This window comes from Sycon ciliatum, chromosome 2 (assembly GCF_964019385.1).
Source record: "Sycon ciliatum chromosome 2, ocSycCili1.1, whole genome shotgun sequence".
NCBI lineage: Eukaryota > Metazoa > Porifera > Calcarea > Leucosolenida > Sycettidae > Sycon > Sycon ciliatum.
In genome coordinates this window covers 37,593,139-37,663,941 of record NC_088644.1, presented here as the reverse complement: position 1 = coordinate 37,663,941, position 70,803 = coordinate 37,593,139, and the positions used below count along the sequence as shown (strand labels likewise).

The following is a 70,803-nucleotide window of genomic DNA, read 5'->3' as shown; positions in this document are numbered from 1 at the left end:
ATGCACGACAAACTCGACCTCACACGAGTGTGCTAACAGCAGGTCAGCACACAGGCTAGGCACGCCAACCTATCACTCAGGCTCACCACAGGGGTTATTTACTTGCTCATTTCTCAGGGGATGTGTGGAAATCGTCAAAACAGAAGTACGGTGACCTGAGTTGGATTTCCAGGGAACAAATCATCGGTGCTTATCTGACCATGATTTAGCCACGTGAAGATTAGAGGTCGAACGAATTCTGAAAATGTTTGCCCATTTTCTCTATAATCGGATCTTGGCGAGTTCGCGTAGGTATGCCTTTTATTGAGAATGCAGTCAATCTTGAAATAGAACTGGTTGCAGTATTTCAGGTGAAAGTTTGCAAGTATGGATGATCTCCTCCCACAAGAATGACTCAGTCAGGCTACGATACAATGTGCTTGGTCGCAGGCCCTAGGGGCAACCCGTTATAGCGCGCCTGTGCTGGATGTACAAAATTACTTGTATGCCAGATGTACATGTACAATCATGTACATGATTGTACATGTATATCCAATGTACATGACTATTGATGTAGAGTTACAATGATTATGTACCTCGGCCATGAACGACAGGTGTTTACGGTATTGGGAGGCACGCGCAAATACGTGATAGCACTTAGCAGTGAGTCGTACCGTGATTGCAATAAGGTACGCTGTATTGTACAGTGAAACAGCTCTGTCATAAATTAGAAAAAATTAATTATCTACATGTGCATTCAGAAGTTGTGACGGAATCGGCCATTTGAAAACAATTAATTTTGAAACTGTCCCCCTTTCCAGACTGCGCTCCTGGCCCACATTCACCACACCATAGCGAGGAAGTAACAGTTAGTTGGTTCTTGGATAAATGTTCCATATCCTGACAGCTGTTTCGCCCATCAACTTAGGAGCTCCTCAGTGGAGGACTGGAGGTAGATACCGAATGAATACAATTGCACCATGTGTATATTGTATACAACAACAGCAGCCTACAGGTAAAGGCCTGTGGAGAATCCATAAATACAAATAAAATACAAAATGTGGCCCCTGGTGATCTGGCAAAAATCTCCCTGCTCCGTCCAGGAGTTACATGTACGTGTGTCACACTGTCTCACAAGACGGCATGTAAAGGAGTAGAAGCTCGTTCTGAAGACCACGCTGGTGGCGCTACACTAAAACCATGGACATTGACTATGACGTGTTGACACTGGAGCTGCAGGCGTATAATCATGATAATGGCCGTCAACAGAAACAAGCATTCAGCGGAAGCTAAAGCAAAGGGGAGAAGCCACAATAACAGTTATTAACACATACCATCTCGCAGGTCTTGCTGCCTCCGTGATTCTGGCACGTACATGTACATGTATCCACATGACATTGATATTCCGCTACATGACAAGCTGGCTTCGGTTTTGTGTTCATGTACAAGATTTTCGAATTGAATGCTCGTTCACACCTACATGCACATGCACACAATACTCACACGGCAGTGACACAACCGAGTCCTTTTCTGCTGTTACTCAGAGTTTTGTGTAAAAGAAACTCTCCATCAGACAGCATGATATGGCCAAGCCTAGCATTCACTAGAATATACGGATGTGTCTTGAGAAAAGGGGGCACAGGGCATGGAGGATTGGAGGTACAGTACAACATTTCAGCAGCGCAAGGAAAAGGAGGCGGCAAAAATCGGCACATGTACATAATACTGTACATGTACATGCATGTGGAATTCTCAATCTGTGGACAGAACTGTTTCGTCCTTTGGACGGCTCATCAGCGCAGCACAGAGTAAATGAGGCCGAACCTGATGTACACGTACATGTACAATGTAGGCGGAATAAATGTTTGTTCTTTGTAGAAAAAATAAATACAAAATAAAAATAGATACATGTACATTGTACATTGTATGTTTTAGCAATGCCTATTAATTACCTTCGTGCCTACATTGTATCTGCATGCCTGGGTCGTTTCTGGAATCCTTCACCTCAGCGCATGGATGGGTGCGGACCGTGCGGTACATCGGTTCGACCACGTTGACGTAGGAAGTACAATGCAAATGTGTGCTAAACTAAAGACGCTGCTATCGCCAGTTTCCGTATCTGCGGAAGCTTCAGATTAGATTCAGAGTATCGACGGAACCAACACCGACATGGATGACAGAGTCACAAACATTGCACTGTGACCAAAACTTGCCACATATTGGTCAAACCGGCGAGTGCACAACCCTAAACTAACATGACTATTGTATACATGTGGGAGGAAACAGTTCTGTCCGCAGATTGAGTCGACTATTGTATAAGCTCATGTAATTTCTATGTTTAGAAATATCATCTCATGAACATTTTGCTGCAAAGGAAAGTCACCCAGGCCTGCAGGGGCGCAAGATATACAATGTAGCAAGATGGCGGGTGACATTCGAACGCAGTCCTAATGCTCCCAATGAACTACATGTACTTCGCAGGCTTTCCTCTGCATTTGACACAATCAGACATGTCACTCTACACTGTAGACTGAGTGTAGTATTAGTTGCCCATAAAACATGAACAACGGTTACCATGGTTACCTGGTTACGTGTGGCCGGTTGTCAATCAAGATAGAGGATGGATCATGTTTCTTGCGTATTCTGCATCCCTCGCGTGATCTCAGCCCGAGATGATGACAATGCTATGCGAATGCATGCTGTTACTAACGACAAAGAAACATGTGTCTGCTGCTTGAGTCCTAGATCCTGGGTTCGTTCTCTAACAGAATAGCGGACGGATAGCGTAATCGAACACCCGTGTATCGCGTGACAACTCACCGCGCCTGGATCATGGAGGTCGTGCGCTTGCCCAGTAACTCTGAAACCAGCAGACGAATGTTAGTAAGTGGCACTGCCACATTATACGTCATGTACATGACATGTACATCGACATTGTATCCCTGTAGGCTGTACATTGACTGAGTCAGAACTCAGAAGATTTACAAACGGAAAGCATGCAACTGGCCAGTATGTGTGAGTGAGGTAGACAAAATACATAAAGGCCGATTTGGGACCGGGTGTTGATTGTTTACTCTTTCGGGCTATTTAGACTAGGCACATGGGCCACCAATTTGTCAAAGAATTCCCTTTCAAGCTCATTGCAACTTTACAAACACACCTACATGTACATGTATAACTGTTCACTGTGTTTGGAGAGAGAGAGACAGAGAGAGGCAGAGAGACAGAAAGAAAGAAAGAAAGAAAGAAAGAAAGAGAGAGAGAGAGAGAGAGAGAGAGAGAGAGAGAGAGAGAGAGAGAGAGAGAGAGAGAGAGAGAGAGAGAGAGAGAGAGAGAGAGAGAGAGAGAGAGAGAGAGAGAGAGAGAGAGAGAGAGAGAGAGAGAGAGAGAGAGAGAGAGAGAGAGAGAGAGAGAGAGAGAGAGAGAGAGAGAGAGAGAGAGAGAGAGAGAGAGAGAGAGAGAGAGAGAGAGAGAGAGAGAGAGAGAGAGAGAGAGAGAGAGAGAGAGTTGTGTGCCTTGCGATCATCGTTTCACATTTCTATACCCATACATGTCGACATTTAGGAAATGATTACAGTGCAATTACTCGTCTCTGTTGCTATAGAAATTTATGATTATTTTAATAATAAGATAAAGCAGTGCAGTGGACATTACGCAACTGAAACGTCAATACTTTTTTCGACATCATGCACTAATAAAAGAATTTCATCCAGCGCATGCGCCAAGAGTGAGTAGCAACTAAATAGAGCGGTTGTCAGTTGACAAACCCCCTTTTATTTCAGATAAAGTAGAAGAAGAAATCACATGGGATGATGGGAACGAGTTATGAAGTAACTATCCACGACTGCAACAAGATACTAAGCAGTCAGAATGTGTGATAACAGGGCACACAACTGACAGGCTACTGAGACATTAAAAGGCCTAAGACCTACATTAACATGTACATGTAGCTCTAACACATCTCCAGTGTGCGAATCAACAGCCTTCCAGCTTGGAAAGTTCAAGGTTGGGTAGGGCCAAAGAGGGGAAGGTGATCGCAGCGGCTGTTGGTTTGCACACTGGAGATGTGTTAGAGCTACTTCTTAAGGTCGTTGAATGTCTCAGTAGCCTGTCAGTTTTGTGCCCTGTTATCGCACATTCTGAATGCTTAATTAAGTTATTAGGGAGGTCTCGCTCTACGTGATTTCTCCACGTCTGCTAAACATGCCTTGTTGCTTTGGAGACGCATTCGCTGCATGCGCCCACCGCATGCACCACGGACCGAAACCGCGTTTCCATTTTGTTTTGCACGTGGTCACGGTGTACGGCGTGTGTACCTTGTGTTTCGCGCGGCTTGAACGTTGCCATGGATAAATCCGGAAAATGCGAAAAATATTTCAAAAAGTCCTACGGAGGACCCAATGTAGGAAAGAACGGAAATCCGTAGAGAGATTTACGTATGAAAGCTGCCCTTAAGCTCCACGGGCGCGTACGACATACGGATTTTCATACGTACATGTAATTACGTAGAGCGAAACCTCCCTAATATCTTGTTACAGTCGTGGATAGTTACTTCATAACTAGGGACCGGCGGATTATGCTCGAAAAGGTGGCAGATTTTGCTCGAAGAGCAGTGAAATTGGCAGAACCATACAAGCCTAATGGCGGGCAATTCCTCGAATTCTGCTCCATTTCTTTATCCACATACCAAACATGCATGAAACTTACCAGAAAAAGTACCGAATTCTGCCAATTTTTCTGCCGGCAGAATCCGCTGGACCCTATTCATAACTCGTTTCCCCAGATTCGGACGTCCCTAATCCAGGCAAGTCGGTCTACCGGGTACCTTTCTGACGCATCTTCAGTCACAAAAATTGGCATTTCAACGAAAAAGGCCCCAAAAAAACTATTTATCGGCATAAAACATGTTTACTTGTGTTCAGTAAGTATGGATGTTCCGGGCTACGGGCGTGCTCGGTCCCGACCTGCCCGCATCAGGGGAGTTTTACTGTACAGTACTGGGACCCTAGAACCAACAGACATGCCAACAACCCCAGCCATGAACTGAGCTATAATTATAGCAACGACGCGCGGGATTGTGGAGCTGAAACTAGTCCAACTTCCAAATGCTTTGGAAAGATGATAGCCTTCCAACAGGTCCAAACACACACATACACGCAAACACTTGTACTAGTCTTGTTGCTCACTGCCAAAACTGGTCACGTGGGTCTCCCCGGGAGAGGGGAGAGAGAAGGAATCTTGAAAAGATGACTTTTAAAATTGGCTATTGGACCGCCCAACGGCCGACACCCCCTGAAATCCCCAAAACTCTGGGTGGACTTGAAAATGATCCCACTTTTGGGCTCACCACACCTCAGTAAGTGGGTGAGGACAAGGTGCAGAAAAAGGATTGACGGCATCAGGGTATCCGTCCCGACCCAACTGCAGTTACCCCTTCCCCCAGTGAAGGTATTACTTGCTACCAGTGTGGGTGGCTAAATCAGAGTGGATCTGAAAAAAGCGTCACTAGCACCATTTAGCAAGACTTTTACAGAACCTGCTTGGATCCGTGCCTCCAGCAAAGGTATTACTAGCGTGATAAATCAGTCAGAGTGGATACGATATAGGCTTCACTAGCAGCCTTCACAAGAGTTGATCTAGTCACAAGCAGCAGCTCATTGGACAACAAGTACGTACACTTCTGATAGAAAAATAATATGAGCCCTCAAACGTACGAAGATGGCGGGTACAACAATACACCTTCGTGCAGCCAAGCCCGATAGAAACAGGCCCGGCCATATTCTGGTGTTATAGGCCATTCACACTACGTGCAAACTCACTTTTACCGGACAGTTTCCAAGGATATTTACTCGGATACGAAAAGCTTGGACACACGCGTGCAACTGATTTTTATCTCGACCGAGGCCCTTTTGCTCGCGATTATCTTTGCACGCCAGCAAAAGCGTCGGTTGTTGAAAGTGCGTACTGCAAAAGCAGTGCTTGAACAGAGGAAAATTCAAAATTTAATATTTCCCGGAATTTTCAGGAGGTCACTATGGATACAATAAGGGTTGCAAAGTTTGCCCAGCACCGTGTGAACTGGATCACGGTTTGCCAGTGTTATCTTGGCCACACGCTTGCAAGTGTTTGCATGTCATGTGAATGGCCTATAAGCGTACCCATAAACAGAACTAGCTGGTACATAAGCGCAAAACCAAACACACCCATTCGTGCACACACACAGACAGTACTAGGGCTGAAACGAACACAGTTAATCTCAGTAAGCTGTGTTCACAACCGGCGCGTGTACGTGTGAAACCACGCGTTTGCGAGTATTTTTGCTGGCTTTTGGGGCGCCATGCGTATGGAAACGTGCCGAAAAGGAAATTCGAAAATGTTGGAATTTTCAGCACGTATCAGGCGCATACCAGCGTACATGCCAGTCACTTTGACTGGCGGCTTAAAAAACCAGTACTCCGCACGCCCTAAATACAAATTGCTTTTTTGTGAAAGCCTGAGCGCGTGTTTGGGCACGCATGAACCGCAAGCGTACCGGGTCCAAGCGCCAGTTGTGAACGCAACTTGAGACCGGTATTACACTACGGCTCGCGTCAAGCTCACGTTTAATCAGATTCTGACGGTTTCGGGTCACACGATCCCAAACGCTCGCCGTACCGTGAGTAAATCCACACTTGGGCTTTCGAGGGCAGATCAGCGTTTTCATGAGCTCTGCCGTGAGACGGCAAACGTGACGCGAGACGCTCGCCGTGCTGTAATAACGGCCTAAATATTCGTCTCTGGGAGACTCGGGACCATTAGGAAGCCGTGAAACGTCAACGGGAACGAGTTCATCGGAACGCAAGTGAAACACGCCAGTAGAGAACATTTGAAAATTATACGTATCGGAGCAGCACACAACAAACGAGTGAACAAGTCTAATATTCGGCACTGTGGTTACCCTTGATCCTGGTCTGTGTCATGTTAGTAATGGTCATGCCGAAATCAATGGTCCTACTGGTTGTTTGGTACGTTTTTCCATCATATTTATTCCAACAAGAATGGATGAGACATTTTCGAAATTTGAGAAACATCGCAAAGACAAAAAGACGCGAGATTTACGGTGCTATTCTCCGTACCATAGTTGAAGTCGCACGTACTGGATAAAAACCCACTCGGTGCGGTCATGACGAGTAGATTCCTCCGAACTTGTCAAACACGAGTATGTTTAGCATGGTCAGGACAGGACTCTAACCCAGCTCCCCCTCGCGTTGCCGTTTCACAGCTTGCTAGCGGTCCCTACTGTCGACACAGGCATCGCTCTCCACATCTTCCCCACCATAAGCACTGAGCGTGTCCAGCGAACTGCGCTCATACTCAAACAGACACAGTCTACCGAGAGTAGTAGTAGCATACCCGGAGAAAGAAAAAAATTCAGTTCGAATATTCGCCACCTCATCAATGTTCGTTCTGCGAAGGTAAACAAACGAATGTTTGCATACTCGGGATATTCGTTTCAGCCCTAACAGACACACACACACACACATACACACACACACACACACACACACACACCACACACACCTGTCCTGTCGAGCCACTGCCGCAAGGGTCATGTGGGCCCCGGAGGGGCAACGGAGAGAGAAGAGAAGAACGTCGTCCCACGGCGTCCGGGACACAAACAACGAGAGGTCGCCAGGATTCAAGTGACCCCCCCCCCACACACACACGCACGTGCACACACACACACACACCATGTACACAGACACACACACACACGTACACAGAGTCACACATACGCACCCACAACAAAATATTCATATTACAAGTAATTTTGTAAAAGCTGCTTCAGCATACCAGCAGAAAGGTTAGGAAAGAAGTCAAAGCTCAGCTATAGCGGAAGTAATTTTTGCATGTTCTCTTCTGGGATTCCAGCAAGTTGAAGGACCAGCTCCAAATCGATCATCTACCTCGGAATTGTTCACGTAGGCAGGCTAAAAATCAGCATGGTACACTGTATCCAATTTCGCGTCACCGTTTTAGCAGCTTCTGAATGAGCTCAGGGCTAAGTTACCTGGCTCTTGGCTGCGGCACCATGGCTGAATCGAGCCGTGAAACTATGTATGAAGATACGAATATAATGCATCTATAAACTAGTCGACTCTACCACTCACCCAATCAGGTAAGACCTTACTTCATGAGGGTTTCATTGATGACAGCGTCCGCCACTCGTACTTTTCACCGGCCTCGCGCAGCTTAGCTTCGGCAAACTCACGGCTGCCTGCGTCGCCGGAGAACTTCACCGGGTGTGCAAAGACAATGTCAGTCCGCCATTCCTTCCTGATCTGGGCAAACTTGTCGCCGAACCACATATAGAGATGGTTGTTGAAGTCTTCATGCATGTCCTCAGTCATATTGTGCACCATCAGGCGCAGAACTGTTGGCAGTGTAATCTCGTGCAGAACCACACGGAAGACAAACACAAGCTCGATGAAGTCGTCAACAAAGCGCCGCGGCACGTAACCCATGTCGGAACCCATGTACACCACACAGTAACTGCAGTCCAGAGCTGAGCGCATGCGCGACACGTACTGCGGCCGAATGCAGCGGAACAGTGACTGTACGGCGGGCATGCCATAAAATTTTTCCCAGTGCATCCACTCATTCTGGTTATCAGCGAACGGGTGGCCCGGGGCGGGGAACACACTGCCTTTGTCCTTCTCGCGGCGTGTCGTCCACACATTGTCAACATCATGGTGCTTGAAGAAGTAGGGATAGTTCAATAGGACATCGTCACCAATCCACATGTACCCATCATACCCAGGGTTATCCATGATAGCCTGAGCAATTGTCACATGCTGTCTATAACCGCCCCAGATCCGGGGAGACGCCCGTACGCCTAGATGCTCGTCAGGCTGCGCACCGTAAAACACAATCTTGGAGAAGGCCTTGCCGTACAGTGTACGAATGTACGGGACATTCTGGTAGAACTGATTGTTAAAAACGACAATGAGCAGGATGTATCGCCGGCAGTTGTTACGCACAACGTAAGGCGTATCACCGCTGGCCTCATGAGGGTCAAACATCCGTGCGGGCTTATCCGCTTTCTCCATGCCAGTGAAGTCATCCATGCCCAACGAGCAATTCAGCCGGGAAACTTCCTGCAGTGGTCGCACTCCCATGATACGCTGGCGATTCTTCTCGGCACTGTCAAGCGGCTGCTTGTACTTTGAATCTGCTATAGCTCCCTCAGCAGAAAAGGAATTGGCCAATACCTTTGTCAGAGAAAATAGGGCTGGCTTTCGGGAGCACTGGGGCTTAGTGAGAATCTCCGACTGATGATTATCCTGCCTCTGTCTAACAAAGACTATACTTTGCATTGAATTCATGTGAGGCACAGACCATAATATTACGGGAATGCACAGCCCTAGAAGAGTGATGGCGAATACACGCTTGATCGATGATCCTGGAAGTAACATCGTGCATGCCGGTTGCTCACAGCTGTATCGTCAACAGCACCCACGGCCAGACACAGTGAGTTGAAATTCAAAAATTTAATTGTGCAAGTGCTCGTCTACATGACTGTATCACTCGTCTCGCGATTCATCATCCACCAGATCATACTCTCACTGTCTCAGCGCCAAGTCATCCGAATTTCCGGATCGGTAAAATAGTCCTATAGTAGATAATTATTATAGTTGTAGACTAGAGAAGCAAATCCATACACGGCTACCAGTGCATCTGGCATACGAAAGCAATCAGAATCGAGAATTTCGAAAGTGACTTGCAAAAGCAGGACTCTCGATTTCGCGGGATAGGAGCTTGCCCTGCGCGCCGGGCGCCGGGCCTGCTGTATACATATGGACAAGAGTACATTATTATGATTGTACTCTTGGTATGAGTAGATCTACGACCTCTACATACACGGATACAGAGTAGATCCATGGATCTACGAATCAGGGAGTCGTAGATCTACGACTCCCTAGTCCCTGCATGCTACGAATGGTAATCCATTATCCCCAGTCTATTATAAAGCCCGTGTAGACCTCGATCTACTGTCCCAAAGTAATTAGTTAGTTTATTTTTTGCCAAACAGAGCGCGACCACGCCGACCAGCACTAAAAACCTTTATCACATGGCACGTGATTGTTGCCCGTACTCCAGCGAATCAGCACCTTTCGCGCCGCGGGCAATAATATGCGATATTGCCCGCAAAAATATAGTTTATTTGCCCGCAAAAAAATAGTTTATTTCAGTGATCGCGTGACCAGGTGACTACGATCGTACGACGACTCTGTAGACTGTACGACTCTACGACGAGTCGCAGTGTAGCATTGAGACGAAGATGGAATTCTTTTTGGAGATGGACATCCCGGCAATGGACATGGCCTCGGACGTCTGCCGTGTGGTGCTTGCAGGGATCATTTGTTCAGTCATGTTGGCAGCCTGACCGTCGGTAAGCTTGTGGATAAGATTCAGTTCTGCTCGAAGTGGTACTGTGATCACAAACAATTATTTGAAATAACACAAATTCAACTCAGCGTCGTGCGTTTTCAAATCCTCGCAAAGTCACTGCCTGTGTGTGGTCTTCATGTGCCACGCAAAACTCTTACCAGGCTCATCTCACCTTTGCTTGAACAACAAACACAACAATTCAGGAATGTTTTGCAATGAAAAATACAGCTATCTGGAGCTGAAAAAAAAGAAGAAAAATTGTCCTCAGAATTGCACACCAGGGAGTCGTCTAATACTTGCACTTGTTGCAGTACTGTATTTGACAACTTCCTGATACACATGTAAACATGAAGAAACTCTTTGTGGTAGCACTCTTAATTTTTCAATTGAAATTATGATTCTGCTGTATTTTATTGTCGTTGCCATGTCTATTGCTATGACGATGCGGTGCCGGCACTTTTTTTCTGTCTCCGTCTTTCAGTACTGTATACTCTCTGATGGCCTGTAGAAGACTTTTTGTTAGGGTGTAGGAGACATATCTTCATTTTTCCTGTTTTGATAATGATAGCACATCAATATACATTGTGGTCATAATGTGTTGGCATTTGGGCTAATTTCAACAGCAGCCCAATGGTCTGCTCTGTGGGCCATGTGATAAATTTGTTATCGCATGGTTGCTGCGGGCCTTATGGCGTATTATTGCCCCTCGAGGTTAGCCCTCGGGCCTACGGCCCTTGGGCTAACCTCTCGGGGCAATAATATGCCATAAGGCCCTTGCAACCATGCGATAACATATACTTATCACATGGCACGTGATTGTTGCCCGTACTCCAGCGAATCAGCACCTTTCGCGCCGCGGGCAATAATATGCGATATTGCCCGCAAAAATATAGTTTATTTGCCCGCAAAAAAATAGTTTATTTCAATGATCGCGTGACTACGACGACTCTGTACAGCTGTATACATGTAGTTTGGAGTTGACAGGAGGGCATGCACATCGAAACCACGCCTTGTCAACGACCCGTTCTTTCTCAGTTTTAACGACCACACTCAGCAAAGAACAAAACAACAACGAAGCACAACGACACACCAACGCTGATGTGGCATCGCAAATCCCGTACCGTGCACGCAGGCACTGGGTTGCAACAGAAAAAAGACGCGCTGCAAGCGTACCAAGCAGCGAGTGAGTACAGAACGCGTACTAATGCCAGTCATGGCAACGGAAGATAAAATTATGGAGATCGACCCGCGCATGGTTCGATCGAGAGCAGAGTACGAAAAAAGCACACATTCAAAGTTCAAACTGTGCAACAGAAGCAGAAGAGGAAAACGAAAATGAACACTTGTCGTGAAGTGAAGTGCTTCTGTCCAAGGGTGCTTGCACCCGACGGGGTGACAGCGCCCCTAGTCAGACAATACAAGGCAAACGAAATAGAAATTAGCTGAGTCACAGCGCGGGACTCCGAAACGAAAACCGGTGAGTATGTAAATATTAATTGTTTCGTACCTGCTGTACAACGTAACAATTCGTAACGTAATTTCAAACTAGCACTCGTAGAATTGTAGTGCGAATGTGCCACTCGATTATAGTAACAACGACAAAGAGATACTCTTCTAAACATTTCTCTCCCTTCTCACTGTGCCGAAATTCACAGTGACCAAAAAATTCGAAATTGATTATTGTTCTGAAATAGGCAAACAAGGAGCTACTCACAGAACAGCTTACAAAGACGCACGATTGGGCGGGTGTAGGTCTTGTCGCCCACCTTGACCTTCACAACTCGCACGTGTCCGTCTGGACCAGGGTGCACTTCGGTGACGCGACCCATTGGCCAAGTGCCCCGTGGGTTGTCTTGGGATGTCACTAGAACGATGTCGTCGACCTTGAGGTCTGTCTCGGCCGTCCTCCACTTGAGTCGCCGGTTCAGCTCTGGCACGACTTCCTGCATCCATCTCCGCCAAAAGTGCAGCACGAGTTCTTGCACTACACGCCAGCGTTGCCGAGGGTTGAACTCGCTCTCGTCCACTCCTGCAGGTGCGAACCGAGTACCGATTTGGCCATACATGAAATGATTGGGCGTTAGCGGAGTTGGGTCACGACCATCTGCCGACACGTAGGACAGTGGCCGTGAGTTCATGAGCGCCTCCGCGCCGACGATAGCAGACAATAGCTCCTCGTCTGTGACCTCCGCGTTCTTCAGAATCGCCGAGATAGCACGCTTTGCTGATTTTACTAACGCCTCATGCACTCCGCCGAAATGTGGTGCTGCTGGAGGGTTGAAACGCCAGCTAGTCTGCTGATCCGCTGTCTGCCGCTGAATCGCCTCTGCATCAAGCCGCTTGACTAGCTGAGCAAGCTCATTGGTGGCGCCGACGAAATTCGTGCCATTGTCGGAGATGACGTCGATCGGTACTCCCCGTCGATTGGTGAAGCGTACGTACGCCTGCAGGAACGAGTCCGTTGTCAACGCGTATGACAGCTCGAGATGCACTGCTCTCGTCTGCAAGCAGGTGAACAAGCACAGGTACCGCTTGTGTTGTGTCTTGCCGCGACCCTGCTTCGTCATAAACGGTCCGGCGTAGTCTACAGAGACTCGGCCGAATGCGCGTAGCGGCAGGCTGACTCGGACCTTAGGTAGTGGCGCCATCACCTGCATTGCCGGCTTCGTACGGCTCCGGGCGCACCTCGCACACTTGGCTTCCCAAGCTCGCACCTCTTCGCGGCCAGCGACGATCCAGTAGCGCGACGAGAGTTCGGCTAGCGTATGGCTGACACCGAACGCGTGATATCCTCGTTCGTGACATGCCTTGACAATCAGCTGTGTCACATGATCTCCTCGTGGTAGGACGATCGGATTGCGTTGTTCTGCAGTCAAGAAGTCTGCATGCTGTAGTCGACCTCCGACGCGTAGAAGGCCAGCGTATGACAGCTCGAGATGCACTGCTCTCGTCTGCAAGCAGGTGAACAAGCACAGGTACCGCTTGTGTTGTGTCTTGCCGCGACCCTGCTTCGTCATAAACGGTCCGGCGTAGTCTACAGAGACTCGGCCGAATGCGCGTAGCGGCAGGCTGACTCGGACCTTAGGTAGTGGCGCCATCACCTGCATTGCCGGCTTCGTACGGCTCCGGGCGCACCTCGCACACTTGGCTTCCCAAGCTCGCACCTCTTCGCGGCCAGCGACGATCCAGTAGCGCGACGAGAGTTCGGCTAGCGTATGGCTGACACCGAACGCGTGATATCCTCGTTCGTGACATGCCTTGACAATCAGCTGTGTCACATGATCTCCTCGTGGTAGGACGATCGGATTGCGTTGTTCTGCAGTCAAGAAGTCTGCATGCTGTAGTCGACCTCCGACGCGTAGAAGGCCAGCGTCGTCAATCATTGGCTTGAGCGAGACCAGCTTGCTGGTTGCAGGGATCGGCTTGCCTGCCTTAACTGCAGCATACTCTGGTAGCGACTGTTGCTGCGCTCGCTTGATGAAGAACTCCTCAGAGTCTCGGATCGCTGGTGGCGATAATTCGTCAAACTCTCGTTGTGCGGGTGGTACTGAGCAATTCGTAGCGAATCGCACACACCAAGCATGAACACGGCACATTCGTACCCAGTCGGAATAGCGGCTTGGCTCTAGACGATTCAGCTCGCTGTGGCATTGGTCGACGGTCACCGCAGTCAGCTCGATGGACTCGTCCGTTGGTTGGTTGACTGGGCCGATGCAGGTCCAACCTAATGCCGTCCGACGCGCCACGGGCTCATGGCTGTTACCCGAGCGCTCTTCATACGCCATGTGAAGCTCCGGATAGTCGGCACCGATAAGCACGTCAATGTGGCGTTTCGACGGTAGGGGCGGAAACTCAACGTTGGCTAGATGTGCGTACTGCTTTCCCAGGTGGTGCCAGTCTACAACTTCCATGTTGCCTGTTGGCTGCTCGATTGTGCACGCATGGAGCGTCGTCGATGTGGCTCCGTCAACACTTCGCAGAGTGCACGATACTGGTACAGTGTGAATGGTCTCTTGCTGTCCATTCAGCTTGCTGATGGTCAGCGACATACTTGATCCAACCAGGCCGAGTTCTGCCGTAACATTGCTCGCTATGTACGAGCGCGTGCTGGCGTCGTCCAGCAGCGCGTTAACAGTTAGCGACCGCTTGCCATTGGATAGCTGAACGGGAACTGTCCGAATCGACGTCACCGTCCGTACTCTATTCTCCTCTCCCTTCGTGCTGTTTCCGAGGGAGACAGCACTGAAGTTCTCCGGCTGCATGGCTCCAGTCTCTCCGGAGGCGTGGGTTGACGACGCTGGAGGCGGTTGACGGGGCTCACTGTGCAGCAGGCGATGGTGATGCTGCGTGCACCCGTCGATACCGCACTCCCGGTCCCGTGGGCAATCCTTGCCGCTGTGCCCAGTCGCAAGGCATCTATAGCATGACTTGCTCCGCTTCGCTGCTGCCCAGCGCTGGCTTACAGTTTGTTTTTCAAACTCTGGGCAGCGCCAGATCGGGTGCCCGCCGCCATTGCAGCATTGGCATGTGGACCTTGCGGTCGGCACGTTGCCAACGGTGTTTGTAGCTGTCACGAACGTGGTCGTGCGCGGTTGCACAGCGTCGTGAGCAGTTGCCGTCCGAGTCGGCTGATTTCGACTTGTCCCGCTGGTTGACAATTGGCTTCTGACGTGATGCTGCTGGCTGATGCCTTCGATAGTTTCCGTGGCGGCAGCAAGAACTTCTGCCTCGGCATTCAGCCACTCCAGCAGCACCTCGACCGATTCGTCCTTTTGGTGGTGTACTATCCAGCGGCGATACTGGGCCAACAAGTTCACCGGCAGCTTCTGCTGGATCCGCTGGTAGAGAATGCCGGTACCTAGCTCGGTGTGCATACCGGCATCCTTTAACGTCACCACTGCCATGTCGAGCACATCGGTAAAGCGCTCCAGGTCCTGGGCTCTACCGGATCGAATAGGTGGAGATCGTTCCAGCTCTTCCATCCTAACCGCAAGGCGCCGGCGACTCCCACCGAAGCGTCGCTCCAGCCGCCGCAGAGCAGCATCGTATGCTGCTGCCGAGTAGCCAAGACTCTCGATGGCATCCAGCGCCTCACCCGCCACGTACTGTCGGAGCTGCAGCAGTTTGAATTCAGCGGAGAGCGGCTGCTGGTCCACACAAACGCTGAAAGCGGATTTCCAGCGCTCGTATTTTCGCTTCTCTCCGGTGAACACGGCAATTTCGATCCGCTTCAACTTGCTGGCGATGTTGATCTGTGCAGCTGCCGCTGGAGCGGTCCGTGGCGCAGGTCGAGCTGCGGTGCCTCCGACATATGTCGGAACTGGGGCGAATACTGCGGTCTGGGGTGCTTGCATGCCAGCGCTGGGTCTCACACCGTACTGTGACGCTCCGGCAGAGATGGTGTGCGACGGTCCAGTAGACACAGGTGAGTTGTACACGACTGCACTATTGCTCGCACTCCACTGCGGTTGCTGTTGTTGGTACATGTATGCCTGCTGCGGCCTAGCACTATTGATGCCATACGTTGCATACATCATACTGGGTGTTTGATCAGCAGGATCGTGGATCAGGAAGCCGTGTTCCTGATTTATAGCAGGAGCGTTGCTGCCCGTGGTCATAGTTGCAAATGACGCTGGCAGCACTGAACTACGTGGCTGGTACTCTGCGGCTGCTGCAGATAAAGCGGTGCATGCATTGCTGTTGATCATATCCGTTTGCGGTGGCGCGTGTGCTGACGCGGTTGCCATGGCAACGGTCGGGAAGGGTTCAGCAGGTTCCCCACACGCTGACCACTGAACATTACAACACGACTGTCCGGCTCTACTTTCACCCGTTCTCCATAGTCTGCAGCCCTGGGCAACATAACCTGCGCATCGTCCTGGCGACCAAGAAACGGTGCATCTTGGAGCGCCGCACGCAGATCTAGAATGTCTCTGCTTTCCTCTCGTACTGACGCTAGTAAAGGCGTTGCCCCTCTCAGTGGCGATTGCTTGGGACTGGGAGTCTGCCTGGTCGACGCTGCCAGGCTCGCTCTGCTGCTCCTGATGAGCACACTCCTGGCCAATTCCAAGGCATCTGAATACTGGCCTTCCAGCTGCTTGTACTGCTTTTGGAGACCAGCATGTCTCCTAGAGTCAGTATCCACCACCGCTTCCATGTACTCCATGATGACCTTCTTGGTCTCGTCATACACTGTCGTCAAGTGGCTTCTCCATGCCTTTACGTCATCTTGGTTCGGCACCTCATTCGTTGACTCCACTGTCAAATTTCTCCTCGTATTTGTGAAATCCGTTTTCAGCTCTCGCTTTTTCCGTGCGAGGTCTTCTAGTTTTACCTCCATGATGGCTCCGTGAAAACCATCCTCTGCTACCAATAGTTTGGAGTTGACAGGAGGGCATGCACATCGAAACCACGCCTTGTCAACGACCCGTTCTTTCTCAGTTTTAACGACCACACTCAGCAAAGAACAAAACAACAACGAAGCACAACGACACACCAACGCTGATGTGGCATCGCAAATCCCGTACCGTGCACGCAGGCACTGGGTTGCAACAGAAAAAAGACGCGCTGCAAGCGTACCAAGCAGCGAGTGAGTACAGAACGCGTACTAATGCCAGTCATGGCAACGGAAGATAAAATTATGGAGATCGACCCGCGCATGGTTCGATCGAGAGCAGAGTACGAAAAAAGCACACATTCAAAGTTCAAACTGTGCAACAGAAGCAGAAGAGGAAAACGAAAATGAACACTTGTCGTGAAGTGAAGTGCTTCTGTCCAAGGGTGCTTGCACCCGACGGGGTGACAGCGCCCCTAGTCAGACAATACAAGGCAAACGAAATAGAAATTAGCTGAGTCACAGCGCGGGACTCCGAAACGAAAACCGGTGAGTATGTAAATATTAATTGTTTCGTACCTGCTGTACAACGTAACAATTCGTAACGTAATTTCAAACTAGCACTCGTAGAATTGTAGTGCGAATGTGCCACTCGATTATAGTAACAACGACAAAGAGATACTCTTCTAAACAACATGTACTGCACTGACTGTATACCATGGTATACATGACTGTACGACTCTACGACGAGTCGCAGTGTAGCATTGAGACGAAGATGGAATTCTTTGTGGAGATGGACATCCCGGCAATGGACATGGCCTCGGACATCTGCCGTGTGGTGCTTGCAGGGATCGTTTGTTCAGTCATGTTGGCAGCCTGACCGTCGGTAAGCTTGTGGATAAGATTCAGTTCTGCTCGAAGTGGTACTGTGATCACAAACAATTATTTGAAATAACACAAATTCAACTTAGCGTAGTGCGTTTTCAGATCCTCGCAAAGTCACTGCCTGTGTGTGGCCTTCACGTGCCACGCAAACCTCTTACCAGGCTCATCTGTCCTCTGCCTTCACCTTTGCTTGAACAACAAACACAACAATTCAGTAAATGTTTTGCAATGAAAAATACAGCTATCTGGAGCTGAAAAAAAAGAAGAAAAATTGTCCTCAGAATTACACACCAGGGAGTCGTCAAATACTTGCACTTGTTGCAGTACTGTATTTGACAACTTCCTGATACACATGTAAACATGAAGAAACTCTTTGTGGTAGCACTCTTAATTTTTCAACTGAATTTATGATTCTGCTGTATTTTATTGTCGTTGCCATGTCTATTGCTATGACGATGCGGTGCCGGCACTTTTTCTTCTGTCTCCGTCTTTCAGTACTTTATACTCTCTGATGGCCTGTAGCAGACTTTTTGTTAGGGTGTAGGAGAAATATCTTCCTTTTTCCTGTTTTGATAATGATAGCACATCAATATACATTGTGGTCATAATGTGTTGGCATTTGGGCTAATTTCAACAGCAGCCCAATGGTCTGCTCTGTAGGCCATGTGATAAATTTGTTATCGCATGGTTGCTGCGGGCCTTATGGCATATTATTGCCCCTCGAGGGGCAATAATATGCCATAAGGCCCTTGCAACCATGCGATAACATATACTTATTGGCGTGACCCGGGGAGTAGCCTGTCGAGGGGATCTCCTGCAAGAAGAATGAAATGACAACTAACTTTTATGTAGAGGGAGCAGTTAATCGAGGATAGGCTAGGCTAAGGAAATACAGTCGTCGCCAAAAAAATCCGGCCAAATGCAATGCTAGCTACCGGTAGCTGTACTGGGCCGCATGCACTGCATCATACTTCATAGTGGTAGTGTTAGACCGGGTCTGCGTTACTTCACTGTTCACATGCTGACAGGCTAGGCCCGCATACACCATGACTGTACTAGTCTGTAGTGTAGAGGCGACGGTTCGATACCGCGTACCGGAACGGCTTGATCGACTGGTCAGCCAAATTTGTATGCCCAAACCATGCAAACCTATCACCAGCGTTGATTGTTCACTCGAAATATGTTTGTGGAAGGAAACTGGCATGTTGAAGTTTGCTCTGAGGCCAGAGTCAATCGAACTGAGCCACTCCTTTGTGTTGACCCATTGCCTCCAAGTTGCCCAATTTTTCGCTTCAAATCAGAGGTGGCTCCAAGTCGGAAAGGTTTTAGAGTGCACGTCAAATTCACTCTCACACACTATAGTCTGAAATTAGGTAATTGCTATCGCTCCACGACGGCCAGTACAGAGTAACAATAAGCCTTGTGTGTGCTTCTCCATTAGTTTTGATTGGTATGCGGTGCTTTATTGGCGAGAGGCGAGCCGCTGTTTACCTGCGACAAGTTGATTTTTCGAAAGTCGTAAAACCGTCAAGTCGCAGTGCGAAGCAACACGTCAAAAACTCACCTGCTTGGTGTGGCGCTTCTGGTCATCGCAGAGCCATGAAATTTTGGCTCGGAGTATAAGTTATAACACATCGTAGTCTCACTGTGACATATGTTTTCTAATAAAAATACCAAGAGAGAAAGTGAATATTGAGTCCGTTCCGGTTTGCAACCTACCGCCATGTCCTACCAGTATTTTGAAACCGTCGCTTCTACACTCCCTCAGAGTCAGACTCAGGCTCAGCGCAGTGCTCAACCCTACCGCAGCAGGCAGAGTGCGGCGCAGACTGTTCAGTGCATGCTGTCGATCCGGCCAGTGGCAGTGCAGTGGCAGTGGCCTAGACTACTGTTTAGACTTTAGTGCATGTGCCACTCCAGTGCATGAACCCGCGATGAAGTACCGCGTAGATCTACCTACCATACCTATGTACGCGTATAGGGCTTGAAAGTGATGACGTCAAAACGGCCAGGGAGTAGTAAGTTGACATCAGATTTCTATTTTTGGATCCACTAAGGTGTGACTTTGCTATTGCCAAAGTATGTGGGTGCATAGCAACCCACTCATGTCGCATGCAGGTGTGACTTTTATTTCGCCACCAGTTGTAACCCCGCCCCCAGTAGCCAAATCAGTCAGTTTCACTGGCTACATCACCATGCTGTGGGTAAGACCGCTTGAAATGTGCTTGGATCCATACAAAAACTGGATCCAAGTGGATCCAGTTTTTGAATTTTTGAAATTGTTGCTATGCTGTGACGTAGCACTTTCAAGCCCTATTTGGCATTGGCCGGATTTTTTTGGCGACGACTGTAGATCGAGGAATACAAAATCTGGTGATTTTAAGGAGTTGGGATTAGGCCTCGACCAAATATGCTTGCGCATATTTCCGCATATTTTGTGAGACAGTTCATATATGGCATATTGAGCGAAAAAGGGAATATTGGAATGAAGCCAGCATATAATTCAAATATTCTGAAGAAAATGAGGACAAGACATTATTGTGGACAAAATGCGTTCAGAAATGCCTTTTATGGATGAATTTGGAATGGTTGAGGCGTTTGCTACATTTCCACATGGATGAACACTATCGCTACGGTTGCTGGGGACACACCCCAGCCATACCACTCCGCATGTGTTTTGATTTGCACCATAAGCATGATATCCATATAAAAATCGCTCTGTGAGCGGTTCTGAAAAACCTTTACTGGTACTGCCCCGTCGTAAAAGTAAGAAATTAGAACTGGCCCATTGTCCCCCCAAATGCGAACTGATCCACCTAAATCGCGAATGACGGGACCCGAACGCACCAGTAGCACGAGGTCGGGAGGGCACAGGATCACGGCAATTATCATAGGGTATACCAGTATTAGTAGTAGAATTTATTATTTTGATAGGGAAGCCTACCGCTAGTACAGTACATGGCCTATGGTCCGGACCAACGTCCCCATCTGCATCCACAGGTAGGAACCTCGTGCTACTGGTGCGTTCGGGTCCCGTCATTCGCGATTTAGGTGGATCAGTTCGCATTTGGGGGGGACAATGGGCCAGTTCTAATTTCTTACTTTTACGACGGGGCAGTACCAGTAAAGGTTTTTCAGAACCGCTCACAGAGCGATTTTTATATGGATAATTTCAGCTCTTTTTCCGTTCCCTCCCCACCCCAACCCCGAAGGTAAACAAATACATGATGACCACGCACGCAATGTACTGTATGTAGCCATGCGACTGCAATAACACACTGATACATACCAGCCCTCCCCGCCTCGCTACCCCGCACACAGATACACAAACATGTGTATGCACATGGCACACACACGTGGCCACGCACACATACGCACATGCACACGACACAAACAGGAAATTCTTCATGTATAATGCCATGCAAAGCAGTGGCCACCGTACTTGACGAAGTCAGTTGTGAAACAAAAATAATTCAACTACAGCGTGTAGACAAGCTGACGGCCAAAGCACAACATAGCAAACATGACATTTGCCCAAGGATTGCAGTTTGCAGACCATGCCATGGAAGCAGCGAATACAGAATGTAATATCATACAAAGTGACAAGCAAGGACGTGGCCATCATACACCAGAAACTTGCAGAAAGTCACATATCCAACAGATAGAGAAGTGAACAGCAATCTGATACAGCCCACACAGGACAAAGCGGACCTGATACTCGTCCCAGGATCGCAAGTGGCAAACCCTTTTCAATGCATAACATGCAGGTGTACGTTAGACGCATGAACATCTGACCGTGTCGCCAGCATACAATGTCATCACATGTTTACCCCACAAGTTACACACATGCACAGTAGAAGCACAATGAAAGCAATGGAAAAGTACGATGTGGTTGCTGAAGCATCTTCACACTTCAAATTCAGACTTCAATGTGGTCGTCACGGGATGATATACCTGCAAGATACAAGTGATGAAGAAAGAAAGCAGAAGGTCGTGAGGTAGGCTATGAGACACCACAAACGGTTCACCTACATGTCTGTTCAGGGCTAGTGCACTCACACGGAGAATTGTCATAATCGAGCATTTCCCAAACTGAGAAGTGCAATGAAATCCACTTGCATGCACAGGAGCAATTTTGCAATAATTATTATGATGCGCAATTCGACACGATCTGCGATGCTGCATGCGATGTGCCCTGCTGTCATGATAGTGACAGTCACCGCGGTATGTTTTGTCAACGGCGCCCGTGCACTCTTCTGTCAAGTCCAAAGTGCTCACATACTTGGCAATGTTTTTGCAGTGATTAACTTTTATCCTAGTTATGTCACGGGTAACTTTAATGAAGTACCCGCAGGCCGTGTCGATCTGCACATCGTCCACTCTCTCATGTACTTGGCCTGCTTTGTCTGTGTATCCAATTCATGTGCGATCCACAAAATCGACTAGGCAGTGGGTGCAATACGCTCTCTACCTGAAGACGTTCTTCTGGCGACATCTCGCCATGTACTTGGCCTGGCTTTGTCTGTGTATCCATTTCATGTTCGATCAACAAAATCTCAATGCACTACAGAGACTAGACAGTGGGTGCAATACGCTCTCTATCTGAAGACGTGAACCATTAAATTTTTTTGGAAAAGTTATACGTACACCTGAAACGTAATGAAGTACAGGAATAGAGAGAGTGACTACAATACGCTCTCGACCTGATAATAGTGATAACGTGAGTACAAGACACTCTCCACCTGATAACGTGTTAGAAGGTAACATGTCTACAGTCCCACCGTACCCTTCCGACACGACTGTAGACCATTACATTTTTTTGAGAAGTTATACGTACACCTTAAACGTAATGAAGTACAGGAATAGAGAGAGTGACTACAATACGCTCTCGACCTGATAACGTGAGTACAAGACACTCTCCACCTGATAACGTGTTAGTAGAAGGTAACAGGTCTACAGTCCCACCGTACCCTTCATCATTCCTCATTCACCATCGCGCGATACCCTGGCACACACTGGCAACATATCAATCGGGTGCCTTACCGTCGTCTAGAGGAGACGTCTTCGCAGCAATATTTTCCCTCCTGCGCATTCAGTCGCCGACGCGACAGCGTTCACGGGGCCGTTCCAGTTGCGGAAGACATTCGATTCATCGGGCCAATTCAGAAACAGGGCCGTGGACACACAGGGGGCAGAGGAGAGACATTGTTAGTGGACAAGAAATATGCAGTGGCAAGTGGCGAGTGCCGCATGGATGTCAAGTTGTCATGCACAATTCAGCTATTACTTACGGTCCAGTTAGTCCTGCCATTGCTCGCTCGTCCTGGTTCCTCCTCGTTCGTCTTCCTGCACGTCTGCACTTCTCCTTCCCCACCGTTGGCTTTGCGGTACGGGGGTGCCGGAAGGAATTCCCACCATGTATCCATGTACATGAAGTCCCACCATGACTCTCCATGTACATGTCCACGGCCACGTCAGCAGTTTGTACAGTACCGGAAGGAGTTCCCACGATGCCTCCAAAGGCCTAGAGCGGACGTCTTTGCAGCAATTCTTTTCGCCCTGCGCATTCAGTTCGCCGACGATGTCTCCAAAGGCAAAGGCCTAGAGCCTAGTAGAGGGGACGTCTTTGCAGCAATTCTTTTCACCCTAGTACCCTGCACATTCACCCCGCCGACACGACAGCGTTTACGGGGCCGTTCCAGGTGCAAAAGGTCCACGTCATGACGTCAGCAGTTCTCAACTATTTCGCGTACGGGATAGTCGCCGCGACAGCGTTTAAGGGGTCGTTCCAGGTGCAAAAGGTATCCATCAATGGCACTTTGCAGTATGGGGTACGGAAAAGGGGCCTCCTCGTTCGACTTCGTCGACTTCTGCAGTTCTCCTTCCCGTCAGGGGTACCGAAAGGGGCCTCCTCGCAGTTGTCCTTGCCGTCAGGTCCACGTCATGCAGTTCTCAACTATTTCGCGTACGGGATAGTCGTCTTTGTCGTACGCGACATCGGCGTTTACCGAGTGGCATTAGCACAAAGCAGACCGTTGACGGGGTCACGTGTCAAAAAAGTATCAACAACGTGTCGACTACGTGTCGACCACGTGTATAGCGGTACACTCAGCGGTACACTAATTCTCGTGCCATTCTCGTGTCACAAAACTGGAACATCGAGTACCAGTATGGAAAGGCTTCAGACAGGAAGCCTTTCCAATAACCGTGAAGCCAATGAATATTCCAAGGTTGTAATTTTACTGAAATGATCTACACTTTCTGCTTACATGTATGTCGAGCATATTTTGGCATATCTTTTTGCATATCTTGCTAAGCCTTTGGCATATTATGAACGTTTTCCCTGATATGCGACGAGCATAATAATTATGCTCTTTTTTTTAGCATATTTGGTCGAGGCCTAGTTGGGATACCGTCAGTGTAATGAATATATCGGCGAAAATGCTGAGAGAGAGAATGCTTGAATTCGGGGAGACTGGTTATAGAGGTAAGAGAAGGCGGTAGGCAATTCCATAGCATTGCAGCTTTGTTGGAAAAGAGGGAAGAAAATATTCGTGACCCCAGCGGGGAATATTATTGACCCAGTGACCCCAGCGGGGAATATTATTGACCCGGCCCGGCGGGGTATATCGCTCAATATTCAGTTTGCGTACCGCAAAAACCACTCCTGCGACGATCTTCTCGCTCTGGTGGCAAATGATTGGAGTCAAAGTCTAGACCAGAACGAGTATGTGGCTGCAGCTTTCCTCGACATGTCCAAAGCCTTCGACACTGTCAACCACAGTTTGCTCCTCCAAGAACTGTTCGAGATTGGTGTGGGAGGGGTTGCAATGCGTTGGTTCGCATCATACCTTACTGACCGGCAGCAGAGTAGGACTTGGCGGATAATGCTCGAAAAGGTGGCAGATTCTGCTCGAAAAGCAGTGAAATTGGCAGAACCATACAAACCTTATGGCGGGCAATTCCTCGAATTCTGCTCCATTTCTTTATCCACATACCAAACATGCATGAAACTTACCCGAAAAAGTACCGAATTCTGCCAATTCTTCTGCCGGCATTATCCGTCAAGGCCTACAGCAGAGAGTTGTCACCAAGTCTAGCAGAGGTGCCTGTTATTCTGCCTCCAGAGGTGTACCTCAAGGATCTATCCTTGGGCCTGTCTTGTTCAATCTTGCTGTCCGCAAACTGCCAGAGTGTGTTGCTAGTACCAAGGTCCGTCAGTTTGCTGACGACGTTTCTGTCTACAAATCCGGAAGGGATCCACAGAAGCTCACTGCAGACTTGGCCAGAGACGTTCTGTCAATCCGCAACTTCCTCCGGGACCACGGCCTTAAACTCAACGCGGAAAAGACACAGTTCATCATATTCCGCCCAAAGTCCAAGGCGGTCCCAGCTAATCTCCAATTGTCAATTGACAGCGCTAGCATACCGCCTTCAGCCACGATCAAATACCTTGGCCTCCTGTTCGATGAGCATCTTACGTACCGAGATCACATCACGCTCCTGGAACGCAAGATAGGCGCTAAACTCGCTGTGTTCAGGAAAATCAAACACAATCTAACACCTGCTGCCAAACGAGTCTTCTACTGTTCCTTCATTCAGGCCCAACTTGAATACGGCTCTAACGCATTTGCGCACAGCCTCCAAGTCTCGCAAATGGACCGCATTACTCGTATCTCCTACCGTGCTGTTCGGATTGTCTTCGGCTACCCGAAGTACTACGATGCTTCTCTTGTTCTAGCTAGGAACTATCTCGCTGCTATCTCCCTTAGATATCAATTTCGCCTGTTTGTACTGGTGTTTCGATCCCTCCATAAGTTGTGCAGTCCACTACTCTCGACCTGCTTCCTCCCTCGCACTGCCACTTCACAAACCTCAGCTCGTACACGCTCTCAATCCACTTTGTCACTTAGTCTTCCTTTAGTTTCTCGCCGCTATGGTTTATACTCGCTTAGCGTTCTTGGTTCTGATCGTTGGAATGCGCTTCCTGCTGATATTCGCACAATCTCCTTGCTCAGAAACTTCCGTTCATCTATTCAACAATTCATAGGGTACCCTGTAAAAAGGCCCTAGGCCTGTGGGACTGCCCTATTCAAAATTTAATAATAATAATAATAATACGAAGTAGTGGTTGCGACCTCGGCGATGATTTGTAAGAAAAGGGTTTGCTCCCCACACCGGAGCTCGCGCTATTCCGCCGACTTTACTTGACACTTGACTGACTCACGACTGCCATCCAGAGCACACGAGAAGTTGTTGTTGTTGTTGTTGAAATTTTATTTTGTATCGCAGACCAAACGGGCAATGGTGCCCTATATTATGATGGCGATAAAGTAATGGCCGAGAGCCAAGGATACAACAAGCAAGCCTCCACGAAAGAGAGAAAAACACAGAAAACACAGACTGCAAATACTCAAAAAGAAAAAAGAGAAAGGGAAAAAAAGAAAAATAAAGAAGAAGAAAGCACAGTTGAGTCACAGTTGATTCACGACTCCAAGTCCAAGCCTAGATGCTGGCTAACCATAAAAATAAACCTTTAAAAGTCTCTTGAATGATCTATGGCAGGCGAGGGACTTGAACTCTTGGGGCAGGGCGTTCCATAATTTAACAGCAGAAACGAGCGGCCGACAGTCACCAGAGACTCGCCTGGTGGCAGGGACAACATACGCATTTGGATCGTTGATCCGAGTGACGCCTTCAGTCTGGCGACGTAGGCGCTTGGACAGGAGATTACTAATTCTGGCGGTGTGGATACGAAGCATGAGGAGGCGGAGTTTACAGTGGGCGTTTTGGATGATGGGGATGAGGCCTAGACGGGTGTAGATGGGATCTGTGTGGGAGGGGAATGGCTGGTTGGCAACGCAGCGGATACATCGCTTGTCGAGGACCGAAAGCTGATGCCGTTGGTGCGCAGAGAGAACCGAGAAGAAGGCATTAGATCCATACAACATATCCGGTAGTATTAACGATCTGTAAAATAGCAGGGCTTGTTGCTCAGTTAAGCAGGAGCGAATGGCTCGCAGCGCCGTCAGTTTCTGGGAGGTCTTCCGTGTAATAGTTGCAACTTGAGTCTCCCACCGAAGCTGGGTGTCGAGATGTAGACCTAGATATCGAGCATTTGTGGTCTGAGCTAGGGGATTTCCATTGCATTCTATGTTAAGTAACAAGGGCTGCCTGCGAGACGCATGAAGGGATAGAACGTGGGTTTTGGAGGGATTTAGTATTAAGCCTCTTTCTTCCAGAAAGTTGGCCAGGTTGGAGACTGAACGGGAGAGGGTTAAATTCAAGAATTCGACGGATTGACTGATGGCGTCTAGCAGGATATCATCAGCAAACAGCTGTGAGTGGGCTGGAGCTGTGATCTGTTCTATTTCCATTGTGTAGATGGAGAACAAAAGAGGACCCAGCACACTTCCCTGAGGAACACCACACTCACAGGGAGAGAGGGCGGACGACTGGCCATTGCTCAGGACGACTCGCTGACGGCGGTCAGTTAGGTAGCTCATGAACCAACTGAGAGCCGTTGAGGTAATACCAAGCTGAAATAGATCTGTAACCAAAATTTGGTGTTTGACCTTATCGAAGGCCTTGCTCATATCGACAAGTACAAGACCTGTAAGTCCATCGAACCTTCGACTCGGCAAACCTGCAAGAAAGCACCACTCCCTGCTCAATACACAGTGTTTCGGGGAATTCACCCCTCATCAGTTGAGCTTGAGTAGGCTGAGGAAGATTGTGCCTGAAGAGCACCACTTATATAGTGCTCTCCAGGCACGACCATCACCAGGGATACAAACTTACAGAGACGCTCCGTTTTCAGCGCGACAAACACCTCGTGAGCACCAGATAGCAGCGTGAGTCAGTGTCGCTCCTGGACGGTGAGACAGACGTCGAGGACCCTCCGTCATTCGCAACGCTCTCACCTCCTTTTTTTCTTTTTCAATTTAATCCTCCCCACCCAATATCCCTTTGGTGCGTCCATGGAGCTATGAAGCCGAGACCTCTGGTCGGCGGAGCTTAATGGGCCCCACCACCACACTCCATCATTCACCCCAGTGTCTGGAGATATGTGGATTTTGTAGAAAAAAAAAGAAAAAAAACCCTCCAAACCAACTACATGTAGTCGCAAGCCCGCGCTGGGCACAACAGTACGAAGTAGTGGTTGCGACCTCGGCCATGATTTGTAAGAAAAGGGTTTGCTCCCCACACCGGAGCTCGCGCTATTCCGCCGACTTTACTTGACTGACTCACGACTGCCATCCAGAGCACACGAGAAGTCCATCGAACCTTCGACTCGGCAAACCTGCAAGAAAGCACCACTCCCTGCTCAATACACAGTGTTTCGGGGAATTCACCCCTCATCAGTTGAGCTTGAGTAGGCTGAGGAAGATTGTGCCTGAAGAGCACCACTTATATAGTGCTCTCCAGGCACGACCATCACCAGGGATACAAACTTACAGAGACGCTCCGTTTTCAGCGCGACAAACACCTCGTGAGCACCAGATAGCAGCGTGAGTCAGTGTCGCTCCTGGACGGTGAGACAGACGTCGAGGACCCTCGGTCATTCGCAACGCTCTCACCTCCAAACCAACTAGTCGCAAGCCCGCGCTGGGCACAACAGTACGAAGTAGTGGTTGCGACCTCGGCCATGATTTGTAAGAAAAGGGTTTGCTCCCCACACCGGAGCTCGCGCTATTCCGCTGACTTTACTTGACACTTGACTGACTCACGACTGCCATCCAGAGCACACGAGAAGTCCATCGAACCTCGAGTCGAAGGTTCGATGGACTTCTCGTGTGCTCTGGATGGCAGTCGTGAGTCAGTCAAGTGTCAAGTAAAGTCGGCGGAATAGCGCGAGCTCCGGTGTGGGGAGCAAACCCTTTTCTTACAAATCATGGCCGAGGTCGCAACCACTACTTCGTACTGTTGTGCCCAGCGCGGGCTTGCGACTAGTTGGTTTGGAGGTGAGAGCGTTGCGAATGACCGAGGGTCCTCGACGTCTGTCTCACCGTCCAGGAGCGACACTGACTCACGCTGCTATCTGGTGCTCACGAGGTGTTTGTCGCGCTGAAAACGGAGCGTCTCTGTAAGTTTGTATCCCTGGTGATGGTCGTGCCTGGAGAGCACTATATAAGTGGTGCTCTTCAGGCACAATCTTCCTCAGCCTACTCAAGCTCAACTGATGAGGGGTGAATTCCCCGAAACACTGTGTATTGAGCAGGGAGTGGTGCTTTCTTGCAGGTTTGCCGAGTCGAAGGTTCGATGGACTTCTCGTGTGCTCTGGATGGCAGTCGTGAGTCAGTCAAGTGTCAAGTAAAGTCGGCGGAATAGCGCGAGCTCCGGTGTGGGGAGCAAACCCTTTTCTTAATAATAATAATAGTAATATTCCCCCGCTCAGAACGGTCGCTGATTGGCTGAAATGGCCCAAATTGTTTCGTACGGATAAGCTACAGTATGCGCCAGTACAGTCACAAGATTTTTTTGTAATGTTCTTGAGCCTCTTGATCTTGTACGGACAAAATAACACATTTGTGAAGCATCAACACAATTACATGAAACGAATCATCAGATACAGTAATGATTACACAGAGTCTGTCACTCAGTAGGATCACTACAGGTTCACTGGATGCGTGCCTCCGCCACCACTAGCACAGCAGGGGACTCAGGCACGGCAGGAGCAAACATGCTCCTTGAGCCACGAGGCACATAGCACCACAACGCACCAGGGCAAACCCAAGGCGGCAGCGCAGCAAGGAGATAATCTGCGCGTATGGCTCCTTGCTCTTCTCAGCCAGGAGAGAGGCGATCCGCGTGAAAAGAGCATTGGCATGCTTGCCATAGCCACCAGAGGCAGAAAGCACAACGGGCACGAAGGAGGCATGCTCGACTTCGCGTGCTCGCTCTTCGTACTTCCGGCGCTTTTCCTGCTCATGGCGTCTGTAGCTAGCAGCGAGGGAGGTGGCACGATTCGAAGACGCAAAAGGGTTGAACACCCGTACATCAATAAAGATGCGCTCGAATCGGCCACCCCACACACCACTAGCCGCAACGTCCAGCCGAGCTTGCTCCTCCGTGACAGCTGTGCGATGGCGGAAGGCCTCTCCAGTGATGGGCTGGAGGTGGGGTTCCACCGTCACGTTATGAGCGACCTGCCTTAGAGCTCTGGCGGTGATGTCCCTCACCTCCTTATGTCGCAGCGTCGGGAAGCCACCAAACGGGCACGACAGGGCGTGACTCACATTCAGCGGCTTACTGCACACGCAGAGGCTTGGGAGCCGAGGAGGTGTCCAGCCGTGCTGGAGGCACAGGCCATCCCGAAAATCTCCCTTGGTGAGGGTGAAACCATGGCGGCTGAGGGGGCGGCAGGTCAGCCAGCTGGATGCACCCTTTTCTGAGGCCAGGTCGAGAACAGGCGCCAGCTCCCGGTGATCCGAGCGAAGGGCATCAGCCATAGACTTGGACGCGCTCCGCTTCTCGGCACAAACCGTCGCTTTGACCGTCCGGAGCTGAATCAGAGAGTCACCAAGAGACGACTACTGCTCCAGCAGGCGAAACACGAGGCTAGCCGTGATCCTTCTGGATGAGGTGTACTGTTCAGCCACTGAACAAGGGTCTGCCATACCCAGTCCCCCAAGCCGGCAAGGCAGAGAGAGTAGGGAGCGAACAGTTGTCCCAGGTGGAGCCTGACCCGTGATGGCCGGGATGAGCCGACCGCTGATTGCGTGTTCCAGCGGTTCAAGCAGGGACGGCGGGATGGAGGAGGTCCGGCAGAGGAAGGACCACTTGTTTTGCAGGCCCTGTGTGAAGGCGGAGTAGGCGGCCTGTGGCTGTGATGCAGCGATGGTCGTGAGATGCGCAACTTCCTCACACCAGGTGGCGACCTTGGACTGGACAAATTGTTCTATAAACTCATCCGTACCCAAAGGTGCACCAAGGTGGCGGCATCCATCACACGTGACCTGCACACCGGTCCCGTCGAACGTCTCGATAGCAGCTGCGTACCTGGAGGGCTTGACCAGGAGGAGTGACTTCTGGACGTTGCAGTGGTAGCCATACCCGGGACCGTGGCTGACAAGATTGTCCCACCATGGCATTGGCGAACAGGCGCTAGCTTCCCACCGGCTGCAGCATCGTCCGTTTACAGTCACAAGATCGATGTAGATCACAAGAAACAGACTCGTACTGAGTCGTAGTGGATCTACGAGCCGTAGATCTATGACTAGTTTTTTTTTTTTTTTTTCTCAAACCATGCCTCTTGTACGGGCAAAACATAAAATAAAGACAATCAATGATTAGATCGAGCGCACGCGGTGATGATCATGTACAATGTCATTAATGACACTTGACAGATAATAATAATAATAATAATAATGTAAGCCTCAAGCTGAGATTCTTGCTTCAGCAACAACAAGCGCTGCCGAGTCTGAGGCCATTGCTGGTAAGAATGCCTTGCGTGCACCACGCAAGCACATCAGCGCTGAACGGACCAGTGCAAAGCCAATCTGGCAGCGGATGGCAGCTAGGGTGATGCTGTATGGCTCCCCAGTCTTGGCAGAGAGGAGAGAGGCGATGCGTTTGTAGAGCGAAGCACCATGCTTTCCCATGCCTCCGGTGGTCGAGAAGATGGCGGGGACAAAGCTGGAATGCTCCACCTCCCTCAGGCGCTGCTCATACGCACGACGCTTAGCCTTTTCATGACGGACATACATGTAGGTAGCAGCAAGTGAGTTGGAACGGTTCGAAGACGCATGGGGGTTGAATACCCGTACATCAATGTAGGTGCGTTCGAACCGTCCTCCCCAAATGCCACTAGCCACGACGTCTAGGCGTGCCTGGTCGTCAGCAATAGCAGTGCGATAACGGAGTTGCTCTCCGGAGAGTGGCTGGAGGTGTGGCTCAACTGCCACCTGATGGGCCACCCGCCTGAGCAGACGAGCAGTGAGGTCCCTCACCTCGTTGTGACGAATGGACGGAAATCCACCCGTCGGACACGAGAGGGAGTGAGACACAGTGAACTGCTGCCCACACGCACACAGTGATGGTAGCCGGACCGGCAGCCAGTTGAAGCGAAGGCAAACAGCATCCCGAAACTCCGACTTCGTCAGGGTGAAGCCATGGCGTTGAAGGGGTCGGCACGTGAGCCAGCTTGAGGCACCCGGTTCCGAAGCCAGAGCGATCACTCGCTGCAGCTCTGAACTGGCGGAGGAAGAGAAGGCCTGGGGGGGGGGGGGGGGAGATCTATGACTAGTGCTAGTGAGGTTCTGCTCTACGTTTCGGGAACGCAATGCAAAGAATCACGCGAACTCTCTTCGCGTTCCCGTAACGTAAAGAAATCCTGTTCTGCTCTACGTCGTTTCACGTAGAGAAGTCACGTGGAATGTGTACTGGGAATTTCCCCTTCCATATTTGGCAGTTTTCTGCCTTCACTCGAACGATACCCAGCAGATCAGTATTCAGTACGCATTTTCTTTGCGTGAGCCACAACGTAGAACCTCATCTACGCGTAGAAATCTGGACCCAAAACACGCGAAGCCGTAGACTCTAACCCAGACACCTGCTCTCTACGTGATTTCTCTACGTTTCACATAGCGGCAGAACCTCTATAATGTACTGTAGTCGTAGATCTACACGTCGTCCATGATCGATCGCGAGTAGACCCGTACCCGGTAGCTGTATATAACTAGCAGCACCCCGCTATGCGCCAGCGTTGCCTGGCCGAACGTGGCATGCGCATGCGGGTGAAGCAAGTACATGAACAGCACACGTGCTCAGCACGTGGTGGTGGCTACACGCTTCGCGTGCTCAGTGCTTCTGCGCTGCGGCCGCTAGCTACACTGTGCTACACTGTTCGCACACTTCGCGTGCTCAGGGCAGCGCTGCTCCGCAGCGCTTCTGCGTGACACACACACAAACACACGTCACAGGTGCCTCTCTTTAACCAATGATACCGGCGCGGCGCGCACGTACGATCAGTTGTACTTGTAGTCTTGTTGTACAAAGCAGGGATCAGGGAGTGGTATTGTACTACTCGGTAGTCTACTCCCTGGTACAAACTACAATTTACAAAGACTCTGCGATAGGCCCAGGCAGATCCTGCTGGCTTTCGGCAAAATATCGAAGAATTGAAAGAGCGGAAATTGCCGGCAAAATCGGAGCAAAATATCGATATGTTGGGTAAAATCGATGCCTGATACAGGTCAGACCTCGCTATAGCGACCCCCGCTATAACATAAACCTCACTATAACGCACAAATGTGAATGTCCCTGCCGAAACCGCATCACTTCTGCACAAAATTTCCTCGCTATAACATAATCTGCTATAGCGTAATGTTCGCTATAACGCATTGTTTGCTGGGTCCCGGGCGCACGGAGACCTCAGCATAACGTAAAAACTCGTACATGTATAAAAATGACTATGTACACGGCATGCATGCCCTGTGCATGTGATTGTGAGCCGTCCACCTCGGAAGCAGGGAGTAGTAAAATACCGGTATTTTACTACTCCCATTACTTTTTATAGGCTCTAATCGTCACATCACGACTCACATGTACAAGTACACGCACTACATGGCTCTTGTCACCCCTTTGCTGACAAGCCTGTACACATGTGCACATCTTTGCTAGTCATCATCATACTTGTATGTAAAACAGTACAGTTGTACTCAGTAAGTGAAGAGCGTCATATCATTTTGACATACATGTACATATTGCATATTGGTGTGCCGAACTCACTATAACATAAACCTCGCTATAGCATAATTTCTCCCATACCCCAGAGATTACGTTATAGCGAGGTCTGACCTGTACTTGGATTTCCTTGGTTCAGCAGGATACACTGCCCAGGACGAGATCATGTCACCGAATTGACCGAAATATCACTGGGATTCACTGTGGATCCACATGATTTAGGAAGAACTCAGGGACACGTGCGTGGACATCCGTGTTGAGAAACCGACCCTGCGATTTTATGAAACGTTGTACGGGATTGTACCGGAATTGGATAAAATATACGTTTTTCTGGAGCAAAATGGAGCAAAATATCGAGATTCTTGTGCCAGGCGCGGTAAAATATCGAAGATTTCGCGGCAACATTTTGCGGCAAAATATCGAGGCGAGCGGAGCAGAATAACTTTAACTGGGGATTTACGAGGAAAAGAACATGGAAATCTGCCGTTGTTGTACCTGTGTTCAAGGGAAAAGGTAATCCTTCTCACCCAGTCAATTACCGTCCTATATCGCTGTTAAATGCAGTTGCCAAATTGTATGAGTCTATGATTAGCCGTCAGTTTTACTCGTTTGTTGAGAGCCATAAAATTATCAGTTCCAGCCAGTTTGGCTTTTGTCGAAAGAGGTCAACAGTTGACCAATTGGTACAGCTTACCTCAATTGTTTCGCGTGCATTTGACTCTAAGTCTTCTTGTGACCAGCTGTTCCTTGATTTTTCTAAGGCCTTTGACAGAGTTAGTCATCATTTAGTTATTCAATCTGTTTCAGGTTGGTGTTCTCTTTCTGCCTGTTCTTGGGTGAAGGACTTCATCAGTGATCGTAGTATTTGCGTTCGCATTGGCCAAACTCTTTCTGACCCTTTGCCCATCACAGCTGGCGTACCCCAAGGTTCCCATCTCGGCCCGCTTCTTTTTAACCTGTGCATCAACTCCTTTCCTGGTGCCCCTGCTTCTAGTACCCTATCCCTTTTTGCTGATGACTCTAATTTAATTCTTGTTTCTCCAGCAAACACCTCACTTCCTATCCATCATGCATTGCTCCAGACTGACATTGATAAGTGTTGTCAATGGTCATCAGCTACTGCCATGACGTTTAACACCAGTAAATGCGTCCACCTACCCTTTCAAAAATATGCATTAGCCCCCGGCCCGTCATCCCCCTTGACAATGAACGGTGTGCCTATTCAGAAAGGTGATAGCCACTGTCATCTCGGCGTGACTATCACTCCTTCACTAAATTTTTCTGACCATATAAAATCTATCACCCATAAGTTTCGCAGTCGTGTTTTTCTGTTGCGCCATATGGCCCATTTCCTTTCTGCTTCAACCGTGAATTTGCTCTACAAGTGTTACGTACGACCACTGTTAGAATACGCAGTCCCTGTCTGGTCATTCGCCGTATCCCATTCAGATTCGCTTACGTTAGACCGACTGCAAGCCGTTGCTGCTCGTTCATATCTGCTTTGTAAGACCCGGCACCCTCCTGAGTGGGAAACCCCGAAGCAGATTCTTAATCGTACTTGTGACTGGTCATCCCTGAAGTGGCGTCGTCAGATTCTGTCCTTGCTGTATTTTCATCATGTCTTTTACCAGTTTCCGTCTTTGCTAATTCGTTTCAAATTCAATGTATCCCTTAGTTGTCGTCACCCGTCCTCTATAGTTTTACCTCGTTCTGGCGCCCATTTCCTTAAATCCCCTCTCTTCAGTTTATCTGTGGAATGGAACAAACTTCCAGAACACATCCGCTGCGTTCAGTCCTCTGTCAATTTTCGCATTGCTCTAAAGGCTCATTACTCACAGCATAGATATTCTCTGACTGGAATTCCGAACTTTTCCGTTTGAGAATTTTTTTTCCTTAAAATTAATCCTTGCTGGGTTTTTTTCATCTAAATGTCCCGCTATTATCTGCAGAGGTGATTTCTTCCCTCGTCGATTTCTTTCCTGCTTTTATACCTCGATATTTAGGTACTTGTTTCCCTTCATCCCATGCTTCATCTTCCACTCTCCTCTCCCCCATTTCCCCATTTTTCTTGCGATATTTATGTGGGAGACTTCCGTGATAAGCATCCATTTGCTTTTGGAGAATCCTTTTAAATAAATACAATACAATACAATACAATAATACAATACATGACGTGTCACTAGGCCTTGGCGGATAATGCCGGCAGAAAAATTGGCAGAATTCGGTACTTTTTCTGGTACGTTTCATGCATGTTTGGTATGTGGATAAAGAAATGGAGCAGAATTCGAGGAATTGCCCGCCATAAGGTTTGTATGGTTCTGCCAATTTCGGTGCAAAAAAAGCAGAATCTGCCACCTTTTCGAGCATTATCCGCCAAGCTCATCCTAAGCGAGAGGGCTAGAGGAAAAGATAACTATAACGAGATACTAGTACATAATACAAAGAAATCCAATGAGTTAAACATACAGTTCAAAACAAAACAAACAAAAAAACAAAGTAGTAGTAGAATTTATTATTTTGATAGGGACGTTGCCGTCTTGTTACAGGGAGCCCTAAGTGCTCTTTACAGAGCGAAACAAAAACGGATAGATGAGAAGTGAATGGAGCTCGGAGGAGACCTCGAGGGAACAGAGTTAGAGCTTTTTTCGTCTTTTTTCTTCGCTAGAACGAACACTGATAAGGCGAACTTTCAATCACTATAGTGTAGACAGTAGTATAAACTAGGCTATAGGGCCAATCCCATGGTACATGGTTGGCCAGCAGGGACTGGGAGTCCTCAAATACTTTTGTTGCTATTTGATGACTCCCTGTTGGCCAGGCATCATATCAAGTCAAAATTATTCGTTTACGACGAACTCTGTTGGGCGAACTTTCGTGAAGACGAACTAATTTTAAGCGTGATTTGAGTTACATGTATGCTACGAATAACAAGCTTTACATGTGCCACACGTGACAACATGCACCTTCACATAAATACAATCCATAACTATGTGTATGATGAATGAAGAAGTCTTCAATGATGCCAAGCCTGTATATGTACGAGGACGCCCTGGCAGCAAGCGGTAGGCCTTGACGGATTATGCTAATATTTTCGTGAAATTATGCTTTTCGCATTGCAGAATTATGCTATTTTTATGCTAAAAGTTATCATATTATGCCGCATTATGCTCACATATGCTGCTAATGTACATGTATAATGATGGTTCTGTGCAAAATAACAGGGAATATTTTTGTATAGGGCGTTGTACTGTAGTAGCAAAAGTTCAACGGGGTCTACGCACCGTCCGACCTACAATTGTAGCTACGACCGTCACTGATTGTAGTGGACTGGACTGGACATGTTATGAAGGGAGTCCCAAACCTACATGACTGTATGACTTCCTGGTGCATCTACTTGTACTTGTACTTGTAGAACATGTACAACTCTATGGAATTTGATGCGAACAGGCGGATTATTCCATTATTTATGCAATTTGTATGCAATTTGCCTCGAATTATGCGATTATTCGATTTTGGTAGGAATTATGCGAAAAATTATGCTAGCATAATCCGTCAAGGCCTAGCAAGCGGAACAAGCGTCTTCAGCGGATATCTTGGCATGAAGAAGGCTCACACAAAGTCTCATTTAGGGTTCCCAGTAAAAAGGCAACATTGCCTGTTGGGAAATCCCTAACAAAATAAGAAAAAATAATAATAATAATAATAATAATAAGTCTTCAATAATGCCAAGTCCGTATACGAGGACGCCCTGGCAGCAAGCGGACATCCAAGAACCATGGCATATTGACGAACCTGAACAAAGGAAAAGAAGGAAGCGGCGGAGCCGAGATGTGATTTGGTTTAACCCGCCCTATCACAACGGTCATAAGTATTAACCAACGTTGGTGCAAGGTTCCTGGGCCTCATCAAAAAGCATTTTCCAAAGGGATCGGCACTGAATAAGATCTTCAACAAAAAAACAAGATAAAAATCAGCTACAGCTGCATGTGAAACGTAGCCTCCATCATCAAAGGCCACAATGCTGCGAAGCTTCAGCCAAGGCCGCCCGTTGAGCCATGCAACTGCCGGGTCAAGCCATCCTGCCCGCTCAAGGGGGGAATGCCAGTCGACTGATGTCATAATCCAGGCACCTGTGTCGATTTACACCCAAAACAGCGCAACCATAAACGGCGCGTGTTCATATTAGCACCCCCAGTACAGCGCGACCTAATGTGACACGGTGTCACTACAGCTCGTCTCATCTCTTGCACGCCCCATTTTGGCGCGACCAATTACGTTAACGTCCGAATATAAGCCAGCTCATTACACACGTGACCCATAATGTGCAGGCTCATGTTAGCAAGAGTGCATAGCCAGTTTTATGTACTCTTGATGTTAGTATTACCATGGTGGATATCAGGAGCAAACCCGTTCCTAAAAAAGATATGCAAAGAAGAGAAGAAACACATGAGAACGAGTTGTGCAGAAACTATCCACAACTGTAACAAGATGATAAACAGTCAAAAAGTGACTGTGCGATAATAGGGCACGAAACTGACAGGCCACTGAGACATTCAGCGGCCCGAGACCTAGCTCTAACACATCTCCAGTGCGCAAACCAACCTTCCAACTTGGAAGGTTCGTGGTTACGTAGGACCGAAGAAGGGAAGATGAGCGAAGCGAAAATTCTGAATATTTACATCTTCTCCATTTTTTTCTCTTTACCAGGCGTGGGCCATCCCCTTGACTATCAAAATGGGTGCCTTATTTTTTTCTTTTTCTGTTTCAGTTAATGACAATCCATTGCAGATTACCATTTTCGGAAAACCAAAAAATTTAACAGTGAACTTTTTTTGAGACGATCATTGCTTGTTTTGAGTTGATCATTGCCTTCTAGAGTTGACTACAACCTAATTTTGTATCTGGACCTGTTAACGTCCATCCAGGCAATATCGCCATTAATACTGAACTGGTGTTTTTGAGTCGATAATTGCTTTTTTTAGTTCATCATTGCTTTCTAGAGTTGATTATAAATTGAATCCAGGCAATATCGCCCTTCAATACCGAACTGGCCATTTCGAGTTGATCATGATTTGAGTCTTTGACAAGTCGAGTGTCCATCTTTTGGGTTTGAGTGTAAATGAGTCGACCTGTATTGAGCGTGGGCGCTGACGGGGTGGTCTGTTTTGGGGATGTCCAGTTATGGGGATGGGGCTTTTGGGGGGGGGCGCTGAAGTCAACGGCGCTGTTTTGGGTCGCGCTCATGTGGGGGCATACCCCTGTGTCATCCCCCCAGACCAAGACATACACCGGATTGACGGCCAACACATTCAAATCGCGCTACAACAACCACCCAACAACATTCCGGCATGAGAGAGACACTACATCGACGGAGCTCTCCAAGCATATTTGGGATCTTCAAAACGCCGAGCGCAACTTTGAAATCAGCTGGAACATAAAAGATCGCGCCCCATCCTTCAGCAACATTAGCAAACGATGCAGCTGAGCCTGTGCCTCACGGAGAAGTTAGTTCCACATCCTCACCACTCCAAAGGCCATCTTCCTTAAATAAAAGGAGCGAGTTTGTATCAAAGTGCCGCCACCAGCGGAAGTTTTTGCTGGGTTATGCAGTGACATAACGTGTATGGCGTGCTATGGGGTTTGGCGTGTGTGTGTGTGTGTATGTGTGTGTGGTGCGTGTGTGGTGCGTGTGTGTGTGGTGCGTGTGTTACAGTTTTTGCGTATGTGTGTGTGTGGGGGGGGGGGGGGTGTCCCATATGGTGCAGTGGTATGTGCAGTCGATTTCCAATCGAGAGGTTGCGGGTTCAATTCCCAACGATTATGGTCACACACGTCTATCTTCTCTTTCTCGTTCTCCTAGCTCTTCTTTCATTCTCCTGGGTGGTTACCAACAGCCAGTGTATGCCGGAGTATGTGGTGTGGTGTGCGTGTCGAAAAAAAAAGAAAGAAAAAAATGGAAAAAATGAAAAATAGGGATTCACTGGCCAGAAAAAGCCACTTCAATCAGCTGTGTGGTGGATACCAAGCTAAAAATTAGTGGCGGTCAATTCATCAGCCTTGCAAGCTGTTGAATGGTGTAATCCCAGCACAAGTTGCTATGTCTAACATAGCTGTTTGCTATCATCGCTTCCGTGATGGGCATGTCTGAGGTGTGTGTCACTGTGTGTGTGTGTGTGGTGCGTGTGTGTGCGGTGCGTGTGTTACAGTGTGTGTGTGTGTGTGTGTGTGTGTGTGTGTGTGTGTGGTATGTGTATACATGGTACATGGTGTTGTTAGATTGACAGCATAAAACAAGGTGGAAGACACTGTGTACTGTAAACAAGGTTTATCTAATACTAGTTTTGAACTAGTATTAGGTTATAATATGGTACATGGTGTGTCAGCTAGTTCGGTTGGTGGGTACACCTATGCCTGATTATGTTGGGTCTGTTGCCAACAGGCTTGGCTGCTTGAAGGTGTAATGTTGTACCTGCCACCTTTGTTGGTTCCAGGGTTCAAATATTTTCTATTTGAAGTATACATACTTGTTAACCATGGACTGCTTCTGGCTAGATTAACTCTTGTGTAATCAATGGTGCTAGTGACGCTTATATCAGATTCACTATGATTTAGCCACCCACACTAGTAGCAAGTATTACCTTCACTGGGGGCAGGGGTAACTGCAGTTGGATCCCGGGACGGATACCCTCATGCCATCAATCCTTTTCCTGCACCTTGTCCTCACCCACTTACTGAGGTGTGATGAGCCCATAAGTGGGATAATTTTCAAGCCCGCTCAGAGTTTTGGGGATTTCAGGGGGTGTCGGTCGTTGGGGGGTTCAATAGCTCAATTGAGTCATCTTTCCAAGATTCCTTTTGATTCTCTCTCCCCTCTCCCGGGGAGACCCACGTGACCAGTTTTGGCAGTGAGCAACAAGTACAAGTGTGTGTGTGTGTGTGTGTGTGTGTGTGTGTGTGTGTGTGTGTGTGTGTGCGTGTGTGTGTTTAGGTGCGATAATGCGGGAGTATGGAGTGTGTGAGAGGGAGAGGCTGTGTGTAGATTAGTGTGAGACGGTGTGTGTGTGTGTGGATGAGTGTGCGTGTTCATCTCCTCAGAGGCTGCATGCTTAAAGCCTTTCCTGCCTTTAGTACAACGGTCGCGCATTTTGCCACACCAAACTGCATGCCAATGGCAATATCTTGACTACAGCCATGAACAGTGTGAACAAGAGGTGACAAGCCCTTTTCATTCTTTGCATACAGCTTGAGGTCATCCATGTACCATGGATGGTTGAGTTTGGTACGGTTTTTGGTACTTGAAACAGTAGGCTGTATCAGGATTCCGCAAGACCATGGTGATCGGTACGAGACAGATGACGAACAGCAGTGGGGATAAGGAATCACCGTGGAAAATCCCACGCTGAATGGCCGCCGATCCCAAGTTGTTGGCGCCGTTCCAAAGGCCAACCTTCCACTGAGCCATGCTAACAGTCATACGTCTGCGTACGGATTCGTGTATGCCAAACAGCTCCAAACAGCGCTCAATCCAATCGTGAGGAACCATGTCATAGACCTTCTTGTAGTCGACCCATGACATGACCAAAATGGGTCTGCAACGCTTACTGTCCGTCATAGCGGCCAGGTCAATGACGGGTTGATCTTTTGTGCCATAAGTTCCGCGCTTGCAATATTTCTGCTCATCAGGCAGTAGAGATGACGCCTCAAGATGGGCTGTGATCTTATTGCTCAGAATGCCGGAGAATAACTTCCACATGACTGGAAGGCAGGTACCGGTAACTGGTCGGTAATTGGTGACATCAGCTGCACTCTCGCCAGGGTCTTTCATGATCAGAACTGTGCGACCATGATTCATCCAAGCTGGCACTTCGGTATCCTGCAGGCATGCGTTAAGCATTCGGGCCATTGCAGTATGCAAAGAAGTAAACTTCTTCATCCAGTACCACTGAACACCATCTGGGCCTGGCGCCTTCCAATATACGGCATACCAGCTAAAAAACTCTTGCACGTCCGTGTTGAAAATGCACAACTCATCTTGTTCTTGAACTTCTCAGAAGTCACTTTCCACAGTGGTCAACCTCTCCGCTTGTTGATTATAGGTCACGGGTGAGGACCATATGCCTTGCCAGAAGGCTACAGCTTCTTGTGAGTCAAGTGAGGTACCATCTGATGTTTTGGCGGGTGTAGTGCCGTCCCCTTGAAGTTCACGGTAGACTTGTCTCTGGTCTCTCTCATAGGTTCTATTCTGTCGAAACTACCGGGATCGTTCATTGGAGCGCTTGATCCCAGAGGGTGTAGCATGAATTTGCTGCTTCACCTCTTCCAGTAGGACATTACGTCCCTTTTTCAGGATCTCTTAATTTAGTGGCTAGCTTGTGCTTTACCCTCTTATTTGCCAATCGTTGCCGACTCCATTCGCCAAGTCAACCATAATCTTTGCGGAGCCGGGCCAGCTTAGCAAGCTGCCTCTTTCACCATCCGTTCTCATTACGCCTTTTCTGTGTCTCAGTTGTGGGTTTCACCCCTAATTAACCGCTCACAGACCAGACGAGCTCCAGCAAAGATAAGTCGATTCAGGCAGCTAACATCTTCCACCTGTACGTACCATAACAGTCGAATTGACAAAGCTAACCACTCCAGAGAGTCTAGATGTAGGTATGTGGCGCAGGGATGGTATACGACCTCCTTGTCCTTCTGCATGCAACTCTCTTAGACGTGTGAGCGCAGACCGCTCCTCTTCGCTGAGGCTTTCTTCCTCGGCTGGAAGGTCCGTGGGTGTAAGCGCATCATCCGGCATCGTTCGGGATGCCGGTGCATCAGCGTCCTGTTGCAGTTGCTGCTCAGGTAAGGTAGGTTGAGTCAAATCCATTGGTGCTTCAGCAGTGGCTGGGGCGCTGGTCGTCTGCGGCTGCGTTGCCCTGTGCTTAATGTCGTCCAATTCGGTGTCGGAAAACCCAATTGTTGCGCTTGATCGTTCGGATTTGGTCAGAAAGACGTTGTTCCGAAACATCAAATACTCAGTAAACTGCGCGCCTGCCATAATGCATGCATCCTCTGCCGGTAGCCTCGCTGCTCCATGGCGGCAGTATTGTCCCCCGATCCCATTTCCTCCTCACCCCGTCCGTTCCCCTTATTCTCTCATTTCTAGTATGTTTGTTTTCTCCATCGTTGTGAACAGTAACCTCATAACGAGGAGCCGATGCCTGATCACCCACATCAGACTCCCCGCGGACAGTGCCAGGATTACGATTGGGTAGTGCCTGCCCTGGCACACCACTCCTGCGGAGCGTGACTCCTCTGGAAGATGTGTCCCAGTGCCGAAAGGCGGGCTCATGCCCCGACATGGCTACTTCCCCTTGTCTAACCCCCAAGACGAAAATAATGATACAATGTAGTAGACGACTGGCCGAAATTTAAAAAAAATGCCAACCTCACCCCCAGTAGCACCAGGGTACTAGCTTGTCATCCTGAGATCATTGGTTCACCCGTATAGTTGGCTTCCCTAATGGTCAGCTCATCCACGGGCACCTATTCATGTTCAGACGGTAGTACGTAATATTTCTCTGGCATGGCATCACTAAGACTAGAAGTAATGGTTCCTTTTATTATTGATAGCTGGAGCAGTCCTTTCTCTGTCTTGTGCCAATACTGCAATAGTGATTCATGTATCAAGGCCTGAGCTACACTGTAGGCTGTAGTCTTCCCTGTCTCTCTTGTGGTTTTCTATTCATGAGGGCGATCTACAAAGTGGCGTCATAACTATTTCCAACTGGCCGTTCATGTATTACATGCATATACTTCTTAGCTGTGTGTTGTTGCTTGTTGCTGTGCATGGTCATACATTTGTATTGCATAGTATCATGGCTAGCTTTCGTGCCGTACAACAGCGCGTGTGCGGTGGCTACGCCTCTGCTGTTTTGCCAGCTGACAGTGCTGCATAAATTACTTCATCTTTGCCTTTTGTCTTCGGTTGTGTACCGACATGGAATGTTTTCGGTTTTAGTAGTTCCTTGGTTCGCGTTGTGTAGCTAGCTAGGCTGCTCTTTCAGGTGTAATTGTATTTGGAGTGAAAAGATAAGATAACGTGTTCCTTCGTGTGAACATTCTGGTAGCAGAGGATGGTTATCGCCTGAGTGAGCAGTTCAGTTTCGGAAATTTAAATTATTTAGATCATGTCGTCGCCGGAGCCTGAGAGTGAGAGCACAATCAGGGCTAGCAGTCAGAGAACTGAGCTCTTTTTAGGTGCCATGGCAGAGAGGGCAGGCGACGTGATCGAGGAGGACGAGGAAGTCGAAGAGGACGAACATGGTCAAAGTGACCAGCGATCGAATGAACTGATGTTCGTGAAAATGAAAGCTGAAAAAGCGAATCGCAAGAGAAAGTTCACCAGGTGTCGCAGAGCCGTGATCGTGGCCTTGCGTGACGGAGTTGAAGAGGAAGCTGCGAGGTCGTTGTTTGGCAATTAGAAATGATCGAGGATGCCCTGAACGGTGTGTTCATGGACGTACTCGAGTGGGCTGGCGGCATGAACGATGCGCTCGCAGTGGCTAAAGTGACCGATGAGATGGAGGAAGCGGAGAAAGAGATGAAGGAGGTCACAAGGCTGTATCAGGAGTTCCTAGAACACCAGCCAGCGTGGACGGCTGCACGGAACAGCCACCCAGACAGGCCAGCGTATCATCAGTATGCCCAGGCACCAGTGGAAGAGCCAGGAAGTCCACTGAGCGTGATATCGCTGGGCAGAAGTGAAGGCTCCCAGGATCGGGATGAGCCTGGTGATGGCGTGGCGCTGGTTCAGGAGAACCAGGCAAGAGTAGAAGACAGTGATGAAGTGGTTGTGACCACAAGTGTCTCCGGCAGTAGTAACAGAGAGGCAGAGCTTGGGGCTAGAACAAGGCCACCAATGGAAGCTGGGAGTAGGAGGTCAGAGCGTGAAAGAAGCCCTGCCTTGCCTGTACTACAGCCTGCTGTGCCAACACGGAGTGCTGTATGTGTGTCCAGTGCATATACTAGAGTGAGTGAGACCAAGGCCCCTCAACTTCAAGTCGCGAAGAGTCCAGGCCAGCAGGGCAGTAGTACTCAGGCTCCTGTGTCAGGACTACACCCTACATCATCTCTGCCATATCAGTCCGCCAACTATCTGTACACCCAGGCCAGTGGGCCACCACAGGTAGCCTCAAGTCATCAGGCCATGGGCATTGGTGCCTTTTCAGCATTGCCAGGAGCAGGTGTGTCCGCCAGCCACCAGCGTGCTGTGTCTCAGCCTCCACCTGTCAAGCAGCCATCAGATGAAATTTTCAAGCAACTGAAGGCTATACAGATCCCAGTCTTCGGCGGCGATAAGCAGGCGTATGCCTCATGGAAGGCTGCTTTCATGGCGTGTGTTGGTAGCTCGTCTGCAAGGGCAGACTTGTACTGCTGCACCTCCGGCAGTATTTGAGTGGAGATGCCTTGGCTTCCATCGAGAGCTTGGGATACACCCCGTCTGCGTATGAGGCCGCAATGAGGCGGTTAGACCGCAAGTTTGGAGGCGACCAACGACAGCTGTCGCTGCAGTACGAGCAAGTCGAGGCCTGCCCAATCATTCGTTCCGGCCGAGCAGGAGATCTCCAGAAGTTTGCAGATCTCCTCGACGTACTCGTGGTCAACCTCCTCGACTCCGGAAAAGGCAATGAGCTGGGTGATGGGCTGTTGTACCGGAAGCTCCTGGCCAAGTTGCCGGCTGGGATGTTAACCCAATTCAATCGATGGTGTCATCAGAAGCCCTGCCAGCCAGGAATTCAAGCACTACTGGAGTGGGTGACGTTGGAAGCGGAGTTTGCCGTTGGAGCGTCCGAAGCACTAGATGGAGTTGGTGCGAAGGACAAGCCTCCGGCACCCCGAAATGCTCCTCAACGATCCTACTTCGGGGGAAAGGCTTCGCAGAATGCAGGGTGGTCAAGGCCTGCGGGCTCAGCGGCTGGACGATCTTCATGTCGGCAATGTGGCGGACCTCACGGTGTCTGGCAGTGTAAAGCATTTCAGCAGCTTTCCGTCGCCAATCGCTGGAGACAGGCTAAACAGCATGGTCTGTGCTACCGCTGCCTTGGAGGCGATCACCAAGGTCACCACTGTCCACGAACCAGACCCTGCTCAGTGAGCGGCTGCAACAACAATCACCACTACTTGCTACACCGGGACTTGCTACACGAGGACAGCAGGAACCCCGATGCCGCACAGTCAAACAAGAAAAAATCGGGGAACACGGCAGCTGGAGGAATGACGGCGGACAAGTCCCAACTCAGTCCTGCCGAACAATTCTGCAACTATGGAGACAATGGTTCAGGTCAGGAGACAGGGGACCAGGTATTGCCTCCCGCCATCGACTGTTTAGTAACGCCGCCATACGCCGGTAAAGACCAAGAGCAGCGCACCCCACAGTCGTTCACCGAGGGGGAGACGGAGTCCACGAAGAGTGATTCCACCATGATGGTCCAAGGCCCGGGCAAGATAGCTCTGCGAACGGTCTCAGTCGTCTTGGAGAACGGCCACAAGTCAGTGCAAGTGAATGCGTTGCTGGACGACGGTAGCACGACGAGCTACCTCAACGGCAGCATTGCCAACCAGCTCGGCGTCAGCGGGGAGCTGAGGACATTCACAGTCCACACCTTGAATGGCAAGCAGACCTCATTCACAACCAGACCAGTAAGCTTCACCATTGGCAGCATGGATGGCAGTGTTCGACAATCTATGACGGCGCTGACGGCTGATTCGGTCACCGGGAATCTTCGTCCGGTAGAGTGGGTCAAGGAAGCAGTCAAGTATCCTCATCTGAGAGAGATTCCGTTCGCAAGACTGGCGGAGCCCGCCAGGGTCGATCTGCTGATTGGGAGCGACTATGCTGAGCTGCTTGTGTCACAGCAGGAAGTGGTCGGCCCGCCTGGTCAACCAGTGGCGCGTCATACTCCACTGGGTTGGACCTGTGTTGGCAGAGTGACGGGAACCCACTCGAGTCAAAGGACGTTCCACAGCCAAGCGTTTCAGAGTGAGGAGAGAGCAACACCAACCGGCTTAGAGACCGCGCTACAGCAGTTCTGGCAAATTGACAGCTGCGGCACGGAGGAGAGCTTCAGTGAGCCCGGCCCGCGCTCGCGGGAGGAAGAGACAGCCCTAGACATCGTCAAACACTCGCTGAAGAAGGTGGACGGTCGGTACCAGGTGTCTCTGCCGTGGAACAATCGCAAGAGAGAATTATGCAACAACTTGGGTGCGGCTACGAAACGTCTAGGCCACACCGAGCGCAAGCTCCTGAAAGACCCATTTGTTGCCCAGGCTTATGGCCAAGTCTTCCAGGCCTACCAGAGGAACGGCTATATCCGGGAGCTCGCGAAGGAAGAGCTAGGTCAAGAGGTATGCTGGTACTTATCCCACTTTCCCATCGTCCGACCGCAGAAGACGACAACCAAGGTGCGGATCGTCTTTGACGCTGCAGCATCCCGTCATGGCCTCAGCCTCAACGACGCCATCTACCCTGGTCCGAAGCTCCAACGTGAGTTGTTCGATGTGTTGACCAGGTTTCGGCAAAAGCCTATAGCAGTGGGCTGTGACGTGACCGAAATGTATTTGCAGGTGTCGGTTGCGCCAGCAGACAGGAAGTACCTCAGATTCGTGTGGCGGGACCTGGATCCAGCCAAGCCTTTACGGCACTTTGAGTTCAACCGCCTGGTCTTTGGCGTCAATGCTGCACCATTCATCGCCCAGTATGTTGCTCAGCAGACAGCCCGGGAACATTTGGCGTCTCATCCCCTGGCAGCAGAAGCTATCCTCGCGTCCACCTACATGGATGACACGATGGACAGCACCAAAGATGTCGAACAAGGTCAGATTCTTCATCGGGAGCTAATGGATCTGTGGGGTGAGGCCAAGATGACGCCGCGCAAGTGGGTGTCCAACTCGCCCGAGCTCCTGAGGGTAATTCCAGCCGAGGCTCGCGCTACCCAGCTGGACTTATCCCAAGGAGAGCTACCATCCGTGAAGACGCTAGGAGTGTCATGGGACGGTCAGGCAGACTGCTTCTTCTTCAGCGTTCAACCGCCAGACCTCACCAACCAACGCATCACCAAGCGATTCCTCCTAGCAAAAGTCGCGTCCGTATTCGACCCGTTGGGGTTTCTGGCACCGTTCGTGACCCAAGCCAAGATCCTCATGCAAGAGAGTTGGGTAGCTGGTATTGACTGGGATGAACCGGTTCCAGATGGCATCGACACCAGCGCTCGCCAGTGGTTCAATGACCTGGCGAAGCTCAGTTTAGTTCGAGTACCAAGATGTCTCATCCCGGACGTGGCCAGTGGAGTGACGCTGCATGTTTTCTGTGATGCGTCGAGTGTGGCGTATGGTGCCGTGGTCTACAGCTCCACCGTGCAGCGTGGCTCTGAGGGAAACGTTCGTCTCGCTGGAGCCAAGAGCAGAGTGGCGCCGACAAGAACACAAAGTATCCCCCGGCTGGAATTGCTGGCGGCTGTGCTTGGCCTTCAGCTGGCCCGGAAGTTCAGTCAGATCATGACCATTGCCATGTCAGAGGTGATTTTCTGGAGCGACAGTGCAACTGTGCTGCTCTGGATTCGCAGCTACAGCCAACGTTTCAAACCGTTTGTGGCGAATCGCATCAGCCACATCCAGACTGTTACGTCGCCCAGTCAATGGCGGTACGTTCCCTCCAGCGACAACCCAGCTGACTTGGCGTCACGGGGAGCTGGGGTAGAGCAACTGGTTGCAACTGAGCTGTGGTGGCAAGGACCGGCCTTCCTGCAGAAAGAAGAATCTGAATGGCCAGCCAAGATCGTGGGTGGCCAAGACCCAGCTGCCCGAGCGGAAGCTCGCAAGGCTGCACAGCCCGAGGTGATGTCATTTATGTCCGAGAAAGTACCCAGCTTGTGCTCTCGGCGCTTCTCAGACTGGACGCGCGTAGTCAGAGTACGGGCTTGGGCAATTCGCTTCATCACCAACTGCCGTGGAGGTGAGGAGTTGAGCGGAGAGCTAACCGGCGAGGAGATGGACGCTGCCAGCCTTTCCATCATCAAAGAGGCACAGCACGAGGCATTCGCGGAGGATCTGAAGCTAGTGAAGAATGGTCAACCACTTCCGCTGAAGTCACGTTTGGCGAGGTTATCGCCTCGACTGGACGACGACGGACTATTGCGCTGCGATGGTTGCACCAAGCTGGCTGACTGGTTGCCGTTTGATGTGCGCTTCCCGATTCTTCTCCCCCGGAAACATCCGACCACCCGGCTTATTGTCAAAGATTGCCATGAGCAACGTCATCATGGCGGGACGAATGAAACGTTGGCAGCTCTCTCTGATCACTATCTTGTTGAAGCAGCACGGGAGGAGATCCGTGACTGGGAGAAAGACTGCATGGTGTGTCGACGACTAAAAGCCCGTGCGGGAGAGCAAATCATGGCCCCGTTGCCAGCAAAGCGATTGTGTGAGCCACTGAGAGCCTTCAGCAGGGTAGCCGTTGACTACGGAGGGCCGTTCGAAACTATGCAGGGGAGAGGAAAGACTCGCCACAAACGCTATCTGTGCCTCTTCACGTGTTTGCTGACTCGTGCGGTCCATTTGGAGATGGCGTACGCATTGGATGCAAATTCTTTCCTGAACGCCTTTAACCGGATGGCCAACCGACGAGGTTGTCCAATGGAGGTTCTGTCGGACAATGGAGGCAACTTCGTGAATGCCGACCGCCAGCTACGTGAGCTTGTTGGCCAACTGAACAATACCACCGTCCGGAAAGCCATGGCCTGCAGACGCGTGAAATGGAGTTTCAACCCGCCATTAGCTCCTCATTTCGGGGGAGTTCACGAGGCAATGATTCGAGCCGCCAAACGAGCTCTACACGCCATCCTTGGAGACGCATCTGTGACGGACGAGGAGTTGGTCACCGCTCTCAGCGGAGCAGAGTCCCTCGTCAACTCCAGGCCCATCACCTACCAATCGGCTAGTCCGAAGGATCCAGGGCCGCTAACTCCGAACCATTTCCTTCATGGCATGGCCGAGGGCCAGCTGGTTATTGCAACAACGGACGAGAAGGGGTGTCAACTGCAGAGACGTTGGAGATATGTTCAAATGCTCATCGACCATTTCTGGCATCGCTGGCTGAAAGAGTTTGTCCCACGGTTGAATCAGCGGATGAAGTGGCGACACCAGCGACGCGATCTGGCCGTTGACGACGTTGTCCTGGTGATGGATTCAAGCTCCCCGCGAGGGCGTTGGCCGCTCGGCAGAGTCACGGAAGTTTTCCCTGGTCCGGACGGACATGTGCGTGTGGTGGCCATGCAAGTGGGCTCTGAAGAGATCCATCACTCGAGTCTGTCCACTGGAATGTTAGACGGCTCTCCCTACATGCCAGAATGGAGGTACTGCTCAGTGACGACCCCCATTAATGATTCATGCATTGTTTTTGTTTTTTTTGTAGCTTCCTACCACTGAACTTGCCCTTTCGATTCACTTTTCTCTTAGCTTGGTACTGGTAGTTGTAAGGATAGGCATCATGCAACATCTGGGTGCATATTGCGAGGGGGAGGATGTTCAGACGGTAGTACGTAATATTTCTCTGGCATGGCATCACTAAGACTAGAAGTAATGGTTCCTTTTATTATTGATAGCTGGAGCAGTCCTTTCTCTGTCTTGTGCCAATACTGCAATAGTGATTCATGTATCAAGGCCTGAGCTACACTGTAGGCTGTAGTCTTCCCTGTCTCTCTTGTGGTTTTCTATTCATGAGGGCGATCTACAAAGTGGCGTCATAACTATTTCCAACTGGCCGTTCATGTATTACATGCATATACTTCTTAGCTGTGTGTTGTTGCTTGTTGCTGTGCATGGTCATACATTTGTATTGCATAGTATCATGGCTAGCTTTCGTGCCGTACAACAGCGCGTGTGCGGTGGCTACGCCTCTGCTGTTTTGCCAGCTGACAGTGCTGCATAAATTACTTCATCTTTGCCTTTTGTCTTCGGTTGTGTACCGACATGGAATGTTTTCGGTTTTAGTAGTTCCTTGGTTCGCGTTGTGTAGCTAGCTAGGCTGCTCTTTCAGGTGTAATTGTATTTGGAGTGAAAAGATAAGATAACGTGTTCCTTCGTGTGAACAATTCAAACCCTGCTGCTACCCAGGGCCTGAAGCGGACAAATGAGTTTCTTTAGGCCAACCCCATCCCCCTAGCCCTCTAGTCTTTTCCCAAAGGTGCTCGCCCTTTTTTCGCCCTTTTTGGCCCTTTTTGGAAAAGCCCGTTTCTTTCGCCCTTTATTGCGTTTTTTGGTGAATATCGCCTTTTTTGAGCTTTTTTAGCTGAAAAAGTGCTAAAATCTGTTTGCTCATGCATGCGATCACAGTTTTCGAGTGCTCGATGCCGACGATGGGCCTTGGCACGCCACTTTTTTGGGGGGGGCAACAAGTTGGTGAAGCTTGCACCCGGTATACACAATGCTGTAAAAAGTGGGTTTTTTGAACTTTACTTCCTGTTTTGCCTTTCGTGGACCCATAAATGGAAGAGTGCGTATTCATGTCTCAGCTTGGGATCATACCTGAACATGTATCATGGCTATGCTTCACTGAAAAAAGAGCACTTTTTGCCTGTTTTCACTGAAAAAAGAGCACTTTTCAGGATATTTTGAGGGACGCGAAAATCATCACATGTATTGAAGTGCGAATTAAAAGAGCACCTTTGGGAAAGGGCCATCCCCCTCCCGCCTGGCAAAGTAGTTCCACCACATTACTCCCATCAATGGGTCCCCCAGCAGGGGCCCTTTTATTATCCATCAACACTCGGCAGGCAGGCACAGTGGGTTGGTCAAAACCATGATTGAGATACGAGAGGTACCTGGTTCAAGTCCTGCCTGGGAGCGGTTTTTCCAGTCGTGCTGCTACCCACAGTCAACTGGGAACTTGTGGCCAGGCACAAGGGGTACATGGATGCAGCTAATGGGGTCGTTTTCGGCACTTGTGCCAGTGGTTGTGAGACTTGCCCACTCACCCCCACCGTTAGGCGCTGCATCTGCCGCTAGGGTTTATCGGGTGTTAGCGGCCGTCGTGAGTTCCCTTCGGGAACGGATACGATAATTTACTTTTTTTTTAACACTCGGCCGAATGCCGGAGATTGGCACCCACCGGGCTAGCATTCAGCAGCCAAAGGTGGGGCCATGCATCATATGGATATTAATATGATGGTAGATAAACAACAGAGAGAAACACACAACACTTTATATCGATCATAGCCTTCATAGGAAACACGAGAGGGTTTGGAGGAAAATAGGACCGGAAGAACTCCATCACCCACCCAAGAGCATTACAAATCAAGGACCTTACGCAGAATAGCTGCCGAGCCAAGGAAAGCATTCTTTTGCAATTCAGACGCAGAGCAGTAGCTGGTGATACCGATGGTGTCAATGTATCCTGGCAACTGTTTGGAAACAGTGCCCAAAGTCCCAACTATCACAGGAACAATCTGAGTCTCAACTTGCCATAGCCGATGGATTTCGCGAGCAAGAAGTTGATACTTGGCACGTTTCTCAACTTCCTTTTCAGCAATGCGTGGACCACCAGGTACAGCAATGTCAATGATCAGGGCCTTCTTCAAGTTCTTGGCAGGTCCATCAACCAGAGCAATATCAGCCCGGATACCCTGATGCCGTCAATCCTTTTCTGCACCTTGTCCTCATTCTCCTCACCCACTCACTGAGGTGTGATGAGCCCATAAGTGGGATCATTAAGTTAATTTTTCAAGTCCACTCAGAGTTTTGGGGATTTCAGGGGTTGTCGGCCGTTGGGTGGTTCAATAGCCAAATTGAGTCATCTTTCCAAGATTCCTTTTGAGTCTCTCTCCCCTCTCGCCGGGAGACCCACGTGACCAGGCAGTGAGCAACAAGTGTGTGTGTGTGCGTGTGTGTGTGTGTGTTTGTGTGTGTGTGCGTGTGTGTGTGTGTGGCATGTAGCGGTAAATAAAACACCTGACTGCACGGCGCACAGATATACATCTCATATCACCACACCATCAGCATTCTTCTGTCAAATGCTCCGCAACACCTGTCAATCGTTCACGTGATATCTTCTCCGTTACCTTGACAATGGCGTTCAACACCTGGGTATCCAGGTTTCACAAATACAGGTATTTGGAAAGCGCAAGCTCTTCCAGGGTCCGGACAAAATGAGATTCAGAACATTACAGTGAAGCGATCACCTGTTGGGTGTGTGCGTTTGAAAATCTGTGACCGTCAGACTAGGGAATAGGAAGAAAGAGAAACTGCGTGCAAGATAAACCAATGCGAAGCCTTTCCATTGACCCTCGGTCTGCTCGTTGTGAGCTGTTGCGTGCATTATACTAAGTAAGAATGGCGGAGACGGCAGTCCGGCCTCGTCCGGCGTTCTCCACCTACTTTACACGTCACGACACCGGTGGAGACGATGAGCTGCTGGCAGCGGAGCGAGCCAGGTCGGCAAAGAGGAATCGCCTTCCTTCACTGAGCGGCCGACATGACTATCACTCTTTCCAGGCCATGAAGGAGGACCCAACTGTGGCCACGCAGTTCAAAAGACCTCCGTCGGCCATGCCACATCGACAGGATCATCCGTTGGTGGACACTATCTCTGGCGTAACAGCCATTGGTGCTGACTATGGTGCACCTCCCATTGATCTACCGACCAACAAGGCACGGCCACTGTCGGCACGGGCCACGGAAGACTACGACTTCTCCAGTTCGGTGGAGCAGCGCGGGGGTGCCTATGGAGGCGAAGACACACTGACACCATTGAACCTAACTGAGCAAAGTGATGCCGGAGCTGACGGGCGAAGACTGCCTAGCGCTGCCATGCGACGAAGAGCTCGCTCAGCGGGCAGTCTACGTCTGGAGGAGATGGCGAGACTGCCGGATGGACGTGATCGCCGGCAACGACCACCGAGTAGTGCTCGGAATCGAGCCATGTCCGCTAGGCTGACGTCATCCAAGGCACAAGGTACTAGTATTGACAATTTGTGTTAGGGTCTCTTGTTCGTCTTACTCTATTACTCATTATTATTCACACATGTCCGCCGGATGAGTACGCGTGACCCATGCCCATGCAACTCTAGCTCTACATGAAGGTGTAAGCAAAAAGCTTATTACAAAAGTCATGTACCCGGTAGTATGCTTTAGTGCTGGTAGGGCACCGGATTTTCTACTATGATCACAGCTCACAGGCAAATCCCCACGCCGCAGCTCGCCAGATAATGATAATCTTTATTTCAGGATTACCCAAAGGCTAACGCCTATCTGGGGGATCTCCTATTTGTGTATGTAGAGAGTGCGCAAAGTGAGTGTGAAATGTTGGATTTAAATCAAGGTGTGGGGCCTCTGCACTCAGTAGAGTCAAGTAAGTAGTTGAGCGAGCTGCAACTTCCGGTGCCGAAAGGCGGTCGCACGCCCCTACATGGCTACTTCCCCTTGATCCCCAAGTGGCCCAAGACGAGTAGCCGACTGGCCGAATGCATACTAGTGATGATGGGAGCCGCTATGATGCCTTGGTGGTGATGATTGCTGGTACATACTAACATAGTGAGGCGTGTTGCCCTCGGCTGACCTGGGGTTTTGGCGTCATGGGGACAACAAACGCACCATGAAAGAGAAGTAAAATTAGTTACCGTACACTTAGTGACTTAGTGACTTACAGGTGCAGGAAGAGAAAAACGGGTTAGGAGGACAGACAAACCTCCGACGCACTCAGTACGTCTGTTCGTCAGAATGAGCCTTGTGAGGGGAAATAGCACAGACACATGGTACACTGAGACACTGTTCTGGTACATGGTGTTCATGGTGTTAGGACGGGAAGTAAGGATGGGAAGGAGAGAAAAGAAGAACCAGATGACGCGTCACTTCCTTTTTATACTTATTACTATTAGTAACTAACTTAGTATAAAGGAAGGGACGCGTCATTACGTTTTTTTAGAAGTGTGACGTATCCCTAAAAGTTCACAACACGTCTTCATCATTCATGTCAAGTAAAAATTAATAATATTAATAATAGGGCCAAACTAAAGAAGGTGTGTGGTTCGACTAACATGGACATTTTTTTTACGGGCGGGCGGGCGGATTTTTTTTTATATAATATTTTTTAGTACATGTAAATACACTATACGCGTATCGAGTAGACTCTACTACCAGCACAAGGCAGCAGTCGTACCACTCACTGCACTGCACTGCAGTACAACTACAAGTCAAGTCCAAAAGGAGCCGCCTAGCGCCTGCGTCCGCAGACTCACGCCGGCGCCGCACAGCACGTAGACGTGGACGTGTTCAGTCCACGTAGGTCTACGTCAGTCACACGACAGCCCGCCGAAAAAAAGTTACGGTCGGGCTGAAATTGTACGGTCGGTCGGGTGAGTCGAACCACACACCTTCTTTAGTTTGGCCTAGCTACAGAAGTCAGTGATGGCAACAATAAAATCTTGGAAGCTGTGAAGACCCTCGTAGGCCTGTGCAATCTGTATTTTCTTGGTCTCCTCCCATGCATGGGCCCAGCTTGTGTTTGTCCCACTTTGTTTACTAAACACTTATCGATGGCGGCTTGGGGCACTAATCACAAACTAGCGCCATCATGCAACCTGTGTCGGTCTCCCGCAGCACAAGGCCGGTCAGTCCCAAGCCTCGGAAGCCAGCGCTGAAGCAGGCGAATCAAAGCTCGACAGGACCGAAGAAGAGAGTGAGATTCTTTCTGCCTGACGACACCGAGGATCTTTTCGAAGCTCATGGTGGACGACGAGGGTTGCATGCTATTTCCGCTGGCTACGACCGCCCTGTGACAGCTCATCGCTCCAGTTCCAGATATGGATCCACAACTTCACTTGACCAAGGGCAAGGCGCTCGTTCTCGACATTCTTCCTACAAACCTACGACGACGTATCAATCGAATTACTCCCAGCACGATGGCAGCGATCCACAGCGACGGGTTGCATCCAGAAGTAAAATTGTGCTCGTTCCCAACGCCGTTTCCACGAGACAGATCGTTTCCGACAGGCAAAAGCGGCGGAAGCTGCGCTCACCTCCGCCGCCAAAGCCGGAATCGGTGCCGATCGATGAGCAAGTCCTATCAGCCGGGTCGCAGGAACAGCTGGAGTCGTTTGGATTAGATCTGCGGTCAGTGTCGATTTATCGGGCGGCAATGAAGCAACTCGAGGACGTTAGTGGTGAGGTGTGCACGTCGAAGATTGAACAGAATTTCAATAGGCATTGCATTCGTCCCTGCCACTTTTCGGCTACCTACACCTTACAAGCCTGCATTTACCGGAGGCGGGGGGGGGGGGGGGGGGGGAAGGACTTCAGTTGTGCAGATTTGTGAGATATATAATGCGCTAACATGGTGGACTGTAGAGTATTGGGAATTTGAGCCCCCCCCCCCCCCCCCCACACACACACACATAATTATAGTCATATACACACACATAAACATGTGCAACCACACACATACGCACACAGACACACACACGCATGTACGCTCACGCACCATGGACCACACACACACACACACACACACACACACACACACACACACACACACACACACACACACACACACACACACACACACACACACACACACACACACACACACACACACACACACACACACACACACACACACACACACATACATACATGTACGCACACACACACCATGTACCACACACACACCACACACACACACACACACACACACACACACACACACACACACACACACACACACACACACACCTTTGGACCTTTGGAAAGCCCATCGCCAAAGGCGATGATAGCTATTAGGCGAGGCAGAAGTTCTTGTGTCGGGATAAAATCATTTGGACGGCGAAAGTCGCGGCCGCAGACACAGACGAACACTCTTGGTTGGGACTGGCTTGGTGGCTTCCGACGGCTACGCTCGCGCCAGTCCCTCCGGTCCTGAGCAAGGTGGTACCATTGCGCCTCCGGGATACCGGTAGCACGGAGGTCTGAAGCTGCACATCTCTCCAACGACGCTTGGGTCCATGGCGGGGCCGCGTGTTAGTGCCCTCCGCAAACAGGATCTGCTTTGGCAATCTGGTGTCGTCCATCCTTGCGAGGTGACCAAGCCATCGCAGGCGATTTGCACGAATGGACTCCTCCAGCGAGGCTGGCATGCCGCTGCGCTTCGCCAGGTCTTCACTTGACAGATGTTCCCGCCACTGCTGGTCTCGAGTAACACTCAGGATCTTGCGAACACACTGCCGATGGAACGTGTCCAATCTGCGCAGGAGGGGTGCCTTCTGCATCCAGGTCTCAGAACCATACAGCAGCACTGTAAGGATCACGGCCTGGTAGACTTGACGTCGCATTCCAAGCGACAGACCTGAGTTCCGGAAAATTGGTTGGAGGAGGCTACCAAACGCCCTCGATGATTTGGCAAGACGAGTAGTGACTTCGGCATCCAGCTCTCCATCGTCGCTGATCGTACTGCCGAGGTAGCTAAATTTGCTGACCGAGCCGATCATGTCACCAGCACTCCCAGGCATCACTATATCAGCACGGATGACACTCGGACCGACCGCCAAGAACTTCGTCTTCTGCACACTAACAGTCAGGCCCCAGCCTGACGCACACTGCGTAAATTCCTTCACCATCGTCTCCATGTGCTCATACGAAGTGGTGTACAGGGCAGCATCATCCGCGAATAGCGACTCCGACACGGATAAGTCTGCGAGTCTGTGCTTGGCAGTACGGTCGCCAACCAACTTGCGGCCGATACAATGTTTCATCGGGAAACTAGGCACTGTGGATGTTGAGCGGCAGCGTGCAAGGACGGCAGAGAAGTAGAGATTGAACAACATCGGAGCCAGAGTGCAGCCCTGGCGTAGACCATTCTCTACCCCAAAGCTGTCAGACTCACCACTACCCACACGAACAGACGCCATCATACCCTCGTGAAGAGACCGGATCACCTGAAGCATGCGGAGGCACACTGAGTTTCTCCAGGACCAGCCAAAGCGCTGTTCGGGGGACCGAGTCGTACGCCTTGCGTAGATCGACAAACAAGACGTACAGATCAGATTCATGTTCGATGGCTTTCTCCAGCACTTGGCGGGCAGCAAAAATCATATCGATGCAGCCCCTGCCCTTCCGACACACACACACACACGCACATACACACACATACACACACGCACACACACACGCACACACACACACACACACACACACACACACACACACAGAGTCACTCTACTCTAGCAAGCAGTTTATTGCACACAGTTGCAGCATAGCTAAAAGGAGCCCAACAGTCTTACCTCAGTAACTTTCAAGTTCAACTACCTTTCCAGCAAGTGAAGAATGAAGAGCGTCATCATACAGTACATGACATTCTTTAGAGCCCAAAGGAATGGTTATGTGTCCATGTTTCTCCCTTTACAGTTCCTGCCCAATCTCAAAAGGAGAACAAAGCAGATAGTTTCCACAAAGAATATGCGCACAATTACATGTGGTCGGTATTACTATTGGCCGTTGGTGCTTGTGTCTGGCCACTAAGCTAGGGTTTCATTCACAGATCCTCGGATGTGTGTTTACCTCCCCCTCCCCCCCCCCCCCCCCCTCCACACACACACACACATCATTTTTCGCAGACAACACATAGCCTGCTTGACACACTAGTAAGGTTATGAGAGATTGTCCTAAAGTACTTATAGCAACTCATTTCCAACTGTAGTATTCTGGGATGTTTCTTTCATCTACTCGCGTGTTCGATGCAGAGCGTATCAAGAGATGGGAGGAGAGCGACGACGATGACGATGATTTTGCCGACGATTCGTCACAAGTACCACCCCTACCCCTGGATAGGTCACTAACGGTAAGGCGGCAGCACGTGCAGACAGGAAACACAGAGTGACAGAGAGAGAGAGAGAAGAGAGAGAGAGAGAGAGAGAGAGAGAGAGAGAGAGAGAGAGATTGAGAGAGCAGACCATAACACCCGGGTGCATGAGTTACATGCTAGGCAACTGAGCACAGAGCCATTACAGGGGCGTAGCACCCGCTACGACTGGTACGACCATGGCCGTACCACTTTTCGAAAAGTGTGGTCCGTCCGGAACGTGCAAAACCGTAATAAAAAAATCAGGATCCATCGATACATATGCGCATCAGACTTTGACCTTTTTCTAGACTCGTACTCGTACTGCCATGCATCTGTGCATGTCCATGCACGTCTCTTCTGCCCGTGAAATAATTCTATGACTTATAAACTGTGCCAGAAGTGTGCCAGAAGTTCCCAGAACGCAGGATTGTGTCTTTTTTACAAAATTTTCACGGGAGGTCCCCCGGACCCCCTCCAAAAAGGCCTTCGGCCGCACTGACCTTTGGTCGTACCACTTCCTAAACCCCTCCTACGCCCCTGCATTAGGTAACTTACTAGTCTCATGTCACTGACATTCACCCCATGGAATACGGTGTCAAAAATTGTACCACCATAAATAGGACCGCGAAACATTTTTTGGGTTGGTCCGGTCTTAACCTAGTCTTTCAAAACTGTGTATGATATGTCAGGTAAACATTACCTCCTGAGGATCAAACATTTGTCAGTGGCCTTGGTGCGGCTATGACCAGACCAGCCTGACCGGTTCCCGCAGGCCTGATAGAACCTAGGGGAGCATGGGAAAATGCGGTGTCAAACTTGAAAGCGAGCCTTGACTTTTGAGATGCAAGGCACTTTCTGAGAAGACGTTTATTAAAGTTGTCTTCTATTAAAGTCCTGTATGTCAAAAGGCAAAGATCACGTCATACTACAGTTACCATAAAACGTGTCCGTGTTTAGATTACCCCTCAAATAATGCGTTCTTTAACTGGTTGAAATAATTTCTCAAGACATACTGAAGATGGGCCTGGCCTGTAAATTCGGATATTTTTTATTTATCTCTTGATTGATTGGTGTAGCCTAGAGACCGGTACCTGAGAGTGTTGTGAGTATGTGCAGATATGGTTAGAATCTTGACTAGTTTGAGGGAAAAACAAACAAAAAATGGTTAGAAGGATACAATTGAACTACAGACATGCATATTTTTCTGCTTCTATTATCTGCAGTTGCCACCGTCCATACAGTCGCGCTCAACGCCATCCTCGGCCAGACCATACAGTTCAACCGGCAGATCACAGCGGCGGATCGAGGAGCTGAGTGAGAAATACGTCTGGACGTCGAGCACGAAAAAGTAATGACGACGAGCATGGTGCACGTTGTGATAAACGTATTGGTTTATTCTAATAAATACTTTGTAGTAGTCTCCATCCATCGAGGAGCGAGTGGAAAAGAACAACAAAACAAAGAACAGCACACCGGAATCAGCATGCTCAATGTGTAGTCATGCGTGCATGCCAAATACCAATGCATGACGTAAGCTAACGTAAACTGCGTACAATAAGACAGATGCACGCGGGTGGTTGCATATAGGATAGCGTACATAATAATACAACACGCCCTTCCGAGATCATAATGGGTGAACAAGCCAGACTATGATCTAAACATAATAACTATGAAGATACAAAAAAAAAAACATGAACAAGAGGCAAGGCAACGAGAACAGTCACAGCGTAGCACAGACTACAGAAGAAGAAAAACTAATCAAACATATGACTGTCCTTGGTGTGCAGAAATGTTCAAACGGTCAGGTTGACGGCGGTTACGGGTGCTGCGACGGGGTGCAACAACAGGCTCAGTAGGTGTGGGAACAGCAGGTTCAGACGCACTATCAGTAGAAACGCGATCAGGTAGCAATGGGACATAAGGCCGCAGGAAGCGACGATTTCGCCAAAACACACGACCACTACGTAGCTTGACGTAATAGTCTCGATGGGTACCAATGGCGACAACGATGCCTCGACCTGTCCACCGTTTGGTGCGCGGATCTTGCAGATCTACGTGCATGCCAATAGTGAGCTTAGACAACGTGCGCGGCTGAGACGAATCTGGATCCGGGACAGGTGGAGAATCAGAACTCTCTATACTGGTAGCACGCTGTTTCCACTCCGGGGCAAACGACGAGTGATGCGCCAGCACGAATGATGAGAGCGAACGACCGAATAGCAGCTGGGCAGGACTGGGTCCAGACGGATGTGGGGTATTACGCCATTCCAACAGACCACGCTGGAAGGCATCGGTGTCCAGGTCGCCATTACGAGTGGTTTTCGCAATCAGGTACTTCATGGACTTCACCGCGGACTCGGCATGGCCATTTGATTGCGGGAAGTGCGGGGTTGATGTGATGTGCTTCATCTGCCAACGGTCGCAGAACTCAGTGAAGCGTCGCGACGCATACTGGGGACCACCGTCGGTTGAGATTGCACTGGGAACGCCAACATCTGTAAACCAGCGACGAAGTTGACGAACCACGTCAGAAGATGTGGCTGTGCGGCCTATCTTTGCAACACACGGCCAACCGGTGAGTCGATCGACCAACACAAGGTATTCCCAACCTTGGCAATGGAAGAGGTCAGAGCTGACACTCTCGAACGGCATTGACGGTTGACGGTCACTCTGCAGCGGTTCTCTCGGCAAAGATGGCTGGAACTCACGACAGGGCTGACATGCACGGACAAGGCGGTCAAGCTCAGAGTTCAAACCAGGCCAGTACACTAGTTGACGCGCACGGCGCTTGGTGCGGTCAATTCCTTGGTGTGCAGCGTGTAGATCTTGCAGCACAGATGCACGTAGAGCAGCAGGTACTACGATGCGATTGCCCTTCAGTACGACGGCGGAGTCGACAGATAGGTGTTCGCGTCCATTCCAATAGGGCTGCAGATGCCGTGGAAGGTCGGAACAGGAGCGTGGGAAGCCGGTGAGTACCATCTGCAGGAGATCTTGATACTCAGAGTCCGAGGCGCACGCATCTTGGAGCTTCGCATAGCGTAATGCTGACATCGAACCAGAGTCATCAGCACGGAGGCACACACGAATAGCAGAACCAGATGGCAGGTCGTCTTCTCCAAGCAGGTCAGATGCTTGTGGGTCGGAGACGGGTGCTCGAGACAGAGCGTCGGCAGCATAATGCAGCTTTCCTTGTCTCCAGGAAGCATGAAATTGGTACGGCCGAAGCTTCAGCAGGAGACGCTGCAAACGAGGATTCTCGACCTGATCCAGGCTATACGTGTTGAAGATCGGAATCAGGGGCTGGTGGTCTACGATGAGGTCGAATCTGCTGCCGGCAAGGTACAGGTGGCACTTGCGCACAGCCCAGACCACAGCAAGACATTCAAGCTCAATCATAGCGTAGCGGCTTTCAGTGTCGGTGATAAAGCGGCTACCACACTGGACGAGGCGCCAGCCAGACGGGTGCAGTTGGAACAGTGCATAGCCGAGACCTTTCGTGCGGGATGCATCTGTTTCCAGACGTGTTTCCAGACAAGGTTGGTAATACGCCAGAATGGGGGGTTCGACCAGAGCATTCTTCACACGGTTGAACGCATCGGTGTGTGGCGTTTCCCACTGGAAAACAGCAGACGTCTTCAGCAGACTACGAAGCGGTGTCGCCAGCTCGGCGATAGCAGGTGTAAACTCAGCAAGCTGATTTACGAGGCCCATGAACGATCGGAGGTCGGTCCGATTCGTCGGGGTGGAGAAGTCGCGGATAGCGGAGAGCTTAGCGTCATCGACAGTCCAACCGTCAGCATTCAGGATGTAGCCGCAGAACTCGATCTCGGTAGCAGCGAACACAAACTTCTTCGCGCTAAGGGTTACGCCGTGCTCGCGCGCACACAACAATACGCGCCGGACGCGTGCCACATGGTCACCAAGGTCATCATCATAGACGAGACAGTCGTCGACGACCTTTTTGAAATTGGTGATGTTGTCGAATGCCGTGCTCATACGGCGGTTATACTCGTCTCCGGCCGAGATGAGGCCCTGCGGATTGCGCAAGTACTGATACCGGCCCCATGGAGTGATAAACGTTGTCAATGGCCGCGCTGCTTCGCTGAGTGGCACTTGCCAGTAGCCATGGCGAGCATCGAGCTTCGTAAAGAAGCGACCGCTGACACTGGTGACGACATCACGAGGTGGCTGTGTCGGATGCGTGGGACGTTGGATCTGATCGTTCAGCTTCTTGAAGTCCACCGTTAGACGCTTCTCAGTGGTGCCCTTCTTGTCGACTATAACAATAGGGTGGCACCAGTCGCGGGGTTCAGAGACAGGCTCAATGATGCCATCCTTCACCATGTTGTCAAGCTGTTCCTTAATCTGGTCCCGAAACGCATAGGGCACTGGTCTAGCGTGATGAACACAGGAAGGTGTAGCGTCTGGTTCGAGCTGAATGTCCATTGACGGACCAGACATGGGCTTCAGACTGTCAGAGTCGAACACGTCAGAAAACTCCTGCAGCAGCTCAGTGCGAATCTGGTCGGCGGTGGGCTCAGGTGCTGGTTTGCGCTCAACTCGGCAAACAGAAGGCCAGTTGGGCGGCAGCAATCCGAGCGCACACAGGGATGTCCGGGAGAGCAAGGCATCCGACAGCTCGGAGTACACGTGTATGGTGGTGCGGTGAGTCTTGGAGCCTAGCCCAAGACTGGAACTGATCTGGCCAACGGATACGAGAGGCTGACCGTTCACACCGGTGACAACGTCTGGGTCCTCCGCCAGGTTTTCTGGGAATCCACCCAGAAGGTCAAGATGACGAAGACCAATGGCGTCGACATCACTGCCGGTGTCCGGTATCCAGTTAATGGCTGCACCTGTCTCCTCCGTGTTGAGCGTAGTCGTCACAGACACGGTGCCTTGTTGCCCGGATGATGCTTGCTGGAGCTTCAGCTGGCCGATCTTGGAACCACGTGGCTGCTTGGATTTCTTCGGGCACATTTTTTCAAAATGTCCAGTGGCTTTGCAGCCGTTACAAGTTTTGCCAGCAGCGGGGCAGGCAGACTTGGTATGCGTAGAGCGGCCACACTGGGGACATTTCTTGGGTGATGAATAAGCAGACTGGGGTGCTGCCTTAGAGGTGGCGTCCGGCGCCGGCTTGTCACCAAAGCGTTTCTGACGCTGGTACTGTGACCTACGGGCGGCGTTGATCGATGCTGACGGCAGAATACCATCCCCAGTTTGCTTTGCTGCTTCCTCAGCACGGCAAATCTTTGCGGCGTTAGCTAGTGTCAGGGATTGTTCGGCTAACAATTTGTGCCGAGTGTCGTCATCGTGCACACCCACAACAATCCGGTCACGGAGGATCTCCTCGTGTGCTTGCACCAGCATCTTGGGGCAACTGCTGCACATGCGGGCAGAGCATGCGGAACAGACTTGCAAGTCGGCGAAGTCGCAGGCAGCAAAGGACTCCTTTAAGCCGGTGTAAAAAGCATCAAAGGTTTCACCACGTTGCTGGCGTCGGTTATAGAAGTCTATCCGATCCAGCAACGGGTTACGTTGCCGACGGATATATTTTTTGACAGCACAGATTATGTCCGAGGCATCGGCATTAGTGGCCACGGCGATGATCCCCTCGCGCAAATAACGCTTTATGTCTTCATCTAGTGCCTGGCGTAGAGCACTCACTCGTGTGGGTCGGTCCTGAACGGACAGTTTCTGGCATCTCGCGTAATCCTCCCAAGCCTCCTCCCATGCGTTGAGGTCCGCGAGCGTGGCAGAGGAAAGCAGGATGGGCCGTTCCACCGAGATTTGTTTCGTCGTGGGCTGCGATGTGGATGTATTAGAGCTACTCAACAGGGCAGTCAGGCGTGCCTCGCGGTCCGCTGCGGCTGTCATCTGTGCCTGCATGAAGGTCAACAGAGCCTGAACATCAGGGCTGACAGGTAAGTTTGGCGTGGCTGCTGCGCCAGGGACAGCATCACTACCAGAGTCGGACATTACGAATCGAAACAAATTTACAGCACTCGCACGAGGGTCACACCACTGAAACAACGGGCCGGGATTGTCAGGTCACAACGGGTGATCTGACCTACCGCCTACAATACTACTACGACAGGTAAGAAAATAGTTCACTGCGCCATGTGATAAACGTATTGGTTTATTCTAATAAATACTTTGTAGTAGTCTCCATCCATCGAGGAGCGAGTGGAAAAGAACAACAAAACAAAGAACAGCACACCGGAATCAGCATGCTCAATGTGTAGTCATGCGTGCATGCCAAATACCAATGCATGACGTAAGCTAACGTAAACTGCGTACAATAAGACAGATGCACGCGGGTGGTTGCATATAGGATAGCGTACATAATAATACAACACACGTAGCATGCCATAATTCATACCAATAGTTTAATGTACAGTAAAACCTGTGACTAACGACCGTTCCTTGGGGCCAGAGAAAGCGGCCTTTAGTGACAGGTGGTCCATAGTTAGAGGTTTGCACCGCACAACCAACATGAATGTGAGATCGTCCGTGCCTGGCGAAGTGGTCTGTAGTACCAGGCTGGTTGCTAGTCAGGGTGGTCTTTAGTTACAGGTTTTACTGTAGTACCAGGCTGGTTGCTAGTCACGGTGGTCTTTAGTTACAGGTTTTACTGTACATGCATGTAGACACTGGAAGTTGAGCTTGAGATGGTAGATTCACATTGCGCATTGTACTACTGCGGCAATACGGTACCAGCCCAGCCCAGGTCTGCTAGCAACACCCATGGGTTAGCGAGGTGCACTAGAAGCGATTGTTTAAGCCATTGTCACTCGTGGTGCCATCACCACTAGGAGTGAGGTGATCCAGTTGGTCCAGATTCACATGCCATTGTAGGTATCTGGATTTGGTATAATCCATTGTGTGTGTGTGTGTGTGTGTGTGTGTGTGTGTGTGTGTGTGTGTGTGTGTGTGTGTGTGTGTGTGTGTGTGTGTGTGTGTGTCTGTCTGCGTGTCTGTGTGTCTGCCTGTATGTGTGTGTGTGTGTGTCTGTCTGTCTGTGTGCATGTGTGTGTGTGTGTGTGTGTGTGTGTGTGTGTGTGTGTGTATGTGCATGTGTGTGCATGTGTGCGTGTGTGTGTGTGTGTGTGTGTGTGCGCGTGTGTCTGTGCACATGTGTATGTGCGTGTGTGAATCTATCACAATGGCATGCTTTCTATTTTCCAGAGCAATGGGAGATATCAAATGGGAGAAGAAGTTACCCAAAGTTCAAGATGAGGTGCCCGACACAGTCATTGAGCGATTTGCAGATCCAGTGTCGCAGCGCTATCAACTGCATCGATATGAAGAGAAACCGGAGAAGTGGCAGGTAGGGTGTTTGCATGGTACGCCACAAGTGCTCTTTCTTTCACAGGACATGCATACTATTGCTGATGCTGCCTCTGAATACTTTCATCACTAGTCATACCCGCACCTGCAGATGTCCAATGAAATGTAGAAGTCGTTGTTGTTGTGGTGTTTATTTCATTTCGCAAACCAAACGGGCAGATCTGCCCAATGAAAAGGTGGCGAATGCAGATAGAAAGCAGTAATTTATGAAATTGGGGCGGGATGCAATGAGGATAGAGGTGGAGAGAAACTAAGCCAGCTGATCATCAAACAGGACGTTTGGTACTCTAGGTACTAAGGGTGTGCGGGATCATGCTGGCGCGGAACTGGCGGAGCGTGGAGATGGCAAGTAGAAGTTCATTAGACAAGCTTTCACGTACAACCTGGTTCCATGTGTGATCATTATTTCCATATTGTTCAACCGCACCACAACAGATGTGCAATGCAGTGCAGCCCACGGGCTTTCTGTCGAAATGAGAAACTTTCCTTTATCAGACCTGCTTTTTCACGGAGCATGCATTCTCTCATGATGTCCAGATAAAGTCAGACGTTGTCAGTTGGCACTAAACGTAAAAATACATGTAATGGATGGAACCTCAGTCTTTACACTTTATTCTGATGCTCCGTTGCAGCTTAAAATTGATGTGCGCAGTGGTAATATTGCAACCCTGTACAGAACGTTAACGGTCAATTTAGAACTTCACAGTTTCATGCATTATCGGCCACTTTTGAACCGTGACATTATCCACGGCTCTGCACTCTATGCCATTGGCACATTATTCCAATCTTTCCTCTTCGTCCCTGTACAGGTTGTTGATCTGGCTTGGGACAGAGCACAGACACGAGATCCACATCTATCAACACATGCAACAAACTTGTAAGCTATGGTCGCCATAACAGATGTCTAAACACTGTGATTCTCCCTACCCTTAGGAAAAATCCTTCTCGTTTGTGCCGATTTGGACCCAAGTTGAAAAATTATTTTTAGGAGTCAGAGATTTTATTAAAGTTACAAGTAAGGTGGAGCAATATTTTATTGCAACTCCGAGCTTCACGCTTATTATTGAAGTTATGTAGGCTAATATAAGCAATTCCAGAGGCTTCTCACAGCTTCATCTGTATAAAGTATTTGGGTGGATACGTCCATTCCCAAAGCACTGGACAGGATCAGACGAAATAGAGATGACCTGCAGCCAAGCCATTCAGTGCAAGTTGAAATTTCTTTGGCTATTTGGTTCCCTCACCTATACAGAATTCCCATGGGCAACAAACGTGTGAGGTGAAACATTTTGCTCGGGAGCCCACTTGGTAGCAGAAGGCCACAGGAAATCAATTCAAAATGTAGCTAAGCAAAACGTTTGCCTGCAGGACATGACACTGTTTTCCTTTTTCTTGTGTTTGTGTTTGTGTGTGTGTGTGTGTGTGTGTGGCTCAGTATTAGTGCAGCTAACAGAAGTCATCAGGTTCCCGGTTATACGTAAGTAGTACATTCGACACAGAGTACACAGATTAGCTCAATAACTCAGACCACTGTTGACTGGGCGAAGATATCTTGCCGACTCCGATGTCATACATGTCGGCTGGGCAAGCCTCTCTCCTGGCCCTTGTCAGCATTCCCAGCACCTGCTGCTGCGTTCACTATACACACAGTAACAGAATAAAGTACTACGTTTTCTGTACTGCACCATGACCACAGTCACCCGTGCATGACCATGCATGTTAGCAGCATTACCATGGTGATGATGGTGGTCATGAGTTCTAAAACTGTAGAGGAAGAAATAATCACGGCTTAGAAAGAGGCCAAACTGCTTTTAGGCTCTTCAACAGTCACATTTAGAAACTTTTCCACCGGTATACTTTCAAGCCGCTCTCTTCAGATGAAATAAGTTACATGCAAAAGCAAAAGGAAAAAGAGCAATGAATTAAAAGCACAGCGGAGAGGAGAAGAAGCAATCGTGAGCGAAACATTTCGTTTGAAAGTGATTTGGGTCACTCTGTTTGAGACTGGTGTATTTTTTCAGGCTCAGCAACGACAAGTGTTACATCTTGCCTACTACACCGCAGTCGCAGTTTGTATGTGCATGCCAGTAGTTCAACATTTGTGCATAACAAAACAAAATGTGCATAACAAAATGATAAAATAATTCCAAATTCAAACGAATATCTTGTGCTACACTGAAGTTTTCGAGGAGATAAGAAATAAAATTTAATGATAGCACTGGATCTGAGAGCGAAATGTGCACAATGCCATGGTCTTTGCTGTTGGTGTGACTTTTTCTCAACTCACTACTGCACAGTAAGCAGCATGCCTTTTTTTGTTTGAGAGAAAGCCAACAATGGATGGTGCTTTCTGTGCAAACTTTCCACCGTGTCACATTATCCTCTTCGTATTTGATGTGATGGTGTTGTGTGCTGCACCCTGCAGTGGCTGTGTAGGCAAAGCAGGTGGTGATGTGGACGTGCCGACCGAGAAGTTCCAACCCTTGTCTACAGTACGCACTGAAATTCCATGGAAGACAGACACGGCAAGGTACGCCGAAAACATGTGTGTCAGGGTGTGTGTGTGCGTGCGTGTATATGTGTGTGAGGGTGTGCGCGCACATGTATGTGTGTGTATGTGTGTGTATGTGTGTGTGTGTGTATGTGTGTGTGTGTGTGTGTGTGTGTGTGTATATGTGAGCGTGGATGTGTCTGCACGTGTGCAATCAGGCATGCATGCATGTGTGCAATCAGGCATGGGTGCATGTGTGCAAGTGTGTCCATGCATGAACCTGTTTGTGAACGGAATAATTCCTGGTGTTGTGTGCGTGTGGTGGTGGTGGGGGTATGCTTGTGTTTTGTGAAAGCAGACATTTAGCAAGTATATACCGTTGGATGAAAATCGTCTGACTCTAACTATATGAGCAAAATATATGCACATGGTTGTAGAATGTGTACCCTAGTGATAAGCGCATTACTAGACCATAATCCTGAATGAGTTATCTTCTGCGATGATGGTGATCTGTGTGCACTGTGGGCATGACTGCATGGGAAAGTGATTGCTTGCCCAGTTTTAATGCAGTGCTGTGTGTGTTTGTGGTTCGTTCCCGTCAGGTGTGGTGATATACCTGGTTATACCGGCTGCAAGTACTGGACATCCAACTTTCCAGCTCATCGTCATAACAACCCACCTTGGCATACTACAACAGCACGCGTGCATAGGTGAGTTTTAATTTTTTTTCTATAGAGCAGACACACATGATCGATGGAAGCCCGTTGAGAAGAACACCGATATGACACAATTTCCCTCAAGAAGAACCAGTATTTGTGGCGCTATTGGGAAAATACGAGTCGTACGTTTCTGATGGTAGCGAGACTGCGTTAAGAGATGACGAATGTGCAACTCACTACATATTCACTATGCCTGGAGAACGGATGTGAAAAATCTCAATGTTGAGAAGTAATTCAAGTAGCTCCTCAGTGGCTGCTCTAGGATTTCAAACCAAGCGGTTACATGTATGTTCAAGTGCGGCTGCTGCATGTATATCAAAGAGCTGTAAATATTGTTTGGACCCTGAAGTAGCATATGTATTCCCAACCAGGTCACAATTGACCCAGTGTTCTTTTTCCAATCGGGTTCAAGTGCCCCCCCCCCCCCCCCAATCGTGTCGTTGACCCAGCTCTGGAGCAGACACTGCTCCTTGGTGTTTGTCCTAGGGAGGCTTGACTGTATGTGTTTTCGTGTGCTATCCCCCGTAGGGTCATCCCGAACGAGGAAGACAGCAGCCCATTCAATCGAACGGGAGTCTTGTCTCGTCTGGTCACTACCGTGCCACCACACAATCCATTCCTGAAGGAGCGCAACGATGTGGAATCCAAGCGGTTACTTGCCCATGACACGACGAAGTCAGCGAGCTTCAAACACCAGCCAAACTGGGTGACTACAGGGCCTGCAGCTGAAGCTAAGCCTGGGTCGCTCAACTGGATGAATGCCAGTAGCAGAGCGGCCGAACCGCACATGGTGGAGTACTCCGCCGATATGAACGATTTCCTGTCCAGGGTTGCTCTTGATGCTAAAACGGCGGCATCAAAGAGCACCAGGCTTGACTGAGTAGGCTCGCTGCCCTGTACGTGTATTGCTTGGTGCACTGCCTGACTTAGTCTATGCTAGCTAGTGGTTCACATGCTGCAGTACTGTCACAGTATACCGGTCTTGTTGGCATCGCGGTCTACTCTCACTAGCCTGTGCGGATGCATGACCACTGTATGTCTATCAAGCAAAGCAGGTGATGCCGGCGTGCGTACACGGCGCCCTGCTTTCTCCCAGCACCGCGGTGACCTCCGTGGAAGTGTGATCAAAGACAGTGCTGTTGCTGGACCAGCGCCACCAGATGTTCTGGCGTCAATCAGGGAGCATCTCTATGGATTAGATGTATGCTCGAGTTGTGCTGCGGAGCCGTGTCTTCTCCGGACTCGCTATCCAGCTCCAATAAACTCAAATGGCCTGACGTACAATCCATTATGATGACCGTAGCCACACATCCAAGATGGACTCGGATACCACTGTAGCTCTTTGTGTTCCTCAGGACTTCAACAGCACACTTGATGTACCGAATGTAAATGAAACAATGTTCCCATCCCCATGCAATCATCTACTCCTGGCTATGATCCAGTCATGAACAGCAAAATCAAATTGTGATCACACCCAAGGATATCTATTTTGAGTTATCACCCCTCGTTGCATTGTCGGACTACTGTCGGTGGACCTTATAAGTTATAACAGATATTTGGACATGTCAAGCAGATTAAAAATCTTGTACGTGAATGATCATTCATGATTGCTTCGAGCGGTCTGTGGTGTTCACAACATTGACTGGATGGAGTTGCCAGGAAAAAAGCATCTATTCGTTAAATTCAGCATACATCAACTGTGTTTTGGTTGTGCTGAGTGCCTTGTTCAAACAAGATTACAATACTATTCCATCTGATATCCAGAGACACCTTTCTTTTTTTAGGTCAGATGCCTGCCATGATTTTTCAGAAGAGTAAAGAAAAATCAAGAAAGTACACCTGCAACGGTGCCAGTGGCTTCGGCATTCGGTACTTAGTCAGAACCTCAAGTACATAATTATAGTCAACTTCGCTAATAACGACTATGGATATAACGACAATTCGCGAATAACGACATAATTTTCACGCCCAGATCAAAGTCCCATCCAACTTTGACACATAATGAGACTTCGGGTATAACGACACTTCGCGAATAACGACACTTTTCTGATGCCCCGCG

The 70,803-nt window shown here is 49.6% G+C and overlaps 2 protein-coding genes across 3 annotated transcripts; both read left to right on the top strand.

Moving 5' to 3' along the window:
• Nucleotides 1-44,815: 44,815 nt before the first annotated feature.
• Nucleotides 44,816-50,282, top strand: LOC135810564 (uncharacterized). The gene is made up of 2 exons (XM_065324057.1): nucleotides 44,816-49,707; nucleotides 50,198-50,282. The coding sequence occupies exons 1-2, from the start codon at nucleotides 44,816-44,818 to the stop codon at nucleotides 50,280-50,282; spliced, it is 4,977 nt and encodes a 1,658-aa protein (XP_065180129.1).
• Nucleotides 50,283-52,515: 2,233 nt separating this feature from the next.
• Nucleotides 52,516-70,435, top strand: LOC135809950 (uncharacterized). Of its 2 annotated transcripts, none has more exons than XM_065323397.1 (9): nucleotides 52,516-53,303; nucleotides 58,081-58,178; nucleotides 59,405-59,529; nucleotides 65,373-65,514; nucleotides 66,344-66,411; nucleotides 66,970-67,011; nucleotides 67,960-68,064; nucleotides 68,628-68,735; nucleotides 69,273-70,435. In XM_065323397.1, the coding sequence occupies exons 1-9, from the start codon at nucleotides 52,682-52,684 to the stop codon at nucleotides 69,622-69,624; spliced, it is 1,662 nt and encodes a 553-aa protein (XP_065179469.1). In that variant the 5' UTR covers nucleotides 52,516-52,681; the 3' UTR covers nucleotides 69,625-70,435. The 2 variants fall into 2 exon arrangements, with proteins under 2 accessions (XP_065179469.1, XP_065179470.1); XM_065323398.1 differs by lacking the exon at nucleotides 52,516-53,303 and adding an exon at nucleotides 54,805-55,509.
• The last annotated feature ends 368 nt before the right edge of the window (nucleotides 70,436-70,803 follow it).

Excerpts from the sequence above, each read along its gene's own strand:
- LOC135810564 (XM_065324057.1), top strand. The coding sequence starts at position 44,816 with ATGAGGCGGTTAGACCGCAAGTTTGGAGGCGACCAACGACAGCTGTCG. Across the intron at positions 49,708-50,197 it reads CCCTACATGCCAGAATGGAG|TATCATGGCTAGCTTTCGTG; the intron begins GTACTGCTCAGT and ends TGTATTGCATAG.
- LOC135809950 (XM_065323397.1), top strand. The coding sequence starts at position 52,682 with ATGGCGGAGACGGCAGTCCGGCCTCGTCCGGCGTTCTCCACCTACTTT. Across the intron at positions 53,304-58,080 it reads GACGTCATCCAAGGCACAAG|AGCGTATCAAGAGATGGGAG; the intron begins GTACTAGTATTG and ends TGTTCGATGCAG. Across the intron at positions 66,412-66,969 it reads TCAACACATGCAACAAACTT|TATTAGTGCAGCTAACAGAA; the intron begins GTAAGCTATGGT and ends TGTGTGGCTCAG.